We start from the raw sequence: 72,089 nt of genomic DNA, 5'->3' as shown, positions 1-72,089 counted from the left end.
TCGTCTCAATTGGTGCTAGACCAGAGGACGCCAAAAGGCGTAATTGAGACGAGGCTCAAAAGAAAGCCGTCTCTGGTGTGGACCAATCAGTTTCAAGGACAATGCATATATTATCAGAATGTGTTTTTTATTTGCATTGTGACCACAAGTATTGTGGTTAATGCAGACATGATTCCTTGTAAAAAGCTTTCAGTTTTGTTGCCAGAAAAAAGGGGAAAGACCCTATTATTATATTTTGGTACTGGCAAAGGAGGTCTAATGATTTAGAAACGTATGCTGTGTTGGGACGATGGTGGTAGTGATGGTTATGATGGTGATGTGCTGATAGTGATGTGACAATGGTGGTAATGTGTTGACGATGATGATTATGTAACGATGACAGTGATAGCTTCGTTGACTATTCTGGCGATGTTGCTCCATAGGAAGAGGTTTCTCAGAAAGTGTTTGCCATGGCAACAGCAGCTTTGCATTATCAGGCTTGACCTGGCTCAATATGAGCCTGACGTGGTCTCCTGGAAACACAGAACACCTTTCTTCTTATTAGGGGCCGTCCATAAATGACGTCACGCACCTAGGGGGGGGGGGTCAGACATTTGGGACGATGTGTGACGAGGGGGGGGGGTTGAGAAATGTGACGTCACATCAAAATGCGCAACTTTAAATAAATATAGACAACACGTTCTACTTAATTAAATAGACTTGTTAATAAATGTTTTCTCCTACAACATCAGAGTGCAGCGCCACATTAAATACGCACTACAATGACAATAGTTTAAAGCGATTTGAAGCATGTTTTTTTGGGGGGGTGGGGCAGAGCTTTGTGACGTCATATTTGGGGGGTCTGACTTTTTGTGACGCCGTGTGACGAGGGGGGGGGTCAAACATCGTCCAAAATCGCGTGACGTCATTTATGACGGCCCCTTATCCAAAACCTGGCGTGGATAAGACGAGAGATACAAAGCATGAAAATCAGTTGTATTATTTGGGTTTAACTGTTCTGAATAAAATTAGTTAATTTCATGGATAAATGTGGAATATTAAGATATGTGCCTAAGACCTCCCATATCAAATTCACAAGAACATTTCCACTGTATTGGCATTATGAAATACATTTTTAAAAAGGGAGAAATGTACTACTTTGTGTTTCATGTCAATCAAAGCATTTGTATTTTTAAAGCTCGAATTAGCTAAAATAAGTAAAATCCAAACTCTAATGTTGACAGGACTGATACCATGAACTCTATATGCTGGATTCAAACCCATAAACTCAGTTCCAGGGGCTGTCACTCCTGAGACTGTTACCAGAATATGATAGGAGGATTTAAGTGTTTGCCTTATGGATCCAGTATGCAGCTTTATGCTGGTGGTGCGAGTTTTTGCTAGAGCCATCCTAGCCAGACAGGTCAGAGGAGAAGGGCCAGACAAATAAAAAAAATAAATACCTCCACTAGGCACAATATCCATGGTACAGATGGAGAGGGCTGATGCAGGATGGGCAACTCACACTAGGGGGTTACAGTGGGAAAGCATCAGATGAAATGATCCACAGCGATGCTTATAGCCTCTGTGTAAATCACCGCTGGGTTGTATGGCAGATGGTAGGCTGACCGGTATCTCTTAACAACCAAGCCTAGTTATGTTTTGATCGAGATTCTCTTTCCACCTTGTACATTCGTGACACTATATACAGCAATCCCCACTATACCTTTCTGTAATGTGTTGTTTCGCATATACGTTGCTGATGAATTAGGGAACATATTCCCTTCTACAGTACATTTCATGGTTTGCATATGCGTTCTTTCGAAAACAATTTTTTTGCGTATTTTTTTAAAACTAGAAATTGACTTTTTGCGATTGTAATTGTGTACACGCATATCGTGTACCACATGGAGGGAATTTTCCCTTCAACATGGTAGAGCGAAGCTGGACTCGACAATGTGGAGGAATCGGATATGTTGGAGTGCCTTGGGCTCCATGTTGAGGACCTGTCAAATGAGGATCTGATGTAGCTGGAACAACAGTTAGCTGAGAAAGAGGCCGATGAAGTGATAGTGGTATTGCTTATGAACTGGCATCCACTGCTACACGGAGTTGTACCAGCAGAAGAAGAAACAAGCTCTCCGCTGTCTTTGAGCAGATTTTGTTAAACGTTCTGCAATCATGCAAAATTCAGGAGAAGACTCGAGAAGATAGACAGCTTCCTCTGTATGTATGTATGTTTAACTTCTTTCGCACCGTACATAGCCAATCATGTCATTGGAGGTGTGGGAGAAGGACAACAAACTAAACACAAAAAGTGCAGTTTTATAGAAATTAGTTTTCAATCTCGATGATTTAAAAGTCCATAGTTCCAGTGGCTTCCTAACATCGGAAGGAAGAGTGTCCAGACGGCCGCATAATGGAATCTGAAAGCGCACAATGCAGTGACCGTTTTTGACCGATGGCAAGCCATCGGACATTCCTGTAGCTCCAACTCCATCGTCAACTTCATCATCTTCAGATGAAGTGGCACGTAATCATGCCCCTTCATCTCAGTGCCGGATTAAGCTAGTGCGGGGCCTGTAGCATATGTTATAAAGGGGCCCTAAATAAATAAATAAATCGCCTAAATATTAAAACACATACATTTTTTAAATCCTTTATATTAAGTTCGCTTGCTTGCTTGCTGTGCTTGTGTGCTTGCTTACGACCGTGCAAATCTTTCGGTCGTTTTTTAACCCACTTCCCGTGATCCAATCGAGCTGACATTTTCCACAGACTCGTTGTGCGAGACAATTAATGTTCATGAAAAATTTTTTCCAAAATTTTACACTGTTTAGGGAAAACAAATTAAATATTTAATTACCAATTGCTTAATACTGGCAGACAATCATCTGACCCATAGGTGGCAGCCATCTCAAGCCAGAGGATGAGAGGACTCTAGCCGCCACGCATATAAAGGATTTATAGTGAAAAACTTTGTTTTTACGGGTTTACTTGTTACTTGCATAGTAAAGTAATTGTATTTTCTCATTTGCTATGCAGCCAGATAATACGACAAATCGCTAACGTTAAACACCCAGTCGTTCATAAAAGTTGAAGGCAGTATAGTACTATAGTAATAGAGCAAGTGCAGAATCACTGAACCGGAATTGATAGCTTGAAATCATTTAGCGCGGGTCCCTTGAAAGTGCGGGGCCCGTAGCATTTGTAGCTACTTTTGCTACTAGGATAATCCGGCACTGCTTCATATGCATACCTTCACTACTGCTCACCACAAGAAGCCTCGATCAGCACGCTCTTAAACCATCTCTGGTAAGTTTTATGTAATTATTTGTATTTATTATGAGCTGAAATGTATGTTAACCTTTAATCATATGCATTTTTGTACACTTAAATACATTTAGGTCATTGCTTTTTCAAGAAATGGTGGTGTAGAAACACATCCCCTGATTTTCATATTATGTCTGTGGGAAATTAGAGTCCACTTCAAGTAATTTTGAGTTCAGTAGCATTTCCTAGGAAAATATCCCTTATGTACAGTGGGGGATTTCGATAGTTTAATGGTGTTCATTTATGGAGATTAAGCTTTTAAAGGGTAAACATTCTTGAAAACGTATATTTTTCTACTTTCATTGTAGCCACCCCACAAAGAAGCCTAGTCCCTAAAGGAATGTTTATGAACCGCATGTAGGTGTATATAGGTATGTGTGAATTGTTACATTGCATTATATAACTGTGTATGCAGAAGGAATGACAGTCTTGAGTCGACAAAGAATGGCCCAAATGACCTGGAATCCATATCAACATCTGGCCGGCTGCCAAACCAAAAGTACTCATTGGAAAGTCGGCCCTCCATGGAGCTATCCGACAGGTATGCATATGCAGAATATATATTGTGTGATTGTATATACAATACGTTCTCTACTACTTTAATAGATGTCAGAATATAAATACTTAGAGTCACCAGATTAAACAAACTCTGTATATGTCACCAATCGGTGTGGTTATTATGAGTGAAGTATGGTCAGACAACCCCCATGACCTACATGGTGCGGGAAGCCTCTGTGGAAGGACAACAGCTAAAGTGCATTATGTATTCATTTATTTACGACTGGATACGGTGGTGGATAAGACAGTCCAGCACGACCATATGCATTGAGGTACACACACTGTACCTACACGTATAGTCTCTATTCGACCATGCATGCATCTCCTTGTGTGGTATGTGCATGATGCTTGCAATCCGTAACTTTGGATGCGTGGCTTAGTGGATCACATTCATACTCACAATACTCCTAAACCCGCTGGACTATTAGATAACCAGGAGATGGCAGTATAGCAAATTATTATTTCATCTTTCTATGTTGACATTTGAGAGTTATCCCTTTCGTTGAGTGGGTTTCTCTGGGTACTCCAGTTCTTACAACTTGCCATGACACTAAAAAACGTGTCTAGGGACCCAGTGCAGTGAGGCTTTTCCAAGAGCACTACACCCCGGGATCCTCTTTTTCATTGTCATCAACAGCAGCACAGTAAATAGTCGCAACAGGACATCAGCAACACTGAAACTAAAAAGCAACATCATCATAATCATTACAATCTTTACAATCACCATCATCAAACTCTTTGTTGTCATCATCACTGACACATTCACGTGTGTGTGATGCTACATTAAGGTGCTTGCCAGAAAGTTTGGAGCGGTAAACCTCCATTATAATTTGTAAGTCAATGCAACTGGCTCAAGGTGCTGTACTAAGTAGTGTTGCATATCCACCAAATCCTTTCCCGACACTTCCGAATAGTACGATTGGCTACCACGGTTCGAACGAAGTTCAACATACATGTATGGAGAAAGGTTCATATATATTAGGAATGGAACATATTCAGATTCAGATCAATTAGGTATGGGCACTTTTCAAGGTTTGCACAAATCCCGATGTGTGTGCCGAATCTGGCGCCGCACGAGCCTGAGCATGAATGACAGCACCACCCGGCACGCCGCAGCGCGCTGGCTGGCAAGATCCCTGGGTGAGCACTGTGTTTATTTTGTATTACAACCACATTACATATCTTGTAATGCAGTATACATAATTTACAAAAGTCGTACGTAGGTTGCAGTGTATTTTAAAGACAAACACAGACATAATTTCAATCGTGATGACGGTTACAAACTGAGTATTCATTGGAAAGATGTGATTAACCATGCAAAAAAGATTTGACTACACTTATTTGCCAATCTTATTTGACAGACAACCATTACAGTTTTACCATGTTTAGTGGTGGTCTCCCTGTCACAGGTTGAGTCACAAACCGCACCTCTCCATAACAAAGGCTCAGCCTTTGTTATGCAGTCTATTCTTAGTCTTAAGCCTCACCTTACCATATTAATAATAAGTATGCGGCCCTTGCCCCACCACCTTCTCCAACCATTATATAAACGAGTGGTAGCTCCTGCAATCTCTCATTTACTTGATACAGCTGTCGTGGCTGTGACGGTACCACCTGAAGACGGAAGCTTGTGTTGCCTCCGAAACGTCGTGATTTTTATTTTATTTTACTTTTTAATGTTTTACCTACGTGACTTTACCGAAAAAACCTAAGAATACGAATCATTGCAGTCACGAAAGCTTCAAATCTAGAATTATTTTAAAGACTGTACATTAGCATTGTGTAGGTTATATATATATATGTAAGTCTGCTCAACAGCAGCTACATATGGATCAGATAACATATGTAAATAAAATACCTCTTATTGAGTGTTAAAAAAAGTGGGCTTTGACAGGATAAAAAAAATGCCCAAGAGGACATCTACAATGGAGCTGAGAGAGATAAGATCAACTCATGAGCAGGAGATAGATGGATTGTTGTATTGTGAGACATTGAGTGATGGTGATGGTTGAGGAGGCCTTCAATCAGCATGGAGAGAACATAATTGATCATGATGAGTTACCATGGTGTGAGAGATAAAAAATAAGTTAACATAGTTTGTGAACTTAAAACAGCTACCATGGTATGAGAGTGGTTGGTGGAACTTTAGGGTCCTGGCATCTTGGGATCCATTCCCACCCTTGAACATAAGTGGCACATTGTATTTGAGCCGAAGTAGCGCCACCCCTAGTTTTTTACACATGCAATTGATTGTACAGTTGTTGTTACTGTTGGCAGAATTATTCAGACTCAAATAAATGATAACAGATTCTAATTAGTTTTATTATTTAGAATTTAAACGCAAGCAATACAAATTCGGATTTTGGTCAGATTCAGTTTTGGGTTCAGAAGCTCAGCTGAAATTGGATTCGATGTGGCTTTGATGAATTCATCCCTTTCATAGTAAACAAAATATGACAGAGAGGTTGAAGATATTTTGAGCCTGGACTTGACCAGGGATGGGAAGTGAACAACACATGATGGCCGGAGAGAATCGGTTCCTGGGCTGGGGCAGCAACGGAGAAAGCGAAACATCTCAAGGAGCAAATATTGACTGGGACTTTGATCGAAGGTATTTATTTCTGAAGAGGAGAGCGCATGAAGGAGAGTACTACGATATGAGAGGGAGAGGCAGGCAGGCAGGCAGGGGTGAGACCATTGAGGATCTTGATGGGAATTTGTAAATTGATGAAGGACTGGAAAGGAAACCAGTGGGGAGGGATCTGAGTATTGAAGTGATCACGTTAAATTAATGAATTTGGAGAACAAGTCTGGTAGCAGAATTTTGGATCATCTAGAGGTGGTAGTTGATGAAATTTAGAAGGGCATAATAGGGAAGAGGCGCAATCGTCGGGTCAAGATGTGATAGAGGCGAGAGGCCGACCGAAAATCGGTTTCTGGTTTCAGCGCCGAAAGTTGGCAATGGCCTCTTTCGGCATAGTTTCGGTTTCAGCCTAAAGTCAATTTTTACTTTCGGTTGGTTTCTTTTTTGGCCGAAACCAGAAATTCAGTTTCGGTCGGCCTCTATTCCCTCTCTCTCCCTCTCTCTCTCTCTCCGCCTTCCCTCTCCTCTTGTCCTCTCCTTTCACCTGAATAATTTGAGAAAGTACTTTGAAACCTGTAACTCATAATAAAGGTTTTTGGGTTAGATCGCGTAAATATAAATGTGTCGTAACCCTCCACCACCCGACACAGCCAGTAAGGTTTGTCACGTAAACAACGCGCCAATTAGTTACTACTTCAGCCCACTGGTGTGTTGGAGAGTAAATCCACAACATTTACAATTTGAGGAGTACAACGTTTCACTGGTAATTACATCCAGCATCATCGGGCGATTTGCCAGAATAGTGAAGCAATCCACCTGCTTCCGGTCTTAAATAGAGCAAGATGACGTCATCACTGAACCCTTCAGGTGCAGAGATCAGAGGCGGAGGGAGGGGAGTTATTGTAATTATATAATAGATTAGTAATCAGTTAATTAGCATGTGTTTCCTATATAGGGAATGCAGGCGCAATAAGCCACTAGCTGTCAGGGTGGTTAAAATTATTTGTATTTCTCTGAATTTCAATGGTGTCTCGAATTAGTCTCGTCCAGTAATAATTAGTTGTACACAACACTTCAACGTTATCAAAATCAATTGAGTGTCCTTGTTGGCAAGCATCTTCTGCAACTGCCGACAGTTGTGTTTGAGAGTATTTAATATTTATTTGTTATTTTTGTCTTATGCTAATGTTACGTCCCGTCTGTCCAATATAGCATCTGCTACAAATAATCCGATACACACCTTCTGTTGATAACTTAGGCAATTCATCTTGAGCACAAGATACTAGTTTTATTTTATTTTGTTTAGCGTCCCAAATCTTGCTTAGATTTTTTTTGTTTTCCAAAACGAATTAGTTAGTTACCCCCACAATATATGGTATTTTAATAGTTTTAATAACCTGATCACTTTCAGCAGTATTGCTGTTCGATCTTGGTTTGGCATTCAATGCTCTGATAATTTGAGCGATATTATAGCCATTTAATCGTAGCGCTTCTTTAAGATGTTTAGTCTCTCTCCACAGACTATTACCATCTGACACTGTTTTAATCCGATGTATGAGCGTCTTGATGAGAGAGGATTTCTGTGCGGGGCGATGATGCAAATCTGAATTCAGATCGGCATCCGTGTGCGTTTCCTTTCGGTAAACGTCGTGTTTTTTTACCATTTAGGCCACGTCCGAGAATCCATTGAAAATGAGATGAATACAAATCATTGTAACCGCTCTGACAGCTACAGGCTTAGTACGGAATGGAAGCGTATTATTAAGTAATACATCTTACAACTGCATTCCTTATAAAGGAAACACATGCTAATTAACTGATTACTAATCTATGATATAATTGCAATAACCTCCCTCCTCCGCCTCTGACCTCTGCACATGATGGGTTCAGTGATGACGTCATCTTGCTCTATTTAAGACCGGAAGCAGGTGGATTACTTCACTCTTCTGGCAAATCGCCCGATGATGCTGGATGTAATTACCAGTGAAACGTTGTACTCCTCAAATTGTAAATGTTGTGGATTTACTCTCCAATACACCAGTGGGCTGCAGTAGTAACTAATTGGCGCGTTGTTTACGTGACAAACCTTAATGGCTGTGTCGTGTGGTGGAGGGTTACGACACATTTATATTTACGCGATCTAACCCAAAAACCTTTATTAGGAATAATATTGGTCGCGAAAGCCTACGTGTTGAAAACCAGTAACTGTAGTCATCTCATCATTGTATGTATTCAATTACAACATTTTTTACATACTGTAATTATCAATCACACAAAACATTCGGTATTACCAGAAGGAATTTACTTTATAATTCACTATCGTTTCCAGTATTGTCGTGTGTTATATTGTCATTCTAGAAAGGTACATATTTTGGAAACCATAATTTTTTATAATGTGCTAATGCACTTTCCAAAATTGATTAATTATCTCAAAAGTTGAGAAAAACAAAATGCCATGGTGTTATGAAGTCGAAATGATTTGAATATTCATATTCTCACTTACAGTGGCCTGATGCAATGAAGGCCTGGAAATTGAGTGACCATATTAGACCATGGTGCTCATGACCATTTAGATCTCACCACTAAAGTTAGCCACAATCTAATTTACATGTACTCTGATGGCTACAATACAATTTTTACTTGGGGTAGTGGTCAGATACATGAATAATGTTCTAACTTATTAACATGCGTTAACACCAATACAGCACAACATTTGAATTGGCTTTAGGGAGAAGTACAGGTGTGCACCAATTTCACGCTGTCACAGCGCATCAGACACCCATTTAGCACCAGTGTGCTAACCATTATAAGTTGGACCTGCGTCTGCACCCCTGGCTGAAACTATATCACTTTCCCATAAGGCAATTTGTATGTGTGCATGTGTGTATCTATGCTGTGGGAAGCAGTAGTACAACAGCGTGCTGTGCTCTGAACCCGGCGACACGAGTTCGATTCCCACTCTCAGCCAACACCAGTAATGATGATCTGAACCAGTCGTAGGCCTTCTCTCGGTCGACTCGGCCTTAAATGAGGACCTGGCGTAGTATACAAAGATAATCACTGGGGAGACAAAGGCGACTGGGCATAGTGCTGACCACCCACCCCCTCGTGTGCCGTGCCAGCCGTCATAGGTGCTTGATAAGAACAGTCTTTTAAGGATATAGGGTGTATCTTTGTCTCTGTAGGTGCGGTGGTGTAGTAGTCAGTGCACCGCGCTTTGAACCAGAGACCCGAGTTTGATTCCTGCGTGTGGCCGATATCGTAACAAATGCCTGAACCGGTCCTGGGCATCTCCGAGCGCGACTGTTTCTGGTATAGCCATCGCACGTGGGGAGGCAGGGTGGCCAAGCGTGGTGCAGGCTACCCACCCCGTCGTGTGCCATACCAGCCTTCATAGGTGCTTGCTAAAAGCACTTACCCCACCAATCTGTAGAAAGATATACGGGGAATCGTTGTCTTGTTTTGTATATGAGAAACACAATGGTTTTTTTGTGCACTACGCCATGAGTCTGGTATCGGGCATTCAATTCCTGGTCACTTATAGGAGTGGTAATGGTATCGGAACCTGTCCTAAGCCTCTCTTAGGTAATCTGGGCCTTAAATAGGCACTTTGAAGGCATGGGTTTGTCGAACAGATAAGCATATATGAAAATCCCAAACTTAATGGATTGTAAAATATCTAAAAAAGGATAAGAAGTGGATTGTTAAATCTATCTGTGTAAAAATTTGTCCATGGGTTTTCTCCAGATGCTCAAGAATCCTTTTTTTTCCTGCACGAGTCTTAGGACTTGGTGAGGCTTTCCTGGCAACACTACATCTTCTGTATCATCATCATCAGTAGCAGAGGCAACAGTCCAGCAGCAACGTCATTTCATAATCTCCTCCATCTGCATCCATGTGTGGGTGTCCATTAGGTGTGTGTGTTCATTCCACCACTGTTGATCCAGAGTGGTCTGTGTACCGCTCCAGTGCTCCCGACATTTGCTACAATAAAAACATTGACCTTATTGCGCCAACAGTGGAAGGTTCTTGCCATTGGCAGCTTCTTGCCAATAGTGCTGGGCTCAGCTTTAGCTCTGATCAAACCTCGACAATATTCAGCCACTCCACCAGAGCAGAATAAGGAGCAATGGAATAGGCATTCTATGGGTGCTATGGGTCCTACTTGAATTTTAAATTTCAGAAAGCGGCCAATTGTTTCAAGTATTTTGCTAAAATGAGGTTGAATTATAGTCTTTAATGCTACATGAACTATTCTGTAATACCGCACACTCCTGCTTCCATGCCATGTTACGGCTATAACAAGCGTTTTTATACAACATCATTCCTGCAAACGACATCTCATAATGCTGCACACTCCACAAATATGGAGGCGTATACATATTAAAATATGTTTTATTCAGTTAACCAACGTTTATACATGTGGGAGGAACCAGAGCACCCAGAGCAAATCCACACTTGTGTGAGGGCAACACTCTATACCATACAGAAGGGAAGCATTATTCCGCACTTTACTGTACCCTGTACCACCTTCTCCTTAATGTGCACAGGAAGGGAGTTTCACAACATTTGTGTGCTCCACGAACGCTCGCCTCCATGGTGCTGGATTACAGATGTGCATCGCCACCACCCAGCTAGCAGTCTTGCCGCTTTCAGCCTTTTCTAGGAGTATTTATTTCTCCAGATTTTCAGTATTGACCATCTTTTACAAATGACCCCCTTGTTGCCTGATGTCTCAATAATTTAATTGGGTCTTTTGTTTTTCTCTGGTTTACAAACTGGATATGTAAGCTCTGATGTCCCTTCAGGACTTCCTGATATGAACATTCTGTACTGATGCTATCCTGTACTGGTTCTGTATCTATATTTTATGGATTTCTCATGTGAAAGAGAATCGTAAAGATGGGTGGATGGCTCAGGAGAATTTAGATGGCAATTTGCATTTGGCAGCCATCAATTACTGCACAAAAAAAAACATCTCATTGACTTAGATTTTTCACTTATATTAGCTTCTTTCAAATTGATTGACATGTGATGACCACTCTTTGCAGGGTCTGTGCCCCGCGTGTGGATAACGATCCCCATTAAAGTGATGGAACGGTTAAACACAGCATTTATCGTTTATGCACCAGTCACCCAAATCTACGATTGTTACCATAATCCGTCGTTTCCCATCTTATTGCGGTCGTTCATATTTCAATAAATTGTATTTAATTTTGCAGCTGTGGTGCATACGAGATTAATTCTAACAGTTTATACAAAATACAGTTTTGTAAACTGAGATAAACTCTACATCTCAAACAACTGAGGAAATGATTATGATTTTCGACTTTTTAAAATTTCATATTCACACATTGCTATTGATTAGACATTTTTTTCAGATCTTATGTTCATTAAAAACCATACCGTATGCATATTCATAAAAGTATAAAGCACAATCATCAGGATACTATAATCATAAAAATAATGTAAAAAAAATAAAACAGTATGAAACACTTAGACAAAGACGCAAGTGGAAATGTTTAGACAAAGACATCACATCGCAATTCTAGCATGCATCATTGGTGCTGATGGGTTTGTTGTGTCTTAACAAAAGGTAACATGACTAAATGTGGAATATGAAGTTGAGAGACAACTCGACGGACACAATTGGCCTCCACACATCAGGGACAATGAGGGAGACACAAGCAGGCTTGATTAAGCACAATGACTTGACAAAACTGTAGACAAGACGACTGACTACATTCAACATAGCTTAGGGGACAATCTGGCTATGAGAAATCGGAGTATGCATAATCTTTGCATAATAAATTGTTGTGCAATAGTACATAACTCCTACATATCCTTCAAAGTCCTATAATTTTTTCCTCCTGCTAGCCTCCTCACCTTCCCATTGATGTGCAGAGCTTGTGTAGCTTTGCTTGCAGCATGCAGACACTCCTGTCGAAGCATGCTGCTATTCACAAGCATACGGTGTATGTACTGAAGGGTACTGGAAAGCCAAATTATGTGTTTATGGCAGAAATTTGTTTATATTATAATTAAGACTTACCAATGCTATGTTTATTTTAGGTTGTTGCTTAAACATATGGGCTTCTTCCATGATTGTAACAAGTGGTGATTTATAAGTGGCAATTTATTTGGGAAAATTGCACATTTCCTAAATATTTATACGAAAACACTCAGAGAACAGCTTATGAGAAATAATCACTCCACTCATACTTTCCTGCATTTTAATAAATCGCAAAACCTTTTGCGTAGTTGCAAACATGTGTTCTATTCTATTCGTTTACATGCTCGATGACAAAGCAAGATTATAGACTAAAATTATTATTTCTAAAAGGAATTTTTGTTTTACATGCCCAATAAGCCAAAACATGCTTTCGAAATTACTAATATTGGCTCCCTCTCATATGTTAATGTATTTACAATATTTGTAGTTACACTTGCAAATATCAATCTTTGTAATGTAAATCATTGTAACCCAGTCATTAGATGCATGTCTACCTTCTCTTAAAGCTGTCTTGATGCATATCCTTAGGTAAACTATGGAAAGTCATGGTAAAAAATGAATGGTTGTAGAATATTCATGTACATTATTACTCATTTGTTTACCTAGGAAAGCCTCACTTGGTCTTTAGACCCATTTACGCAAGGGTTGTGTTTGAAATATTCAGGTAGTTCATTTTCTGGAGTCGTTGCATGTGGGAGGAAACTAGTGAGCAGCAAAACCTACACATACGAAGATATAACATTCAAACTCTACACACATAAGATAAAAAAACAATTGACTGCTGTACTACCTCCCACAAGCATGTAATTCCCTGTATGCGGTAGCGTCTATCACTGTGATGACCTACCAACCCAATCTCCATGTCCCACCTCACGGATCAACATACAGTATATTTCTGCTTTTATGCAGATACATACATATATAAATATTATTGTACATATCTCAGTATTAGGGTTTTTTTTATTATGGAAGAAGCCCTACAATTATCAAAATGTAATGAGTCAATGGGTCATAAACTGCTATAAACTATGTATAATTAAATCACCAAAAAGTCTGAATAGACAGCATTTGAAAAAAATGCATTAATTCCTGATCAAGGTTCGCTATGATCCACTTTTTCTGCTACAGCAGACCATTTGCAGCTTTTAAAATAATGTTTGTGCCTTTTGTAACCAAAATGTTTCAATAATATTTCTGCCATATGCCATTGAGTCTGAAGTGCCAAAGTAAGATGTCTCATGACAGTACCCTGACCCACAGGCCAATATTTAAACAGCTGCTGTAGTCTCAGGATGCCCATTTGTTTTCCCAATTCATTGACCGTGCTCGATGACAAAATGTATCGTTTAGCATTCCCAGTGGGACAAAGTCCATTTGAGCATGCCTTTACTGATACACAGGTTGGCCAGGCATGCCTATCTATAATATTCATATTGTTTTTATAGCACTAGACATGCCCAGTAGCAGAATGTATGGTCAGTATGAGGTGTCCTTATACTGACCATGCTAAGGGTAACCAAAAGATGATTTGAAAGACTCAAAGCATGGGGACTTTAGAACATCTCGTATAACGATTTGAGGTTTAAAGATAATTATTAAATACACTTTCAATGAAGTGGCATATGACGTGACTACAGCACGTGTACATTATTTAAATTTCAAGTACTATTAAACAAAACACCATGTTGGTGTGATCGAGTGTTGTTTACACACCAAATAGTAAATATTTGCACCTATATAAGATAACATTTTACTTTAGTTATAAAAAATGCGTAATGTTTCGCCAATTGGTAACAACAACTGTAGGGTTATTTTAATTGAGATGTCCTGGAATGCCACATGTCTTGGAGGTCTGGAAGGTTGCTGGAAAGTGGACAGCTGTGGTAGAACTGAGCATGCTGAACGGCAGAGCTTAGGCAAACTGCTGCTGCGTGTTAGTTACGTTGTTACATACTCGGTTGCTCGCCCCATCCAAAATAACTCCAGTTGCCTGTGCAATACAAGGGTCACGGAACAGGGAAGGAAAGACACTTTAGAAAATCGACAGGGCCTCACAGATTTAATGTGAAGCATAGATTGAGAAATAATTTATTTCACATTATATACAATTGTTCTCCCCCCGAAACGTATATGTTCCACTTAAAAAATTATGAAATAACAATTTTGATTCTTAGTCGGTAAAAATATTCCAGCTTAAAGTGATTGACAACAACAAACTTTTAATGGATTAGTATGTACCAAATATTTTTTTGCAACAATTTTTTCAGAACAAAACGGAGAAGCCTATTAACCAATGCCATTTTATTTATAATAGGAAAATCAGAAACATAGCATGATCTAAGATGCTACTTTTAAGTTTAACTTTGGGTGGAAACTATTATGCTGTATACTAAAGCTACACTATCCTCCAAGTATTACAACAATTTTTTTAATGCTTTCCAACTAAGGTTGAAAGTTGCAATGTATTGCACTGTCTGTCTGTCTACAACAGGGGACAGATAATCCAACATGAACAAAGTCTCTCGTAAATAATTCAATTCAATTATTAGCATCATTGTGGAGAATATAACGCACTATATAAGCAGACAATGCACCTTCATATATCTGTCTCTCCACGTAAAAATAAAAGTATTTCTTGCACATCAGTCACACATCCTTCTGTGGGTGAGTAATTTCAGCAGCATTGTTTCAGTACAAGCAAACTCTGTACTGGTTTTGAGACAGCGTCTCGTCCGCTGATTCATGGCCTCTTTGGATCAATGCCGGTGAACTGGCATTTATTACAGGCAAGGGCCTTCTTCAGAAGATTTCGGTTCTAGTTTGACGCAAAATTATACAATAATACAAAATTCAAAATAACAATTTGCGTCATTGAGAAGAGCAATACCAAAACAGATAAGCAGACAATATTTGTCCTTCATAACTCTATCTCTCCACAGCTAGAACATAGCTGTGTTGGTATTCAGGATGTGTGGGACTTGGCCTATATAAAACTGACAATTTGACCCAAAGTTTGTCCAAAACGTCGACACAAAATAATCTTTAAAAGGATTTCGCAAAAGCGTTGACTCCATAACTGTTGAGGACTGCACACCACCACTCTACCCTCCCTGCGGATGACGCCATCACACGTGACATGATCTCGCACCATGAAGTGTCATGGGCTGTGCGATGCCATCTCATCGTTTTAGAACTCTCTGATTAGCACAGTTGTCTACGTATGGTGAGAAATAAGTTCAACATACAGTACGTTGCGCGGCTTGCAACGTAACCTTATTATCGTTCGTTAAATACTCCCGAAGACAAAACGCACGTTGAAAAGTGTTGCAGAACACATGCCTTATTTTTCTTCCTTGTTTTACATGTTTCATTCCCAATAAATAACGTAACTGTTGTGTACTCATTATACTGTTGGGTGGACACAGGTCATCGATGGGTGGTGGACTGAAGAAACCTGTCCCACTGTTTCAGCTACTGCACCAGGAGATCGACAAGGAAAGGAGTATGCCCTGTCAGACTTGAGGATTGCTTGACCACCGTTCACCATGTTCATCAGTGCGGGTTGATGATGGGGGGTACCAGGACAGATTAAGCTATAACTTGCCACTGATGTTAACCATGGCCAGGAATTAAACTCAGGTTTTCTGGGATGATAACCGAGGGCACTAACCACTGCACCAACGCAGCGGTTAAGTATCTTAATATTCTTCTTGGTTCTTTCGGTAAAGTCACGTAGAAGGGAAGTAATAAAATAATAAAAATAAAACATAATAAAACAATGTTTTATGTTTTATTTTAATTTTATTTTTATTATTTTATTACTTCCCTTCTACGTGACTTAACCGAAAGAACAAGAAGATGAATCCCTGCAGTCACGAAAGCTTTAAATCGAAATTTAATCTTAATATTATTAATTATTAGTTTATTTTGGGTTAAACATGCGTTTAGAGTATTTGGCTGCTATAAATGTCCACGTGATAATCCACTTCATTGAGCTATCAATTATGGCCAGGTCACTTCTGAAAAATAGCCACAGTGAACCCTCGGTTTAACAAACTAATAGGGGGAAGGGTGTCCGTAGAATACGATTGTCCATTGATGGCCAAATTGAAATATTTTGGGAAACTATATCAAACCCAACCACACGCAAACTATTTAATGACAGTTCAGCATGATAATTATAAAATTATGTAATGCTTTTGATGTATACGAAACTGTATTGTAAAATATTTTTAAAAACCCAAAGTACTGTAAATGTAGTGTACAACTCATTTTCCACTTTTATTTATCCTATTTTAAACAAAAAACACGTGTAGTGGAATAAATACTGTAACCATTACAGTATTAAGCCAATATTGTGACCAGACTGATTTCCCCATTACTGGACTTACGTCCATTGTTTGGGGCAAAGTCCGTTGTTGTCTGATCTTCAGACAAAACTCTGATTCAGCAGATTTTGTCCGTGATATCCGAGATCCGTTGAAAGGGAATCCGTTAAACCGAGGGTTTGCTGTATATAGCTCAGTGGGCCTTACCTGGTAAAATAAAAAATAGTTGAAACTTTATTTGAAGCTTTTGTGACTGCAGGAATTACTCTTTGGTTCTTTCGGTAAAGTCACGTAGAAAGAAAATAAATAATAGAATACGACGTTTCCATTGCAACACAAGCAACCGTCATCAAGTCTAAATGCAAGCTCGGAGAGAGACATATACACCGAGCGAGAGACACACAGAGAGAGAGAAAAACACAGAGAGACACACATAGAGGAGAGACACATAGAGAGACACATATGCAGAGAGAGACACACACAGAGACAGAGAAACAACGCTTCTGTGATGGGGTATTATATATATATAGAGGGGGGCAGAGAAATTAGCATGTCAATCAGAACGGGAGGGAGAGATAAATTGGAAGTTTGAGAAAACAAACCTAGTAAATGTATAAATGTAATGCAATGCAACATAGAGAGTCGGCTAACACAACAGTTAAAACTTTACCTGGTTGAACACGTTCTTCCAAAGATTGCTAAATTTGAAGTTAAGTATGTGTGTGTCTCTCTCTCTGTGTCTCTCTTCGTGTCTGTGTTTGTCTTTCTCCGAGCTTACATTCATATCTGATGACGGTTGCGTGTGTTGCAATCGAACATCGTATTCTAGTATTTATTTGATTTGATTTCTACGTGACTTTACCAAAAGAACCAAAGAGTAAATAGTTGAGTTTAGCTTGGGTGTAATGTGCATTTTCAGATACACTCTCTGAATTTTACAGAGCCAATCAAATCAAATTGTCACATGGGCAAATATGCCAATTGATTAGTGTTTTTCTTCAGCAAACTGGAATGTAGGAAAGCATGCAATTTTCTAAAAAAAATTGCCACTAATGTTGTCCATGAAGGACATCTGGTGATCTGGATGTAATTTACAGCAAAATGCCATGCAATTTTCTAAAAAAACATTAGTGGCAAGTGACATTTGAATATGTTCTGGTCTCCTGTTTTCACCAACCCACACGGCTCAGTATGGTGAACATTGATCAAACGATCCTTAAGACCAAAGTGGCATGTGGAAACCTTCATTGAGCAGTTGATTTGTTAACAAAGGGCTATCAATACAGGCAGACCTCGCTGAGCGTGACCCTGTAGAATGCTAATTTATTATCGTGCTCTTTGGCCCGGAGAAAACATTTACTTAAAAAATGTAATAAAAAAAAATCTATAAAGCGCCCACAAGCGAGGGAATGCAGGAGTGCTGGTTCAGACTACGTCGCTCTAAGCCAATGATAGCGACTTACAGACCCCACCCCCCGCGATTCGATTAGCACAATTCATGGTCACAATTAAAAAACAATGTATCGAAAATGTGTTAAGTGTTAGCCAGTTGAGTGCTCACGAGACCAATATAGAGTCTCAGGCTCCACCTAAAAGAAACCTCGCCACAGAGATTTAGCCTGAGGGCGTCACTCAGATCACGGAGGTCCTAGGGCTCTTCTCTGAGAATGACCCGGACTGGTAGCGCAGCAGCTCCTACAACTCGTCTCCCTCTGCTACAGTGGAATGTGTTTTTGTTTGCATGTTCAGCACAAGTATACGTGGTTAATGCAGACATGATTCATTGCAAAAGGTTTCAGTTTGGTGTTTTAACATCTTAACACCTATTTTTTTGCCAGAAAGGGTAAAACATATTCTTATATTTTTATCCTGGCAAGGGAGGTCCTATGACATATGAAAGGAATAAGGCTGACAGGAACGCATCCCTATTTATACAATGGTATACTGACCATTTTTAGCGCCAATTCGATTTGTGCTCACTTCTCCAGGAATGCAAATTGAGTGCGAAGCGGGAGCTGCCTGTATAATGTAATTGTTAATTATATATGGAAACAGAATTTGTTATCCAAATGTTCACATTTATATAATATGAGGTGAAGGAGATGAGGAAGAAGTAGAAGTAGCAGATGGGTGGATTTTCTTTTACATATCCTTTAAGTAGTATAAATTGATTATGTCATTTAAAATACCACATTACAGGTATGTCGGACAATTATTTTGGGAAATTTTACAAGGGAGTTCCATGGTACGTGAGCATCTCAGCAACAAAAACAACGTAAATATTTCAAAGAACGAGTAAGTGATCTTTCAGGAATATTGCACAACTAACAAACAGTCGTAAACAACAACACACAGACATTGAAAGAAACAGTGCAAACACAATGTCAGAGCAAGATGCACCAGAAACAATAAGGGACATGTGCAAGTAAGCTCCATATGTTTGTATTATAGTGGCATAAACACAAGCAAATCGAAAGAATGACAGAACAAGCATAATGCAAGAGCAAAAGGTGTCACAAAAGTTGGTTACATATGTAAGTAATGTCTTCTTTTGGTCTAATCGGGTCATAAAGAGGGGGAGTGAAGTGAGGGAACTAAGCTGCAGATGAGTGGCCAGGGTATTCCAGGAACATGGAGCAGCAATGCGTGAATACGTTTTAGCAAACAGTGTTAACATTTTTTTTGTAGGAATAAGGAGGCACTTCTGAGGCTGTGAGGCAATGCCAGATGGTCCCTCCTTTATGCACCATCGGAAATAAGTTAGCAGGATGGATGGTCGGGAGACCGGGACTGAGGACAAGGGGTAGAACCACTGCAGATTAGACGGGAACTGGACTCAGAGGGATGCCCGTTCCCCATCTTTCATTTCCTGCTTTTCATAACCGGTTTAGCTTATGTTGACAGTGTATAGGTGCGTCAAAACTTGATGTAATGGGCCTGCACATTGCATCAATAAAGTCCATTTTAAAAAGGGCCTTTCAGATGAAGACAAGCCAGTGGTGGTCTCTTTGAATATCCAGGGGGACAGATTTGAGCCAATGTACAGGTTGCAATGATGAGTTATGTAGGGGGCGTCAAGGGCAACATGCAGAGCACAGTTGTATAATGTAATTAAATGTTTTTAATTAGATTCATAAGCTAGGCAGTAGATGGTGTCACAATAATCAGATATGGGTAGGAGGGTGCCATTAAATATTCATACCGAGTCGAGGTGGAATACACAGCGCTTGTTTCTGTATAGGCAGACCATTTTGAATTTTATCTTGATGGCCAGGTGGTTAATGTGGGTCTTGAAATACAAATTTGAGTCCAGGATAATAATTTAAAATTTAAAATTGTCAACCCGCTCAATAAGGTGCAAGTTCAGAGCCAAAATATGCATCGGTGGCTCGACATGTTTGGGGCAGCTTGAGTCTAACATAACTTCAGTCTTTTTAGCATTGAGGACAAGTTTTAGGGTATTAAGTTGAAGATTATTATAGTTTTGTTGTAGATGCTGTTGGAACTCGTCCATGTCATTTGCAGAAGTCATCAGGACTGTCTCAATAGCAAAAAGGTTCATGTCAGTGCAGGTTAGAGATGCCGAGTTTGTTGAGAAAACAGGGCCAATCACCGAGCCCTGAGGAACAAAAATCAACAAACTATGGAAATGAGCTGGCGTGAATGATTTAAGATTGAGCTCAAGATAAATATAAATAGAGAAAAGTCACGTGTAACACGTTTTTTGAATAGCAGACTGTGCTCATGGTGATACAATAAAGATGTGTAGAAAAGAGAAAGTTGGAGTGCTTTTGTAAAACTGAACTTAATTTGTATACAACATACCTATGTGCCGAATGGAGAACATTTCAATCAGTGTATTTACCTGCAATGGCATATGGATCAGAAACATAGGCGTTGCCAAAGGAAATGGAAAAAAAAACGGGAAAGTGTGCAAAGCATGGAGAGGGTCATGCTTGGAATTACACTGACAGACAGAAAGAAGAACGCGGAACACAGAAATACCATTATTAGACTGACGCATAAAGTACATGATGGGCGGTGTTGAAGGTCAATGAAGGAGTGGAAGCCAAAGGACGAAATATGCGTGAGAGGACTTTCACTAAGGAGATGGAGCATGAGATGAACTAGTGTGCTGAAAATAGCTGGATTGCTGCATGATTACATTTTCCGTTATCCGAGTGTATGTGTGTACAGAAAACCTTCTGACTGTCCCTGTGTCGTCTAGTATCTGAATGACTTGATTGGCTGAGCAGTGGCACATATTCGAAGTCGGCAAATTAGATGCATTTTTGCTTTTTATAGCAGCTGACCATAGGGGCTATGTGCTGCTACATTTAATAACCAACAGGGAAGACACAAGGAAACACACTCATCATCTCATACACAACAGATAAAAACACGAACCCTTACAGACCAAAGGGGTAAGTGAGTAACAACACACAAAGCAGTGGACAGGCCAGGCCCATGCCTGGCCATCTTTGTCTCCCCTGTGCTGATACCACACCAGGTGCTCATTCATTCCGAGTTCACCTCTGAGAGAGCTAAAAGAGGCTCAAATACCACGTGACATGGACGTTATCGATGGCCAAGAATTTAACTGACTGGGCTTTGTAATGCAGGGTGCCGAACTGATCTGCCACCATTACAAGCACACACTAAGTTCCGTGGTTTTAATTGTGTGACAGTATAGGAAGGCTGTCTCCTCAGTCCACACAGCGGATTGAACTAAAAGTGGGTAAGGCTAAATCTGGAGTAGGTATGGTGGCACATTTAGCACAATTCACGTAGCAGTTAGCAACATCTACTCTGCTGGCAGTTTTTTCACATTGGCAAAATCCTCGGGTGTGTGAATTGTACTCTAGTCTAAACTAATGCTTGGGTGTAAATGCAGATATCCCAATAACAGGTGTCAGTTGCGTTCATAGCAGTGTACTTTAAATTACGTTCTTCCCTAACAGAATGTTCAATAGTCAAAACTAAAGTTTATTCTAAAAAACCTAACAATATTTATTCGAAACACCTTATTGGACTTTGTCACGTCGTTATGAGAGAATATAAATGTCATTTTAGTATTCCTTAAATAGGCAGAGTGGTACATCAAGAAACAATCACAAGTTAGACCACATGACCTTTTTAGGTGTCAATCGAATGGGCCTCTATTCTGATACTAAAGAACACTTCATCATGATGCAGAACATCGTTTATTGTATGCAAATAATTAGATATACATTATGAATAGATGGTAGTCCTACGAACATGGGTAAGCTGAAATAAGTTTAAACAATTAAAACAACCTATGCGTGTTTTATTTCAGTGCCATAATGGGTGAGAATGGGCTGTATACACTGCCAGTTCTTCTTAAAATTCCAATTTTATGAGAAGTAGAGGCCTGGATTACAAACATGGATCTCAATGATGCTAACTCAGTGCTATAACATAGACAATTGGTACATAATCTTTACAGCAAGTATCTCTCACACACAATAATGTTTTTCAATCAACTATATTCCAAAATGTGTCCAGTTGGTACTGTGTTTAGCGTACTCAACCCAAAAGGTTGCAATTTCAAATCTTGGTCAACTCAACAAGTATCACAGTGTGGGAAGTTAATAGTGATCACGTTAAGGAGAGAATGGTCCTCACCCTGCAAATGTGGAATTTCCACGTCTGGCTCAAGGCCTGCAATGGATATAAGCACCACCTCATTGCCCATTTGAGTTTTATTCATTTGAAAATAATACATTTCTCATTGGTATATTCACAGCAAGGAGTCATAATCTTGTTTGAGGACAGATCCCAGATAATGTACATAGAATTATGACAGAAGCCACTTTTATAGGACTCGCTTCCAACACTGGATGGTGTACCATTGAATGGGCAGAAGCACGTTTATCTCATAGCAATGAAACTAAAATATATTTAATCCCCAGAGCTGGACTATGGTGTGCATAAAGAACCTGGGGCCCGAGTACCAAATATGCTCATAAAATAGGTCTTAAATTCTAAGGCTGTAGTTGTCATGAGATCTGAAATAATGTTAGAAAATTCAAATTAATCCTTAATGTCCGAGTGAGATTGTAACGCTCAGTCACATATGAGCGCAGTTGCTCGAATGATTTTATCATTCCCACTGCACCCAGCCAATCAGCTGTAAGAGTATGTGCAGTCAGTATAAAGCAGCCAGGTTCACTGATGATAAAATACTCACTGATTCACTCCACTCACTCACCATTCACCTCCTTATCACTCTTCTATCACTACTACCATGGTTACTCTTCCCGTTAACTTCACTCGTTGATTCCTCCACCGATGTTGAGGACTCGGACTACCAAACTGACTGCTTTGCCTCATCAACACTGTGTTCACCCACCACTCGACAAAGACACACTCACTCACCAACTCACCCACTCAGTCAACCACTCACCACACTGCAGCTCACAAAACATCTCTATTTCTGCTTCTTCCCTTGTACAACTCGACTTTAGAATTCCCTCCCATTGTATATTTACTTTAAATAGCCTTGTTCAATTCAAGAAATGTGTTAACGCTTATTTATTACATATCCACACACAACAGAAACCGCTTAAAACACACCCACTGTACACACCTCAAACACAGCCACATACAAATACACAGCAACAATTGCTCAAACACAAGGTAAATACGGAGCACTCACCTTCCACGCAGCCATTAAAGAAAGTAATGGTGGATTTACGAGTGGTTCTTACCACCCGTAAATTCTCACCTATCTTAAGACCGATTGCAAGTATCCGATTGATGAAGGAATCAGAGTTATGCCATTTTTGAGCTTAGGCAATTTAAAGAATTGCATAAGCATGTTGGGTACTCGAGCCCCAGGTTTTAATCAAGAATTCACACTCAGGATTTCACCGTTATCAGCTCATTGCTATCTGATCAGATTACACCACGTCAGCTTCACACCATGTCATGTTGTAAGCTCAAATACGCGTCTTGCATCTCCTTGGCAAAAATAATCCCTCACCAGTATTTGTCCCACACGGACAGATTTCCCACCACTACATGGGCGTGGAAATCCAACCATTGGCTCAGGGTCACCTACGGAGACGAGTACTGCCCCAACTTAATTAAAGCAAGGAGACACTTTGATGTTTGGACCATATCTGAAGGTCGTAGTTATCAAGATATATTTCCTAACACTATTTACTAAAGCTAAAGGCTCATTGGTTGGCATATCGAGACAGAAAGAACTGTATTTTCCTGCCAGATGTTCTTAGCACGCCAATGAGTTTGTAATTTAAATATATTTTAAGGTAAATGTATAAGTTATGATTTTCTTTTTAAAGTTATTAAGTTCTGATTTGTCTCCTGCTCTATTTTCTTCTTCTTAAACATGTAGTGCTATACTTTGACCATTTCAATTATTACTGTAAAGGGGAAAAAATAAACACATATTAGTGGGGTCAGACTCAGGACACATGAGTAATCAGACTGAACATTATGGATTTGTGAGTGCAACATGTATAGGACTGCAGACCGCAGTGCATGTTCTCAGCAGCCAATGGAGACACATGACGTGCAGCAGCAGTAAGAGCAGAAGCAGCCAGAAACACATTGTCAGTACAGTGGTAAGAGGAAAACAGTATGTGTTTTTTATGTATATCACACAATAGGTTCTGGGGTCTGAGTGTGTGGGCAGGCTGAAGCAAGTAAGAGTAGCATTGTGTGCAGGTAATGTATATTTGTTCTTACAAAGCATACAGCGATGTGTATACTTACATGTTATGGATTTACCAAATAATAAACACTAAGTTTAAACAAATTTATGCCACACATCATCCTGTGAAACGAACTGCAGTACTCTGCACACCCACCAGAGCACATGCACTGTGTATCTACAGAGGTTGTTATATTCTGACGATCTTAAACATTTGAAAGCATGTAAAAGTTAGCACCAATAACGTGATATGGACGTTACATTAGATTCGATATTTCGCTGTAAACCATCAGTGCATTCATGCCGTTCTGTTCCACTGGTACAATTAATATCAGAGCTGTTAAATAGACTGGATCCCTATGCTACCTTTGAGAACATCGCAGCAAGAAGAAATGGCAGAACATTAAGACTTGTTTAAAAAAATGAACGTATATTAAACAAATAAAAAATAGTTTTTTTCCTACCACAGGATGTTACATGGCTTAAATGTTTCGCCTTCATGTTTATTATTTTCATTTTATCTTAGCCAGCCCACATTTATTTTATTTGAATAAAAGTGTTATCGACATATTTGGCAAACGAGCATATTACTGCGCTGAATAATAAATGCAAGCGATTCGAAAACATGTGGAACAAGATCAGATAATACTGATTTGTATTTCATTGAGTCTCTTCACTGTGTGCTAGAGGCTGTTGCAGAAAAGCAACTGGGAAGCCTGGGCTTATGGGAAAAGGCCACATAATGAGATATTGAAAATCACAAGCCCTCTGAGCATTTTTATTTCCAATGCTTAAACCAACATTTTAAAACAATATATTACACGAGTATTCTTTTATAAAACAGCAAACCCAAATGTAATCATTTGCTTAAAACAGCTGCAGCTCAGGAATGTGTAATATTTCGATAAAATCTAAAATATATTAAGGTCTCCATAATGACTGTAAATGATTTCTTACCAAGATACCCAATGGCATTCTAAGAAAATTTGACGAGATGACAGTATGTCAAAACCATCTACACTTGCCATTTTGAAATGACTGTCATTAGGGAGTTTGGAAAACATTTAAGACGATGAAAGAAATGCCACTTTTTCAGCAACTTAACCTTCCCATTTTCATGTTTCATTCATGCAAATTAATAATTTAAAGCAGCAAACATAACATTTAATGATTGTGTGTCTGTTGTAAATGTGTACCGTGACAATCGCCTTTGTTATGTGAGGATATGTGAGATGCAAGATAATTAATACTCACAGCACTGTGGAGAGGCAGACTGCAGAGGCTTTTTTTCAACATCTTCCCACAGAACACACTGATAAATCAGAATTAATCAACACACCACCAGAAACACACAGAAAAACGACATAAAGAAAAGAAAGAAACCACCCAGCACATATGGGTTAGGTCAATATTTTTTAGTGATTATAAAAATTCACTCAACTTTATAACATAATCATTCCATTAAAACAAACGGCATGTTCGCATGAATGTGTTTTTGCACAGGTTGATATTTGGCAAAATAGACATTTCAGAGTTGCAGTATAGAGGCAATAACCCATAGCATTATTCAATCTGCATCATATACTTTTGAACATATGTTTCATTTTAATTTACATCACAAACTCTTCTCACCAATGTCCCTGTTCCTTACGGTTTCTTAATACCCATGTGGTCTGTTTTATCTGTGATTATTCCTAATATCTACAGATAAAATACAAATGGTTTTGCATTGCCCTCCCTATTATTTGTGATTTTGAGGACAAGAAGCATGACATACGCTGCAGATGGTCATTCCATCCACCCTAATATCCACTGCATCTGCGGATAACAGGCAAACCATTGATAGCGAGACACTCTACACCCGACCTTATGGAAGAGGTACGTAGATGACACTTTTGTCATCTGGCCACATGGCCGGCCTGCTCTAGACCAATTCCTCGACCACATCAATTCCATACACCCAGCCATCAGATTCACCATGGAAGTCGAAAAAGATGGCAAGCTACCCTTTTTGGATGTCCTAATTAAAAGGAGACCTGATGGTTCAATGAGCCACTCTGTCTACAGGAAAGCCACCCATACGGATGCTTACCTAAAACCGGATTCCCACCACCATCCATCCCAGAAGAATTCCCTCATCAAGACTCTATACCATAGAGCCCAATGCATCTCCGACCAGGAACACATTGCCAGTGAACTCAAGCACGTACGCCAAGCTCTTAAGGCTAATGGTTACTCCGACTACACAATCCGCAAAGCCATCACTCCAACCATCAACACAGAAGGATCCTGTTGAGGAGCCTTTCAAAACCATCACCTTACCCTACATTGCTGGGGTCACAAAAAAGATCTCCAAAATCCTGATTAAACACAAGATCCAGGTCCGATTCAACACAGTACATAAAATCCGTGATCTGGTCCCGTCTGTAAAAGATGTGGTTCCAGACATACAGTACCCTGGCGTCTACAAACTAAGTTGCCTCTGTGGTAGCAGTTACATTGGAGAAACCAAACGACATGTCTCGGACCGCATCCGTGAACATAAAGCAGACCTGAAACACGGTAGGACAAACACCTCAGCCGTGGCAGATCACTGTTACAATTCAGTGGGCTCACATGACATTGACTTCTCCAAGACAGAGGTTCTCTGCAAGCCATCTGGCTACCATGAGAGATTCGTTCATGAGGCGATCCACATATACAAACACAGAGACAATTTCAACCGAGAAGATGGATTCTGGCTCAGCAATCATTGGAAGGACGTAATAAACCATTTCGGATCTTAACTGATTGTGTTCACGTTTACGGTGACTTTCAGACCGCAGTCCACTCACTGGCATTGACTATATATCTTTTATTCTCCGCAGGGAATGGATTCTTTGCTCCGCTGCAAGTCTCCTATCACCACTCTCCCATTGACATATTTCGTTGCTTCCTCTTAGTACCTTTCACGCGACGGTCAATGGTATAGTGTATAGCAGATTGTATAATAATAAATAGTATAAAAGTGTAATGTTTAATACAATGTATAAGGTAATATATAGTATCGTAATTGTATAGTGAATATACAGCAGTGTGGTATACAGTAGGGTGGGTAGAATAATACATAGTGTAATATTACAATGTATAGTCTATAAGCATATTAGTTGCTGCAGCTCCATACTATTAACATTCCTTCCCTTTATTAATGCTAACACTACTCCCTCCCTTTGATGCTGCTAATCCTGCATAATGCACGGGCATATTATGACTTTGAAACCCCCGCCCACCTCCTACGCATTCCACAAGTAATGACTAATCCCATATCTGCATTTCCCATAAATATGCTAAATTCCTATGATATGAAATTCTTTTGTCAAGGCGCTCTTCCCCCTCCAACCCAGCTTAAATATACGCTCCAAGCTGGTGGTGTTTCATTCAGACGCTGTCTTTCCGACAGACATGTTCTTCACCTGAGGACGGCTGCTTGCGTTGTGGCCGAAACGTCGTGACAATTATTTTATTATGTTTTATTAGTATTATTTTATTATTTCCCTTCTACGTGACTTTACCGAAAGAACCAAGAAGAAGTAGCTTATCATCACGTAGAAATGTATAGCAGTCAAATACTCTAAATGCGTGAAGCTTATTCTAAATGTAGAGGGAAAAAAACCTGGATAAACATCCACGTTGCCACGGTGAGAGAGACACGCAAACTCCAAATATCCAACATGCATCAGGATCAGAATCGAACTCACAACCTCCTGTATACCAGGTAAGGTAGTTTACATCTCGCTACCGTAGCGCCCCAAGCGGCTAACGCGCCCTCGACCGCACCTGACGGTTCGGGCTCCGCGCCACTCACTCCGTCGCCTCCTCCTCCCGCGTGCCCCAGGCCACGCGGCGCCCGGGCAGCAGCCGGAGCCGTTCAACATCACGGCCATGCCGCGCATCTACCGCTCGCCCTGGGAGCAGGCCATCGGCGACGACCCCGAGCTGCTCGCCTCCGTCCATCCCAGCATGGCACAGCCGGGGCCGGCAGCCGACAAGGCGAGCTTCAAGAGCTTCAACAGGTAACGGGATGGCCATTGAGTGCGCGGGCGGTGCAATCGCACCGGAGGGAACCCCTCCGTCGTCTTTGCCCCCCTCGTGTACCCCGACCGACCGTCTCTCTCTTCTCCCGTCGTCCGGTGGACGCGCGGTCTCCGTGCCGACGCAGGCTGGCCACGCCGTACGGCGGCTTTGAGAACGCGTCACAAGTCACCGTGTTCCACATGCCCAAGCTGGAGCTGCCGCCCCTGGAGCCGTCCTCCGACGGGGGCTTCCTCGGGTCCGACGGGCTCACGGCGCGGCCCACCTTCAACCGCACGCCGCAGGGCTGGAGCGGGCCCAGCGGGGAGCTCAGCCTGGGCATCAACCTGGAGCTCGCCCCCTTCGGAGACGGCTCCGAGTCCGAGGACCTGTAGGGTCGGCGAGCGAGAGCGACGACGACGTCGTCATCGTCATGGTCTCACAGTCGTCAACCGGCCAGTCGATCCAACCGTGAAGGCCTCCTCCCCCCCGCCGGCCGCCGCCACCTCTCACGGGTCTGGGCTCGTGCCCGACCCTGCGGGGCTCTCTGCTGATCGAGAGAGTCCCGTCATTGAGAGGCGAAGTCAGAAAACGGGCGATAACGCCTCCTTCCCCACACATCTGTCCCTCCACATAAACAAAAAAACACCTTTTTTTCATATCCAATCAGCCGCACGGCCCTCTGGGAGTGCATCATTGTCAGCAGCATTGGTTTAGCGTAAGCAAAACTCTGGACCGGTTTTGACACGCAGTCTCATCGGCAGAGCAAAGCTTCCTTGAACCTGATGAGATTTGTAAAAAAATACTTTATATATGTTGTTTTACATCAAGGGATGTATATGGGAAGGAGGCGAATTGTCTGCTCATTTTATTTTATTCATTGTATTTTTGCACGATGAGGCTCGTGATGATTGTCATGATGGCCGCGTGATTCGACATCGATCGCAATCGGTGATTAGATTTAAAAACCCAAAACGAAATAGCAGCGCTAATTAAATTAATTACTCATGACGCTCACAAAAACCATGAGAAGCCAGAGCAAGCGACACCTTCACCGGCCTCGCAACTCCGCAGTCCCAGTAAGCAGGCCTTAATTAGATCTCTCCTTCTGCTTTAACGAGATCCGATGAATACAGATTCCAACGAGTAATTGAGAGTGTCAGACAATTAATCGTAACTTATTTAAGCAGCTTGTAGAAATGTAATCGGGTTAACTAACGAGAGCCGCCGTATCAGCCGAGCGTGCCGCGGGTTGTATCTGCGAGCGTCTGTACCGCGGGTGATCGTGCGTTATTAAAACCGTGTTGAACAAAAGCGGGTCACGCACGCACGCGTTCACAAACACGCACGCACACACAGGTACGTGAACGCGCATTTATGCGCCGCACGGATCCCTGTGAGGCTGTTGCACCGCTGGAAGCTGAACGAGCGACGCTTTCCCCTCTCTCTCCCGCTCTCTCTCCTTGCTCTTCCTTTCTCTATCCCTCGCTCTTTCCCCCTTCCTCTCTCCCTGTCTCTTGTATGGGCCGCCGTTTTGAATGTTCCTCCAGATGTCGCGATCCATCGCCCCGAGAATATGTAAGATGATATATTCACAATAACCACCGTAGCCACCACCGCCGCCGCCACCGCCCCAGGACCACCGGCCTCCTGCTGGATAGGCCGTTCCACGTCGTCGAGCGCGATCATCTGTGAAGCGAATGGAGTGGCCACTCTAAAGCGACGTTCATGTTGTGAATCGAGCTGCTGGCCTCCGACGATGATGAGAAGGGGTGTTCGAGTGCCGCCGCTTGTGCCACCGCTCGTGCCCACGGGGACCGCTCGCCGTGGCCACGAGTAGCCGGCCGCTGCCCGGTGGACGTTGCCGATGGGCGGGCGTGAGTCACCCCGGTTTCTACTCCGCGGAGGAAGCTCCCAAAACCTCCGATTAGCACAGTTGGCTACGTATGGTGAAAAAGAAGTTCAACATATAAACATGCATACAGGGCCTCGCATTGACGTTTCTGGAAGTTCTTCGTGACGACAGTAGCCACGCTTCAAATTCACCCCCTAGGGCCACATGTTGACATAAATACAGAGTATGTATATAAATAAACACTCACATCTGAAAACAAAAAAAGAATGTGATTTGCAAACATCAAATCGTGGTAGAATGCGCCGAGGCCAAGGGATGGCAGTAGGGAATGGGATTGGTGAATCCATCTGAGCAGAGCATTGAGTGTTGACTACCTCATATGCAGAGGCTTTCCCTGGCTACTCCGGCTAACTCCCACATGCCACTCAATTACAGATCTCGCCGGACATCAACATGCAGGACACTCCTGCGTCTTAAGACTCAGCCAAGCTGTCTCAATAATGCAATTAAATTCCATTATCTTACTTACAAAACACACATTTACATTTACAGAAGGCATGAATGTATGAATTGAAACAGAAGTAGTTATTTCCCCACAGCAAGTGGTAAATACAAAAACACGTTCCCCACCGCCATGGATGGCTTCGAGCTGATGGCCTCTGAAGTCACACACGGAGCACGTGACATCACAAAAGGCTGCTGAGCCAATCACGGTGGGTTTCCTGTTTTAAGTTGGAAGGTGGAAATGTTGCTAGTGTGCACCGACACATCTCATCTTTCCTCTGTTCACAGATTTCCTCAGAGGGTTTTTATTCAAAATCGAGGCCCTCCACACAAGTTCTGTCCCACTTGACCTTCTAGGCCTTTTGGGCCTTTGTTAGCTTCACCGGTTCGGCCTGGCAGCGGTCTCTCTGTCTGTCGCGCTGTGTCTTTCAGCCGAGATGGCTTCAGTCCCGTCTAGTGTTTTGTGCAGAAAATATAACAAAATCTCAAAATAACAATGTAAAAGCTACGTTTGTAGAATTACAGTGCCTCGCTTTTTCCTCAGGATTGCTCACGCGGCTCTCAATTTGTTCAGGCAACAAAACATCGCCTGCCCAAGGCAGCAACAACCACGGACGGACATTTCCAACAACGTTTGCGACGGAGCAATTCCTCTCCCGGCAAAAAAGTAACGAACCCCCCCCCCTTCCCCCAACCAGCGGCAAAAACAAAACGGCCACTCGTAATGCAGGTGGCGTAACGGGGAAATAAAAATATAGACGCCGCGGGCCACAATCGCCCGTGCGACGGTACCGTTCGAAACGCTCAGATTAGGCCACCTCTCAGCGTGACCACACAACCGGCCGGTCACAATAAAAAAACACGCCGCTATCACGAGGCGCCTTTCATTTACGAGTGGAGTCGGACGCGGCCCGTCCGGTATCGTGTCAGGGCCCACGGAGGAGTGCTTTAAACGGCCGCGCAGCGGCACTTTCTATAATTAAACGCGCGCGCTTCAAATTCCTTGCGTGGAATCGCGATGCTGTTTAAAAAAAAACTTAGACAAAGCCCCCCCCCTCCCCCCCGGCCGGACGGCTCCGGTGGGCCCCAATTTAACGGCGTACGTGCCGCTGTCCATCCGTGCACAAAGGCCAAAACGCAAACGGCGAACACCTGTCCGCCATCCGTCCGTGCAACGACCCGAGGGACGCGCAGAGCGCATTCCCTTGCCACCGTCGGTCGCAACCGAGCGTAGACGAGCAGCAGGAGCAGTTCGTTGCAATTAATTGCAACTAATTGGGCGCCATGGTGGCTAGGAGATGTTAACTACCTCGCCTGGTACACAAGAGGTCGTGGGATCGATCCCGACCCTGACACCTTCTGTATATTTGGAGTTTGCACGTCCCTGTGGTCGTGTGGATTTTTCCCAGGGTCCTCCGGTTTTCCCCTCCACATTTAGAAACAACATGCGTTTGGAGTAATTTGGCTGCTATACATTTCCACACGATAAGCCACTTTGTTGAGTTTTAGGCAGGTCGCTTCTGTAAAAGAGCTGCATAGTTCAGTCGGCCTCACCTGGTAAAATAAAAAATATAAAAGTTTCGTTTTAGTTTAATTGGAGAAGCAACAAGCTCAGGATGGTCGTGCGCACGCACACGCACGGATTACGGAACGCTTTCCGACGTGTGTTCGTCCGTGAGTGGAGGCATTTCATTAAGAGGCACGGAAACTGGCAGGACGCCGTCATGGCAAAAGAAAAGTAATTACAGTGGTGCCTCTTTGCTTTCGCCTCGACATATTTTGGGGAACCTTTTGACACAACGTGGCCAGCTTTCCCATCATGAGGAGTCCCTTATAGCAAACACAACGTTAGACTCAAGTTCAACTCACATTGAATCATCTTTACAAGATTTATCATCTGCAACCCCCACCCCCTACATTACAGACGGACAGAACAAACGCAGCAAAGCAAAGCCTATGACCTCACTTGGAAAGCACGGGCAAGAGTAGCCACAGCGGTTTTGCACAACGACAGCAGCCGTGGTTGCGCGAATGATTGAACGAGGCGAGGCGGACAGCGGCAGAGGTGGCGACAGTGGGAGATGTGAAAAGACGGAAAGTATTCCCGCGCCACGGAGCTAAAAATTCACGCGGCGATTACGACACGGGGACCCGTCCTTGCAGCGCGACGAGCACAGATGGCCCTGGGTGAGGCAAGAGGTCAGGCAAGAAGTCACCCGCTCGGCACCGACCTCGTTGTCGTCGAGGCGACAGTTCAATTCCGGCCACAGCCGCCGGCCACTTTCTGCGGGGACATTAACCGCAGCGTGCCGCCCCGCTGCAAGGCGCAGGTTAAAAAAGGTGAAAGAATCCCGTGACATCATTCGCAGGAGGTCACCGCGTGTCTCGGTGTCACCCGGTTAATTCAAACCGAGTTGGCTATAACGCCGGCAAAACTCGGGAGCAGATCAAACCGGAACAGCGGTGACGCCGGGCGCAATCAGCAGCGCGCAGATCTGCACCGTAATTAGCAGCGACAGCAGCTGGTGCCGGAGCGAGTTAAAGGCATAGGGGCCATTGGGCAGTAGGAAGGGGCTCTCGGACACCCAGGGCTCATACTTTATTTATGTTTACCAAGAACCCGACCGTAACCATCTTTCGGGAGGTATCCACGAGGGCCAAACGCGCAGTGAACCAAGGCATCACTTTCTCGTTTGAGACCTACAGGGGAAGGTTGGATCCGCCACCCCGACACCGCGGGGGTGACGATCATGTGCGGCGTATTTATAAGGCTGGGGGAAGAAGAGGGAAGAAAAATAAATGCAATGTCCGGTCTAAGCAACTTGCTTTGACAGGTAGAAGATATATCACCGGCTTCCACACCTCCGATTAGCACGGTCCATTACCTACGGTGCGAAATAAGTTCAACATACACACTCGTTTTCCCTTGAGAACAACGATCAGCCTGAGTTTGCGGGAGCGTGGTGGCGTCCGAAGTCCATTGCCCACCCCACGGGCCCCCGTTTGTCCGGCTATTCGTGCCGGGTTACCCATCACTCACGCCTCACCCATGCACAGGTGCTGGCCAGGTCATCACGTGCGGCTCAGGCTGCAGTGTCCGGTTTACCGTGTGGCGCAGTTACGTGCTTTCAGACGTGTGGGTCATAAGAATAATCAAGTGTCTTTTTTTTTCCTTCGTCAGTTTATCACACCAAGTTAGACAGAAATCATTAAAACACCGCGCTGGTGTCAGGAGGTTACTCGGATGGAGCCGACTTTTTCATCCGCGCTGGGGCAGGTGACGACTGCATTCAGCCCCGTGTGCACGTCAAACTGTCGCCGGATTTCACAAGCGGCTCACACCCCCTTCTGAATTCTAGAGATAATCGCCTTCAAATTGGCATCCCGAACGTCAGAATCAGAATCACGACTTGGGACTGGAAGGATCCGATGACCTTCAAAGGTAATTTTCAGTGATGTCCTGAAGGGTTCGGGTCAGAAAGTTACAACGACGAGCGATACAAAAACCAACAGGAGTGCAAAGTATAGGGAAGCTAAGCAAGTCGCTAAATAATACATAAATAAAATATATAAGTGGAAATTGCATAGTGCATAAATTCCTGACGATTTATCAACACAAAATGCAATCTTGGCCAAGGCAGCAAAGCAATAAAACAGTCCCAGACCACACCAAGACAACGCAGTCCCTCACTAAAATTGCACGTAAATAAATTGAACTATTGATACATGTGTGATGATCAAAGTTAACGAGGGAGAGTTTGATTTTTATTGCGAATTTGCCTGTTTTGTGGAACTGCCCAATCGTAAACGCACCCTCACTCAACACCCAACGCATCGTCCGCAAACTGTCGGGCTGGCGGAGTGGCTACGCTGCAAGATCCAGCGCTGTGGGAGGCAGCAGCGAGGGTTGTGGAGCGCACACAGATATGGTGAATATCCCTTGCCGTGGGTGTAGAGGAGCCATAACCCTCGCTCTTCCAGGCAGAACAATAAAATTAACCCGTAAAAACAAAGTTTTTCACTATAAATCCTTTATATGCGTGGCGGCCAGAGTCCTCTCGTCCTCTGGCTTGAGATGGCTGCCACCTATGGGTCAGATGATTGCCTGGCAGCATTAAGCAATTGGTAATTAAATATAATTTTTTTTTCCTAAAAAGTGTAAAATTTTGCAACATTATTTTCACGAAAATTGTCACGCACAACGAGTCTGTGTGGAAAATGTCAGCTCGATTGGATCACGGGAAGTGGGTTAAAAACAACCGAAAAATTTGCATGGTCATAAGCGCGCAAGCGAACTTAATATAAAGGATTTAAAAAAAAAAACGTCCGAAATATTTGCACGGTCGTAAGCGCCCCCCACACACACACGCGGGTGTTTCCCCCGGGATGACTGCTTTCCTTTGAATCTGCTCTGGGCACTTTTTCAATCATCACCTTCGGACTATTGACATTCCTCTTCCTCGAAGACGCTCATGGAACCATGAGCCGCATGTAAAGCATCACCGTGGTAAAGAAATCGTTCTCACAGTCCATTCATTCCCACCAGAGGACCTTCCAACAGATGCAGCACTCTCACCTCTCGTAGGCCTAACAACTATGTTAGCAAAAGTGTTAGCAACGTCGAGCTGTATGGCCGAAACGTCCCCCCCCCCCCCCCAATGTTCCGGAAAAAGACATCATTAGGTAAACTGTGTGGAGCCGAGACACCGCGTTTGGCGAGGTTTTCCTGTACCAAGGACATACCGTACTAACGCCATCTATTGGTAGAAATGAGTTTATAATGTATGCATTATCGGGGATTTCACATTGCCATCAGTCTTAACGCAAATTGTGTCTGCTTAAGTTAGCGTTTGTTTTGACCTGTCCTGAGATCCACAGCAAAATATTTTGCCGTCCACCCGTCGAAAGCGATCCACGTATTGGCCACCGCTGGGTTAGAATTGCTCAGTGGGACGCGAGCTACCATCACTGCCCATCACTTCTCTCGGATCAATGTTCTTCTTTCGTATGGCTGATGTAGATGCAGCGCAACAACTACAATTTCACATTCGGGTGGTCAAGCCAGATAACCCCATCAGGAGCAGCGGAGTATCATCGCTGTGATGTCTCCTTCGTATTTGCGGATCGGGCATTGCGTCGTTACATGTTGTATGATGACCACAGTCGCACACTAGAGATTTTTATTTTCCATTTGTGCATCAGGTATCGACATCTGCCATGGTTTGAGGATGCGGTTTAGGGTGGACCCAGTGATCTTTTGGGTTGGGTCTTACACAAAATGTTTGTTTGTTAATTATTTTAAACTCCATTCATCTCTCTCAATTAGGTGCTAAGTCAGCAGCGGTTGTCTTAAGATTGCCCACAACGTGGCAACGTGGAATATATCCAACGGGTGCAACTATAAAACGCGCGCACTCTCTGCTTCACGGCGGACGTTAAAGATCCCACGGTGTCATTCTAAGAAGTGCAAGCCAGTGTGGACCGGCGGAACGGTCATAATTTGAAGAAAAAAGCTACCCACAAATTTCTTAATTGGGTAATGTAGCAATCGTAGGGCCACGCTGCAAAAACTTGGCAGGACCGCTCCCGAAATAAAGTTAATACGGTGAGGCTTTTCTGGGTAACAGAGCTGAATTAAAGGAATAAAAAAATGGTGATTAACCCCGACTTGAAGAATTAGCCCCATTAGCCTTCTTTCTATGACACGTCCAGTGTATACGCTGTTCTACACAGAATAACGAAGACTTGGAGGCTAACCCACACCAGGGGAAGAAGCAGTGTTTAGGAAATGTTTCTCTACCACTGACCACACACACACACATACCATTACATCAGTAACAAATAACATGTGCAGTGTTATCATATTAAGAAACGTTTCTGAATGAAAACTGGTTGTAAAAAATTACAACCTGTATGTTTACAGCATTGCCAACGGGGTCGTTTAAATCTATTAGCAGCTGAACAGCATTGACAGCAGGGGGGGGCGGGGTGAAGCATCTATTTTTACTGATCAGGCCACAATCACAAAAGGATAAGATCCGCGTATTCGGCGAATGATAATGAAAATAAATCATCCAAACGTTCCGTACATCTACCTTTGAGGATTTCAGAATGCACTTTACCTTTCTCAAGGAGTTGAGCAACTTGAAAAAAAAAATCACGCAAATGTGCTTTTGCATTTGAGAGTTGGGAGATAGGAGGAAGCAGTAAGTTTGACTGCAAGAGAAGCACGTTGGGGTTCTGCTGGAAGGAAATTAGGTTTTGACCCGAAAATGTTTCTTGCCTGGCTGCGAGCAACATTACCACCGGTGCTCGGCGTGCCACGCCGAGAAATGTCACCGCGTTGTGTTACGCTGCCAAAACGTAGTAAACAAAGTGGCGCACACGATCCGTCAGGACACGTTTATTTTGAAAGGTGTCGTTTATTACTAAGACGCCAAGAGAACCTGAAAAATAATCTGGAAAATGATGGGACATCGCACGCAGTTACAAAAAACTACTTCGCGCGGTAAGGTTCTAAAATCAGAGCGAGCGGGACAATGTAAAAACAAAAAAAAGTGTTTTGAATCAAACGTGACACATAACAAGCTTGGCTCACGCTAGGCCGCCCTGAATCGCACCGTGGGCAAAAACCACGCGTTTGTGCCAATTGATTTTGGAGGATAAAAAAAAGACCAAATGGACAGAAAAATCAACGGGATTTGGCCATTTCCGTCAAATATTGGCACAAACTGCCTTTCCACCAACGCGTATACAATTCAGTCAACTGTTCTTACATCGTACAAAAAAACTACGGGAATGCGACGTCTGTTAGTAGTTTTAATCTGGTTATGGGGGAACACAAAATCAGATTGAGAAGAAGCGACGTATTTGGTTTCACCCAAGTTTATTGTTATTGTTATGGTAAGGATTAGGCTACGGTGTCGTGGTGGAACGGTGGTTAGCACGCTGCACAATGAACTGGGGCGACCAGAGTAAGATTCCCAGCCATGTCCAACGTTCGGAATATCACAAACTCGTGGGCTTTCACCGAACACGCCCTGCGACTAGGATTAAACCCAGGATATATCAGTGGTGCCGACTCTGCGTCTCTCCATGGGAAATGGGCATCACCCTGAACCACGTGGCCAACCAACGTTCCCTGCAGATCGGCGAGTGCCGTGCAAGCTCACCCGTACGTACAATCTTGGCACGCGCGGCTCGGCACGAATCCAGAGCCAAGCGAGCAACGTCGTGGAGTGCGGATAAAACGCTCGCACTTGTTGTCAGGCGTGTGGCCCGGTTTGATAACGGAACAAAATCATTAAACGCAAATACAAAGTTAAGGCGCTTTATCCCAATATTGGAAGATCCCGACACAAGCTTACAAAGCCAGCATAAAGTAAAGGTCTCTATTGAACATATGCTTCGAATAATAAAAAAAAACACCCAGACATTTTCGTAAATACGTGTTTAAACGAACACGTTACAAACTCTTTTTTGACTTGCTTTACAATATAGCGTGCGTTTTCACGAGCCGCCGCCATCGCACGCCACCCAGCAACGACGACCTGCCTGCTGTCACATGGGGCCCCTTGCTGCTGATGCTGCTGCTGCTGCTGCAACATGCGTGACGTTTACCTGGGCCGCAGAGCAGCACTGGCCAGAGACCACGCAAGCAGCGAAGCAGACAGCTGCAGCTGTAGCCAACTCCGATCAAAACGGTGAACGCAAGCGGAGGAGAGAAAAGGGCTGCGGCATGAGCAATGGGACGGTGGTGCGGGAGTGGTAGCGCAGTGCAACGCTGCTTCACCACAGCCAACACAGGTTGTGCATACACTCGCACGCTCGCTGCGGTGAGAGAGCTCCACTCACAAGATTAAGCCTGCAGGTTCAAAGCCCAGTCGGGGGTCAACACGGCGCATCATTTCTGCGGGGTGAATAAAATAAGAACAGTCTGGTCTCCTATAAGGCATTGTGTTTACATCACGTGAATTGGATTTAATGCGATGAATGTATTAAGGGACCACTTTTTTATAACGCGGGATGCGAATTGGATATAACGCGATCGAGTGAACAGAACTACGCCGCGCGAGTAGGAATAAGTGGTTGTACGGCTGCCTCGGCGTAGCATCACACACGCGAGGAATCCTGGATGCTTCTCGACGCTACACATCTGCAAACGCATATCACGTGTTATCGCGGACTGTGCTTTACCCCTATATCATTTATTATAATGCGATTTCTGCATAACACGGTGTTCTCCTCGTTAGAGGAGAACAGAATGTATCACTTTGTGGTAAGTCAACAGTGGTAAAGTATGACCAAATAGTTAAGCAACCCGCGGTCCTAATAAAAAAACAGGCCCTGTCATAGGAATGTGGAATATCCACGACTGGCTTAAGGCCACCAATGCAGACGATTGCTGTGTCAGCGCCCACTTCAAAAGAGAGATGCAGACCTTTCACAAATTATTCCAAAATTGAACGAGTGCCAGTTGTGTGCATCGAGTCCAGCTTCAGTTTTATGCATAATCCATTTCCGGAGTTTTCTTAGTTATTGACACACCGGTGCCGTTAGGAATAAGCTGAATGGTCAGTAAACTTGCAGCCCTTGAAGTTATTTTATCAATAACCACACTTGCAGTGGTAGTTTGGAAAACAGCTGACAGACTGCATTAAAAATGCAAACAGGACTAAATTGCGCACAACTGATGGGGAGACTTTGACTGGACGTTCCATTGCAGCGTCGCTGCCGAGACATCTTACGAAGCAGATCGTGAAGAAGTTGTTGGCATTGGGGACAAATTTCCGAGACACAGATACGAGGTATGTCCACCAAGAGAATATGGGCAGGCGAGCGTGTGCAAGATGGCGGGGAGGGCCGATTGCCGGGACAGGCATTGGAGTGGTCTCCACGAGTTTGCCGACCAGAGCAAACACCGAAAGCCGAATGGCGGGATATTGTGAGGGCAGATTTTGGAGGCGGCGACGACGGCTGATCTTGTGGAGACAGTCACTGCTGGGATTTCCCCCTCCGCCCGTGTGGGCCCCATGCGGTGAGGGTCCTGCGAGGGATAGTGAATGGGCACGGGGCCCCTCATGAACAGCGGCGGAGGAATCGGAGGCAGGAATCCGCCAGGGCCGAACCCTGGGAACACACGGGACACACACGGAGATTCTTCACTTACCCGCTGTACAAAGCTGTCATGCGAGCGCTGGTTAAAGGCCGGCACGGCACAAGGGGCCGGTATAAACAAATTCGAGCGCTGTGGTGGCGAGACGTTAACTCCCTCGCCTGATATGCAGGAGGTCGTGGGTTCGAGTTTGCATCTCCCAATGGTTATGTGGATTTTTCCCTGGGTCCTCCGGTTTTTCTCTTCACATTTAGAATCAACATGCATTCAGAGTATTTGGCGGCTGTACATTTCCACACAATGAGCCACTTCGTCGTTGAGCTCTCATTTGTGGCCAGGTCGCTTCTAAACAAAGAGGCATATAGCTCAGTGGGGCTTACCTGGTAAAACAGAGTAAAACACACACTTTAGTTTTAGTTTCGAATACTTAGACACATATCAACGTGTCTCAAGAGTACTGCCTTCATTAAGCCGAGGGGATCCCTAATGGCACAGGCCTGCAAGTCGGCAGGAGTCTACGTTACGTTAACCACCGCGCTTCACCGCTCGCAGAAGCAGGTCATTGTGGCGTGTCAAAATAAGAAACCTTTTAAAGGATTGTTTAAAAATGGATGTTGCTTAACAACTTTGGTTCTTTTGAAGCCTCCCGACCCTTGCCAAAGAGAAGGCAGATGTCAAGAGTCTCTCAAGGGGTAGAAGAGAGGACACTAACAGTGCTGCGGGTCTCTCGTCTCAACCGCACGAGTGAATCTCAGCGGTCTCCCGTCTTAAACCCAAGTAAACACAAGCAGGCCATTTCGCCTCCTTCCATGTTTGTCTCCCCACATCAAAAGTAATAAAAGTTTTTTTCGACATCCCATTGGCTGCACAGCCTTCTGGGAGTCCACATACATATAGATATTTTTTAAGCAGGAGTAGTTGAATACAGCTCTGGACCGGTTTTCGACAGTGCCACATCGGTGGAGTTGGGTTTACTTAAACGAATGCTGGTTAACTGCCAGGTGCTTATAGGAGAAGACCCCACTCTGTAAGGGACGAGTCTAGTTCGACGCAAAACAATAAAATAACATGACAAGAACAACTAACGACGCATCTTTGCATTGAAAGTAATGAATGGACCACAGCGGTCTGTCAGCTGGCGGCTCAACGTAGGGCAACGACCGTATGAGCGGTCTCCCTCACTCAAGAACCAAACGCGTCTCGGTGTTTACACTGAGGTCTACGAACTGGGACGAATCGATGGGGGAGGGTGGGGGTCTGCGGGCAGGAATCAGAATCCGGTAAGAGAGATGGAGTGGGGGGGGTGCACTTAGGTGACCAAGTGGGCTGCTCCCCCCTGTCCTCATGCCCGCCACCGTCACCACCACCACCGACCCCCGGGCATGCGACGCGCCACTAATGGGCACTATTCATAGCTCGCCCAGCGCCAATTAAATAACCCATGGCGTGAGTGCACCATGTGGGCATCTGGCATGCCTGGAACACACGAGGGGATCCTCGCAGCCAATGCATTTTCATAGTTTATATCAGAGGCAACGATCCCGTTTAGTGCCATGGACGGCAGGAAAACTGCTGTTAGCGAGCACCTGTTAGAGGACAAGACGGTAACGCCGAGGGAATGTTGTGCGCGAAGCACCAGGGCCCGCGCCAAGAACGCTATGGCCCTGAGTGATCGGGCTGGGTGTTCTCGCGGTAATACTGCGATTCCGGTGCTGGGCGGTCGAGTGCTCATGCTGGCTGTTGTTTAGTAAGCGCTATGTAGTCTAGCACGATCACATGGCCTAATAGCAGCAGACACAACACATTCACAGCACAACCCAACGCCTCCTTCGTCAGCTGTCCTCGTACACCACCGACCCGGTCACCAACGCCCAGGCCGCGATCGCCTCCCCCCCACCCCCAAGCGTGCTGAGCGAGCGATAGACACGTGGGGGGCTCCTTACCGGGGGCATGGAGCCCATTGCGGGTGGTGGTGGCAGCCTCATGCCCATGAGGGGGGCGGTGGGGGCAGGGACACGGCCGGGGGCAGGTTGAAGTAATTCGCCTCCGTCTGCTCCTCGCCAGACTCTCCTCCGCTCATCGGGGGCAGCGGCGGCAGCGCTGTAAAGGCACAGACGCAAAGCGCTCACGCGACAAACAAAGACAAAGATCCCCCTCCATGTAGCCTTCACCAAGCTGTCAGGGGCAAGTGCTGTTAGCGAGCACCTATTAAGGCCGGGCTGGCACGGCACGTGACGGGGGAGTGGGCAGCCGGCACTACGGCATCTTTGTAAATGGACTTTTATTGATTTAGCTCAAAGTTAATGTTGCAATGCACAGGTGATGCACGTCTCAAACCAAACCAGAAAACCAACTTTGTTTAAGCGAGGCAGCAACTCGACCCCTTCGTTGCACAATTACCGTGGTCAAAAAATACACAGCGTCTCTTTGCCCACATTGCCCGATGGCCACGCGTGCAACTGCTCATCTCCAGCAAAAGGCTGGGGCAAGCGGTGAAATTCTCCATCATCGCCATGGCAGGGTCCAGCATATATAATGCGAGCCAATTCGCATTATGCAAATTTAACTTATCTGTGACCCCTCCCGCCCCTTCCCGCATCCCCCGTTCAGTCATTGCGAGCAAGAGGCACCGCGCCGTGCGTTATTTATTAAGTTCGGCGCGGTTGTATTTTCGGCCTGCGCCTTTCTGCACCGCTGCCAAGCCCACAAAGCCTAGCCCTCCAACGTTTCATTGGCCGCTAATTCAGTCGAGCGCGGAGCCGGAGAGGCTGACGCAAACGCGTGACATTTCCGTGGCAAGCCGATCCGCTGTCTCGTCCGCGCAGGTGAAGAGAACCGTGGGCCGCCCTCTAAGCACGTGGGGCTAAGCCCCGGTTAATCGATCCCCCGCAACGCTGGCCGGTCGGGCCGGTTTGGGGGAATATCCAGAGCGAAACAGAAACGGGGGGTGGGGGCCTTTTTTCACTCGCTCCGTGCGTTCAGCAAGCCAAAGGCACAATCGGGCATAATTGGTGGAAAATGTTAAATATATCTAAAATTAAAAGTAGGTTTTCTTTCCAAGCTGCCGGGAACACAGCAGCTGCGGCCGTTCCGCTGCGGCGCACGCAGATCCTTGAGATGAGCGCGCGCGTGCCAAGCCGCGTGGGCAGCTGTGGGGCCCCCCCAGCCGGGGCTCCGTGCGCCCTGCAGAGATGGCACGGCCGCCGGTGGGGGTCGGGGTGACTTGGGGGGCTCGTGTCAGGTGTGTGCGCACCCCTACATCAAGCCCACGCTCGTACATTTGACGCAAGGGTAGGGGGACCTAACGACTCTTCCCCCATTCGGTCGACCAGAATGACAGTTTCGTCTGATCCATGCAGTGTTCAACCAACGCGCTCACTCAATGTCCCACCCACGCAAGACAAAGGTTCCACGTACAGCCTTTAACAGACTCTTGGGACGAGTGTTGTTAGCAAGTAACTGCTATGAAGGCCGACAGGGCATACGAGGGGGTGGTTGGCGAACACCCCTCCTGGACACTTTTGTCTCCCCAGTGCTGATGTTTACACACTGCACCATGGACTCATTTAAGACCGAGTCGACCTAGGGGAGATCTAGGACCGGTTCAAATATTCGCGACTGTTATTGGTCGTGAGTGTGATTCGAACTCGCGTCGTTTACTGGTTTCGTAGTAGAGTGCACTAACCACACACTCACGAACCCACATATCCATTCACCCGCAGACTCCCCACACTCGCAAGGTCACCTCACTTCCCTTTCTGTGTCTTCCCTCGCACTGCTCCACTTTGGAATTCCCTGCCATCATTGTCTCTTTCTCCTCAAGTTCTTATCACAATAATAACCTAACTCAAGAAGAGTGTTTCACTCTTATCTATCAGCACTTTGCTTGAGCCGTTTGTTGCTGGCTGTTTGACGGGATGTATTGTTGGGCCTTGTGCTCAGCAACTGCTCTGAAGAAAAACCCTGCATGAATTAAGAACGAGCAGTGATGCAACGTATGGGTGCCACGGTGGCGAGATGTTATCTCCTCGCCCGGTTTGCAGGAGGTAATGGGTTCGATCCGGACCCCGACATCTGTATATTTGGAATTTTCATGTTTTCCCTGAAAATGCGTTTAGATTATTTGGCTGCTATGAATTTCCATGTGATAAGTCACCATCTTTTGTGGCCAGTTCACTTCCAAAAAGAGAGCTAATAGCTCAGTGGGCTTTATCTGGTAAAAAAAAAAGTTAAATTTAGCATAAATCGGAACAAAAGCTGAAAAGTGTACAAAGCAGTGTGGGGAGGCACGTGCAGCAAATTACGCCGAGTCATTGGAAGAGTGACATGTGGATTACAAACGCACACGCACATTAGAGACAACACACTGGCCGTTTACAGAAGAGATTGGGCTTGGGCAGGACAAGTCACGGCTGGAGGTGGATGTGAAGGCTAAGTGTCACACGGGCCGTTTGGCAACAGGTTGAAGTCTTATCAAGTTTAAAGTTTGGTGATAAGAGGCCCATGAGCCAACCACCTGGATAGTGCCAAATCTCGTCAGGTCTTAGAAGCTAAGCAGGCTTTTGCGCTTGAACATTGCTTGGAAGGACGACCACTTTACACAACTAGTATGATAGGCTGCTGTATGGCTACGTCGTGGGCAGGAGAGGGCAGTGCAACAATATCCACTGACCAGAGTGAAGTACGGTCAAAGAAACCCCACGACCAACACAGCATGCGGCGACCCTCATCCAGCAGTGTATAGACAAAGAGCTGCACATGGTCGAGACTAACGACAAAGTGGCAGCCAAAGGAGGGCACAGCTAAATGGAGCGAGCGGCCTCCCCATTGGGTGGAGTTTCACTGAGGGAGTCGACCAGCGGTCGAGGTTGCAGGTGTGGAGGACGCGGGAATGGAACGAGAGCGCAGAGAGAGAAAGATCCGTTGTCGGGCTTCACTCCATTGCACAGCTCCAGCACCGTGCAGCCTTCCTGTCGCATCACGTACCCACTGTGTCACGCTATGCGATGTGCGCTGCTGCTCTGTGCGCCTTCTAATGTGCTTCTGCTTTGTGTAGCTCTGGCGTGTGCCACTGTGCCATGGTGCTGCTATACTTCGTACTGTTAAGTCTGTGTGCACTGTTCGACGCTGCGCCGTTTACTGCTGTATGAACAGCGTACCTCCCGGCAGGCCCGGTACAGGCTCTAGCCTGGCACCCGTATCCGTCATGGTCTTGCCAGCCCTGATCTCCTCCCGTGGTCTCGGTGCTCCCTGCGACTGCGAGGAGAGATTGAGAAACACACACATCATAGAGACGATGACAATGATGATGTAATTTAATCCATGACATTGTCACTGAACCACAAGATGTTTCTCAGAACAGTCCGCATTGCGAAGTTTGGCCAAATAATTTGAATGAGCGTTTTTGCTTGCGCGAGAAAGCACACTTGCTGTGCTGCCATCTTCCTGGTCACCGTGCGGCCCGGGGAATTGAGTTCCACAAACTACAATTAAACACAGCAAGAAGAACACTCCTCACTCGACGGACATCTGAAAACTCGACAGAAATCGACATTTAACGGCTCGTGAAACTTGACAGGCGTGAAGGTCAAGAGGTCATCACAGCCAATACCAACGATGCCATCAGACCACTGCTTCATTCCCACTGCCCATTCCCACATTAACTGTGGTCAACATCTGCTCTCAGAGGTCTGCTCTTAAAATATTCCACCACATGGTCAGCTTCAGACCTCCAGCATCTGGCTGCTATTGACATGATGCGAGCAGATGTTACGATGAATCATTAAAACGGTACATATCACATCGACTCCCAAGACTCCCTTTTCAGGAGGGTCGAGCATCGGGATGTTTGACCGATTGGTCTTGCAATGAGCGCTTTGCGAGCGCGAGGGAAATCTGTGCGCACATTCAACACAAATGACGGAAATAGAAGAACCCACTTGTTTGCACTGCCAACTGCTGGCCAACACGTCACTCGCCGCTGACACGCTCAATGGCGTCGCCACCGGTCACTTTCTGTCTTATTTTTGGCTATCGTGGCCGTAAAGTTTTCCGAGGGCCTTCCCGGCGGGACAGGGTAATGAGGGGGGGAGGGGGTGGCGCTCCTTCAACGGGAAGCGGCGTTTGAGAGAACGAGCTCCGTGGTGGGCGTGCGCGAAAAGTCGTGGAGGGGGCAGTTCACTCAGCCGTTTAGCGTATTTAAAAGGAATGCACGTTTGCAGGTGGACACGAAGGCTACGTGTCCCACCGGCAATCTGGAAAAAGGTTAAAATCTGTTCAAGTTTTAAGTTTGGTGATAAAAGTGGCCCATGAGCCAATCACTTGGAATGTGCCCCATCTCATCCAATCTTATAAGCTCAGCAGAATGGAGCCTGGACAGAGCTTGGAAGGATGACCACCAAACAACTGGTATTATAGGCTGCTGTGTGGCTACGGAGTGAGCAGCAGAGGGCATTGCAGCAAAATCCACTGACCAGTGAGCAGTAAGCTGACAAAAACCCCCACGACACACACGGCATGGGGCGATCCCATGCAGCAGTCCATTGACAAAGATCTGCACATGTGCATGAAGATGTAGGAAGGTCACCCTTTACAACAACTCAACCTCGGACGGCTCCAATGAGAGCAAAGACAAATATTGTCAGGTGACTGACGCACGGAGAACCACCGCTTCTTGGAGAACACGATGAGGCTATGCGGAGGGCACAGTAAGAGACGGCTCTACTAAAACGCCGCTTGTGTGCCCCGTATTTTTTGGTCGCAGTCTTAATTAGCGCGGGCGACATAGGACGTTACGGTACAGCCCGCGTGGGCATTTCACGAAGCCGCAGCAGAGGGATCAGCAAGCTGTGGGGGATGGAACGCAAAGGTGTCATCGCAGCTTCTGCCGAGCAAAAAACGGTAACCAGCCAGTCGTGTCAAGGATCCCGTGCGCGACCGGGCCATCGGCCGCCGCCGTCACCGGTGGGGAATTCGCAAGCGGCCCGCCGGTGTCGCGCTACACGGGTGGCTTTCGGCCTTTTTAGGAGTGTGCACCCAGCTGATAAGGACGATCTCCCCCGCAGAGCCCGTGACGGATAGCCGTGTCGCGGAGCGCTCAAAGTGATTGGGGGAAGCCAAGTCAGCGGCGCGCAAGACGGGCAGAGTGCTGCAGATTCCATGGACCCCTCCCACGCACCGCGCGCTAATAGACCCATCGCCACCTGTTGGTCCCTTAGCGCTTGGGTTAGGGTCTCATGTAAATCCATTTGCACATGGTGTACATCTAATGCGGTCTCAAAATCCTGCCCATGAAATTTCCTTTATTGTGATGATAATAATAACTATAATGTACAGCCCTTTATAAATACACTGCTGGATGAGGACTTCCTATGCCGTATCGGTTATGGGGGTTGTTTGGCCATCATTCGCCATGCTGGTCGGTATGGGATGAAAGACGGGAAGGAAAGCCGCTTGTGATTATGCGATGACAAAGGGCAATGAAACTAACCCGGCCCGTGTGCAGGTGTCAGATGGCTTGCTTGATTCATCGCAAGACTGAGAAGTGGTCACAACTTGGGGAGGAACTTCATCCAACAGGCAGATAGATCATGGCTAATGAAGACAATTCGAAGCACGAATCCCAGGTCCAGAAATTAATTTCAATCGGTGAATCGTGTGAGGTTTTAATCCATCGGGTCCTGCCGACTACTCGCAGAGCAACATCTTTATTGTAAGGACCCGCGCCCGACCATTGGACCACACCGAACGAGACTGATACTTTCACTCGTGACCTTTAAACTGCATGTGCGCTCCAACAGCGCCGCCCAGTCAGGCCAACATCACCACGGCATGGCGACAACTTAACGGCCCGATGATTTCCCACTCTCCGGCCGGGGGCGAGCGACGGCAGAGCCGCAGCGTTAGCTCCCCCTTGGCACCTCCGTGGAATAAGAAGCGCAAGAAATATGCCCCGCTCAGCGATATCAAAAAATAGGGGCAAGATTCGAACGAATCGGCCTTCCCGAGTCAGCAGGAATCCGAAAATAAGCGGCATTCGGAAACGCAAGACGGCCGGGGCACATGTTCGCCATACATCACCCGCCGGGTGGAGCTGCGTCTCTTGCAGGGTCTGTGTGCCGCCCGCCCGCCCGCACACGGGGCGCGCTATTCTGCTGACCAAGGTCGGCAGGTCAGCGCAATCGCATCGTGCGAGCAGCCCGCGTCGCAGCAGTCTCACCAAACCCGGTTTTGGCCGGCGCCGGTGACAACAGAGCTTTAGCCAAATTTGTGCCAACACTGCAGAAGGATTTTCCATCAGGATTCTGGTCACGCACTTCGATGTCTGGTTTTAAGCCAAGACTCGGTCGTGTACGTCCACGTAAGTACATGCACGTGGAGAGAATCATCGGCCACCACGGGTAGCCAGTAAGCCACTTGCACGTGGTGGGGTAGAGTGTGGGTAGATCCACCTCTTCCAACATGTTCTGGTCAATGTAGAAGAGTAGGCCAAGTTTGCTTTACTGGAAGCTCTTACGCCAGCAGTTGCATAAACCAGCATTTTCAGCACTACACCTTTCTCGACATGTACAGCTCATTGTAAATCCACTGTTGGATGATGGCCCTCACCACACCGTGTGGGTCAGTGGTTATTTGACCATACTTCACCACACCGGTCAGTGCGAGTTGGTAAAGGCGGGGAGCACAGACATTGTAGCACAATACAACAGATGATTATACTGCACTGCCCTCCATGCTACCTATAACGTAGCCCTGCATATATCAAAGTCAGTTGAGTGTACGTCATTATAAATGCAGATATGCGAATAGATTAACATCAACACAAAATCACTCAACAATCACACCCACCCCACCCTATACGATTGCTCGAGGCAAGTGCAGTTAAAGAGGCATTAAGAACGGGTGAAGTGGCCAGCACTGCAAGCAACCGATCTAAAATAAGTAGTAGCTATGTGCTGACTTTTTGCTAAGTCAACCTTGGAGGCACCCATATCAAGCGCACACACACACCAATTGCCAATGGTGTTGGGTAGGGCTCAGGATGGAAACCAGGTCAGTGGGCTCACAACGCCGGCGGCACTAGACAATGGTCAAGCATTTGACAGCCTAACCACACACACAACCAGCGTACACACTTCACCTATGAAGGCCGCCACGGCACACGAGGGAGCGTGTGGCCAACACTACGCCCAGCCGCCTCGTGGCGATGTTTACACATCACACGAGGTACTCCGAGTCGACCTGGGGAGGCCCAGGACCGCTTCAAATAATCGGGTCGCTGGGTTTGTAGCGCAGCACACTAACCGCTACACTATCGCACACCAGATCACAATACACACACACACGTGTTTGTTTCCACTGCTCAGTGTGGGTTGGCCACAACATCACCCCCACTGATGTTAGCCTTGGCTGGAATTTAAACCCAGGTCACAGAGTTCACAGTGGAGTGTGCCAACCGCTGCGCCACCGCTCCCGCTCACTTGGCAAAGAAAAGGATGTAAATGAGCGCCCGCACCGCGGGATGTTGCCTGCTCGTGACGCAGCGGAGCGAACATTTCGCCGAGCGGCATCGTCGCATATCAACTGCTGACGATTAAACCCTGCAGGAGTATGCCGTCTGTTGCCGGCCACTCGGCGTTTTGGGCCTTGGGGCCTGGACTCAGCAACTATGGTAAAAAACAAATCTAAGAATAATGAACGTGCTATTGACGCTCTCCAGCTGACAGGACGGCTCTGCAGCATCAGCGCTTCATCGATTGCGGCCGCGTATTAAACTACGGTGCCGCCACAAAGCGGCAGCAAGATGTTAACTACCTCGCCTGGAAAACAGTAGGTCGTGGTTTCGATCTCGACCTTGATGCCTGCTGTATATTTGGAGTCTGCACGTTCTCCCCCGTGGTCACGTGAATTTTTTCCCCGGATCCTCTGTTTTTTCCCACCACATTTAGAAACGTGCGCTTAGGGCTTACGAGTATTTGGCTGCTAGAAATGTCCACGTGATAAGCCACTTAATTGGGCTATCAATTGTGGCCAGGTCACTTCTGAAAATGAGCTAATAGCTCAGCGGGCTTTACCTGGTAAAATAAAAAGTTTAGTTTTATAGTTTTAGCACTTCAGGAAGTTGAACGAATGCACGACAATTGCAGCTCGCGGTTTCGCAAGAAAGTCGTCAACATGTAGCGCGTGTTAATTAACGGATGCTAATGGCATGTGGATGCGCAATCTTTCTCGGCCGTTGACGACGTCTGTCGCATCAGTGTTCGCGCGTCTGTAAGCACGTTCACGTGAAAAGCCCGGGCGGTCTTGTGGAACAGTAGATTAAGATTTGTATCCATCCACCTGAAGGTGGAACAGGAGGAGAAAATGGGCCCAATGTGACTCATTTTCTCTTCCGAATGTGAGACCAGGACCAGGGGCCCATCACCACAGTCACCTGAGCACGACACTAACCAGCCCCCGCAGTCTTCTCCACACAATATTGTGTAAATTCAATCACGCCGACATCCTTTATCTAAGCAGGTAACATCTTTAACTGTCATACACACCAGTTACGGATGACCCGCGCCAACAATTGTAAATGTGTCGGTTTTAATGCACTGCATGTCAATTAAACATTTTACTATTAACAAAGAGTGCTTTAAAACACAAGAACAAGTAACAGAACCTGTTACGTGTTCTATCCTGGCATGTGTTTGTTATAGATCCAGAAAAGACTCGATGAATATCACAATTTTTTTCGGACAGTCCTGCTCGGCACGGTTGTCCAATTCTCTCTGAATTCAGTTCCTGAAGAGGCTCCTACAACACGTGGGGAGAACCGTCGGCCATCGCGCCGCAAAGCACAAACACGCGGCGGCAGGAACCCAAAAAATACGCAAGTCAGGAGAGCGACGCAGCCCGACCGCAAAGGGCCTGCGCGGTGGCGAACTCGAGCGGAGTTCCGCAGAGTTCCGGGGACAAGGCCGGGGGGAGGTCATGCGACCATGAAGTGGCACATGCCGGAGTAGGCGGCGCGACCCACCTGCCCCACTTGATGTTGAGGCGCCGCCCGTTGATGATGAGCTTGTTGAAGGACTTGTCGGCCGCCTGCTCGGCGGAGTGCCGTGTCGTGAACTGTACGAAGGCGCACTGCTGGCGCGGCACCACCGTCACGCTGCGCAGCTCCCCAAACTGGTAGAAGTGGTTCCTGTGCACGACAAAAGCCACCGTGATAACTCAGCACCGACGCCCTCCGTCTCTCAGTGGAGGGGCAGGTGAGCGGGGAACCCACAGCCCCTGCAAATCATCGAATCCTCACCCGGATTTCACTCTGCAATCTTCTTTCGTACGGCCAATGACGAGAGACTCGCTTGGAGTCTATGGAGATATGGCCACTCCATTGCAGAGTCTGAGAGTTGGTGAACTGTGAATAAATCCATCTGAGAGCCGCCTTCATGCCTAATAACCCGGGCAGTGCGAAGGAAAACGGTCCATGGTTTGGAGGTCGGCTCTTTAATGCAAGTCAGGTACTCCAACCACATGAGTGCCTGTTCAGATTGAAAGGTAAAGCCCAATACCTATTGACAAATTATTTTACCCAAAGAGCAAAAGCTGAATGGAAAATGCAGGCCAAATAATAAACATATTGTATCATGATGAAGACTGTTTTTAACTCTTATTATATTATTTTACATCTATAGAGCACCTTTCTTTAAGTCACCCTAAAAAGAGCTTAATGAACGCGAAAGTTCAACACATCAAGGGCAATGGATATGGCTCGAAGGCAGTGATGTCACACTCTCCTCTCAATTAATTGAGAGGAGAATTAATTGAGAGGAGAGTGTGGCAGGCGTAGAGTGGGAGATAGGAGACAGATAATCAGGTGGAGGGGGAGATAGGAAAGGGAGGTGGAGCAGGAGAGAGCAGAGGGAGGCAGATAGATTGTGTGGGACTGGTTGACGGGAGTGCTCGGAGGTGAGAGTGCCAGGCGGAGTAGTGGGCGAGAAGAGAGGAAGGGAGGATGGTGGACCACATGGGGACACGTTGGTGGAGTGGGAGCGAGCGACTGACCGCAGCTGCGTCTCTCCGATGGAGTCGTCGAGGCCGCCCACGTAGAGCGTGGTGATGGTGCGGTCGCTGGGCAGGTCGAGGCGCGGCATGCTGGACGCACGCCGCAGCAGCTTGTCGGCCACGGGGTCGTTGATGCCATAGTAGCGGTCCTTGATGTTCTGGTCAGCCAGGGGGTCGTCCGGATCCGTCGGCTTCTCATGCCTGTGGGGGGAGCACATGGCGGGCACACGCGCGGCACGAAGAACCACCGTATTCAGCCTGTTAGTGAGCACCTATTAAGGCCGGCACGACATACGAGGGGATGGGTGGTCAACACCACGCACGGCCGCCTGTAGCTACCCAGTGCTGGTGTTTACACATTGCACCAAGTACTCGTTTACGGCCGAGTCAACCTAGGGGAGGGCACGGGACCTGCTTAAATGTTCTTGGTCGCGAGTGAGAATCAAACTCGGGTCGCAGGGTTCGTAGTGCGGTGCGATAACCACTGCGCCACCGCTCAATGCACAGGCATGCACTCGATTGCCAACTCAAGAGAAAACTCGTCACTTGTTTTGTTTAAGCCCAACCGCTCTTGCCCGTCGTAGCCACGCGGGCGGCACTCACCGGTAGGGGCACTCCTCCCCGCGCTTGCACTCGCCCTTCACCCAAAAAGAGCAGATGTGCGGGCGGTTGCGCTTGTAGTAGGGCGTGGTGCGCGCCAGCTTGAGCAGCATGTCACTGGGCGCCTGCGCCTTGCCCAGCGAGCCCACGGGCGTCGTGCCGTCAGAGTTCTGGATCTGCCACGCGGGGTCGCAGGGTCACAGAGAAGGGCGGAGGCACTGTCACCGTGTTCCCGTAACGGCCATGTGGCGGCGCGTCAGTTCATCGGGTGACGACGAGATCGTTACGCGCAAGATGGACACACCAAGTCGTGTATGTTCCGTCACTTGTGATTTATGTATATAACGAGAAAGGGTGGCACACACAAGGCAAACAGGGCAAACCGAGCAAATAAAGAAAAACATTCGTTAATAGAGTAGCGAACCTCATTGGTTACCAACCACCTGATTGGAGTAAAACGTTATATTAATGTACAATGCGTTACATTTTACCGTACTTCACCACATGAGTTGTTAAAGGTGGGGAGCTTAGAAGCGCAGTACAACAATGTATTTTGATGCAGACCCGCATTAATAATAAACGAACAGCAGAGTCGGAGGTCGCGTGGGCCACGGGGCTTGTGGGTCTCGCCCTGAGGGCTACCTCCGATTAGTGCAGTTGGCAACGCACATAATTCAGGTTTTTTGGGTTACATCATGATGTAACTCAAAAAACCTGTATAATGGATGATATTGGTCGCGAAGGCCTATGTGTTAAACTGGCTACGCACAGTGAGAAAGAAGTACAAGATACATACCTCGCGCTCCATGTTCTGCGTGTAGTACTCCTTGTTGACGTCCGACTTGGGCATCTCGTCCTTGAGGGCCAGGGCCGAGTCTCGAACCTGCACAGGCAGACCTGGAAAGGGGCAGCACACGCGCACGGCGGCACCCATCAGCGTTCGAGATCAACCAAGTATCTGGTGAATTTGTTAAACCAGCTGAGAATTCAAAGAGAGCCAGATGAGTCATTTGCAAGAGTAATCTGGCAAAGTGAACGGTAACTCATGTGCACCGTCTCTGTACAATACAAAGACTTAGGAAGGAACACACATACATAAAGGGAAACCACATCGGAGCTGAAGGGAACCGCTGAGCAGAAACGATAGAAGAGTGGGTGGCCCGGAGGTGAAGTGCGTCTTTTCGGCTTGACTATTTTTATTCCTTGACTGTATCTTAGACACCACACGAGTTCAAAATGACCACTATGAGGCAATATCAATAAAATCAGTTAATCCATTTGGTCATGTCATAACTAGGAGGTGCGGTCCTCCAACCCGCTGACATTCTACAGACAACATTAGGGGCATGAAGAGGAGTTATAGTACGCAAACTGCCCGGGGTGTACTACTGCTTAGACCAATAGCTAACAAGAGCGGGTACTCCTGAGGCCATTCGACTATGAACTTAATGTGATGCCTGCACTCCGCCCGGGAGGACAGCGGTAGGATTTTCTCCACTAGTGCTTGGTTGTGAATCTCGCGTGCTAATGCCTCGAGGAGCTGAACGGCCCTGATGAAGACCATCTGGTTCTAGGATACGTCGCAACTAACAACTAGCTGGACGATAAGTAGGTTCGTTATCGTCGTTTCGAATTGAAGCGGCCACGTATATTGTATTAGTAGCTAATTAGTGGCTTATTCTGATCTTTGCGCCCGATTCAGCTCGAGGCTCTATCATGCGGTACTAGGACCGGCTCGTCCCTAAATTGTGTCCGGTCAGATGCACCCCATTGCTTTTTGAGGCGCCGAGAGCTGAACCTGTGGCAATATACGGTGCTTATACTGCATTGTGCGAGGGTAATGATCGAGGAGCCTATGTCCGAAACTAAGAACCTAGGAAGGTGTAGAGTAAATCTCTGTTGATAGACCGACTTAAATGCCCAGTCGGAGCAGGTGTCCTAACCGCGTACCTAGAGCAGGGAGTGCTGAGGGTTTAATAGTGAAGCTAAGATAATTAATACGGGTAAAACGATCCAGAGTTATCAATTTCTCGCGATGCTATTTAATTTGAGCCTCGCGACCTCATCGCACTGACCCGGGGGTAGCGGATGTATCGAGAGGACTGTCTCCACCCCGGCCGGCGGGTCACTTTCATGGAGGAGTCCTCATGAAGGTAACGCATTACTCAGAGGCGTGTATTACGCAAACTCAATGTCACTCGAGAGCGGGGGCATAGCAATCGTAAGGCTGCTTCACCTGGGCAGGGAGACCATATTGCAGCTTAACTAACTCCGATCTATTGGCGTTGGTGTAATCCACAGGATAGTTGTATTGCCGGAAAAGATGCTAGGGATGTACAAGCTGGGAAGTCTCCAAGGTTGGGACTGCTTCGGTTTGGCTGAGACCGTATCGTTGACTTAGAGGTGCGTCGGACCAGGTACTCACAGTCCAGCTAGCTAGTTATGGCTCCTTCGTTCGTATCTCGTTACATACGACGTTAATCCTTAATACGGTCAGTAGGTATATGAAATGCTGTCATACCGTCTGTATTACCTTGCCCGATAGATATATTACTCTCGCTGAAAGCATTTGTAGTTGCTCCTTGACTTAATTAATCGGTTCAAGCAGAGACTGGTGAATGACAAGGCAATTGTTTGTATTGGGGAATAGAGTGTACATAACTACAGTATGGCTCAATGGTCCGCAACACGGCTACTTAATTAGCGTCAGGACTGTACAAACACCTTCCGGCTGTTTACAGCGTCGGCTTATTTCGCTTTGCGCCACTCGAATCAGAGTGCGTAGGTTCTGGTAACTATCCAATTGTATTTCAGGCTAGTTGGTCTCAGTGAGCCTGTCGAAACAGCGGAACGTCGAGTTGATAAAGCAGTCAGGCAACACGGCCGCCCGTACTTCTGCCTGCGTATCGCAATCGTTTTATCTTCGACAATAAGTTAGTACACCGTCCCGTCCGGTCACGAAGCATGAGAAAGAAAGGCCAACCCTCATAGTCACGGTCCGTGCGTCTATATACAATCAGTCCTTCAGAGAGTTGCTACTCTAACAACGGTACCCGATCGAGATCATCTGACTAACTGCGTCCAAACGAAGGCGCCAATCCTAAAATCCAACTTCACATGCCTGAGAGATGCTCTCCAAGAGAAGTACATTGCTCTCAGTGCTCCAACTTTGGCGCTCCGTAACGACGTAAAATCGCGGCACGGCCGAAACGTTTACCGCTTGAGTCTATAAATTATTTAAAATGCCCCGAAGGAAAGCCAGTATATCCAGTCCCTGCAGTCAGAAAAACGGATTAACAAGGGCTATACCCGGAACTCGATCTCTAACTATCGAGACAACATATCCCTCTCATCATGCTTGGCATTCGCGGCCAATTGATCGATGCGTGTAAAGTATATAAAAGACGACAAACCCGCCCGAACAGGAAAGTATCTACGATTGGAACAAACAGTCTCAACGTAGCCCGTAATATCCGAAAGTGGATGTCTGCCTATCTGAAAAGCTGCCGTGCAGTCCGACACTATGCCTGCCACACGGTACGCCCTATGTTGGATCTTTCATTGTTCCTTACACACGTCAGACCAGCAGCCCCGCACAAGTCTGGAGATAGGACCGAGTTAAATTTCGTCACAGGGTCGCGACAATACGCTATTAGTAAGCTAATTTAATTCACATACGGGGGCGTGACCTTATCCGTGGTTTTTAGGGATGGCATCTTCGGCCCGGCGGCTGAATCGTAATCGAACTGACGTATACGCACTCCACGTGTAGCGGGGCGTAGAAAATAGAGCTGTAGGGAATGGTTTTTCTTAGCATGCTTCTACGCAATTGCATTTCCTGCCCAGAGGTGTAACGCTTGATCCCAGAAACCAAAAGGTTATTAGTGTATTGACGAGTTTTAACCTCGAGGTGACGCCCATCCGCGGGCAGCAGTATTCCGGGTGGTGTAGTGGATGCCGATGTTTAACGCTGATCGCTACAAGCCCTTCATAACAGGTCTGCTCCCGTTACTCTTGAAATCCATTTGCCCGCACTCTCTTTAGAAACTTGAGTCAAGTAAAGGACGACAGACATTGACTTTCTAACGGCCCTCCAGGATGGGTGGCCGTTGTCCCAATGCTGCTGGCAACCCTTTGATCGACTCTCATCAAGCATAAGGTCTCCTTATTCGGTCGCTGGTAACCTGGGACGGGCGTATGAGCGTGAGTCCATTTATCGATTGCGGTGCAGTGGCGCGACCTTGGCAAGTGAGCGCCATTCATTGTTTTAGTTCGTAGTGGAGACTCTAATGTCGCCGCCAGTGGTGTGTCTACTGGTCCATCAATATGCCCCCCAGTAGGTTCTCACTAGCTTTCATGAGTTATTGACACCACACCTCCCCTTTCGATCGTGTCAATAACAGTTGCCCGCATTATTGTTGTAGCAGAATTTAGCTGCGTTCGTTTACTGTGGCATTTTAACCTTTAAGGCAGGAATCACGTGCAAAGAACGTAAGTCTGGCCAACTGCCGCTGTCCGGCCTTCGTCACGCCATGAATGCTTAGACTAAGCACCATAAGGTACCGTTCCACTCCGGCGACTACTGTGACCTCCACCAGGTTACGTCGATGAAGACTGCTGAAAATAAAGTAGCAAAACTGATTTTTAGTTTCTACGTCGACTAGCCCCGCAAAGGGTTGGCTGGTAAAACGCCAGGACATCCACGTCGAGGTGTAATGAGATATCAGATAATCACAGAAATACGTAAGGGGCTCTCGATCCTTAGCGTCTCCAATCTGCACTGGTAGAGAGGGTTATACTATCAATCCGGTACAGGGACTAAATGGGTTCAAATCTCGGTTAATTGCAATATCGAGTGGAAATCATACCCTCTATATAGCCAAGTTTTCAGGACTCACTACTAGCTGAGATAATTTAGACCCGGGGGTTGTCATCATGGGGGACCAATAAGACATGCACTGCGTAGGAGGGTAGCTAGTCCACGATCCGGCAACCCGTTTAGCCATCTCCAGGCTTACGTGGCTTAACACTCATGTAGTCTACGAAATCGATAAGCCCCAAGTTACCATGAATCTGCACAAGATGCTAGGTAATATTCTGCAGGAAAGGCTTTTTTGACGTATTTGCATCCTCAGCTGCGTCCACGTAAGTTAAAAAAAGAATCGCCTGGGTGGGCGACGGGTCGGGCGTTGGGAATAGTGTTAACTGGGGTGCTCAGTTGCCACGGTACTAGGTTCGGCGTTCTTTGGGATCGAACGTCAGGCTTACAACAAGCTTATAATTATTAAGCTAATGATTCACTTCAAGTGCGTTTGACATTGCTAGCCTATTGGACGTCTTTGCACAGCTGCGTGATTATCCACCGGCCCGCTTTACAGTCTGCGCTGTCTCAGCGGCTAAGTAGGGGTTCATTTAACGTGCTCCTTGTAGTAAATGCTTGTAAAAACTGGGATGCCGTATACAGAACAAGTCATTCATAGACGGCAAATCCTGCCTGGAAAAGGGTGTCATCCGTCTCTAGCGAAATTTATCACAATAAACGAAACTTATGTCCAGTCCTGAGGTGGGGCGGTCTACAGGTCGAGAAACATGAATTGGACCCCTTTACTAGTGATGTTGCTAAACCCTCAAGTAAGCACCAGGCACATAACTGGTTCGATGAGAGTCGACAAACATACGTGCAATTTTGTGGCGTGAACCGGCCACCACCACATCTCGCCCAACACCCTAGCAGTCATAAGATTAAGCTCTGCGGTGTTATTGTTCGTGTTAGGGTTCGTATAATCCCGTACTCTTGGTGTCTTCCTCGCGCCCGGCAAGTAACTCCCAACCCACTGCCACTCCGACACAGTATCCCCCTACACTAAACCGTTAGGCCTGGGAAGTGTAAGTAGCGTATTAAAGCATCACGACTTTAGGGTGCCGACCCAAGGAGGCGCGTCCCCCAGACGGGAGATCACAGATTTACCGTAAGGTACCTTTGCCGTCTAGTTCGACCGCGTAGTGACTAGCGAAGACTTTTGGCCGAGTAGGTATCTCCTCTCGTTCAGGGAAGAAATCGAGATGTGAAACACTGGGGATACGGGCGGACGACGTGAGACAAGGTTGGGCAGGACCTTACTAGGCGAACTGTTTACTTCCTATTTGTCTTTCCAGTCTTGCAGTCGTGGTAATCCATGACTCGTTCCCGCTCTGTTGAACATCCTCTGGATGATTAAACACTACTCACGGCTAGGCCCTGCCTCATAGGCTTAGAGTCTTCCCTTAGAAGAAAGAATTAGGTCTTGGGCTGATACATAGCACCCAATACCGGCTCTATCCCGAACCAATACTCTCGCGCTTAAATGTCCGTGGGTTTTACACCTAGATCTAATTTTACACAGTATATAACTTTCCGAGTGTAGTACGCCAGCTTCGAGCCAAAAATCGTGTGCGGAAGGATAACTTGCGCTGCCTCTGAAGGCAGGTGCCGCAACGGAGCAGGCGGCAGACCCGCAAGTCATGAGATTCAACCGGTTCAGATCCGTGATCATCCTGTTCTAGATCAGTCCCACCGTCATAAACGTACGGTTTAACCCATTCTAGCTGGCGAGTTGTAAACCCTTTCGTCCGGTACAGCATCAGTGTCTTGGGGCGGTCAGATCAGTCAAAGCCTCACACGTCCTCAATGTTGTTGTATTTCTAGCAGTAAATCTTTCCTCGCAGCCCCAACCTATACGAAGTCCTGCGTCCAACGTGCAGTCCAGTTCAACAGACGCTTAGAAATCCTAGATGCCCAGTCGAGACGAATTTTCCAAGTTTACTGGTACCCTGTAGGTGAGCGTTATAGGTCGCTTAGTCGGATACGGATAAACACCGTGGGACACCCCTCCAGGTGTACAATAGCCTCCAACATGAGTTCGTTGAGCTAAAGACCAATCACGTCGGCAAACGGTAAAGAAATCCCAGCCCGTCTGTGATTGTTTCTGGCTGACCGACTGCGTTAACTCTAGGTCTAATCTGTCGCCTCTCGGATGCAAAGATAGAGTCATGATTCACAACAGTTAGGAAGCCTTAGGACACCAAGCACTTACCGACTGGTCCTGTAACAGTTGTATAGTGAATCACCCTAATTTCGCTAATTTGCTGGTGCGCATGGGGTTCGCAACGCTTGCGGCAGAATATAAATCTTGTCAGAGCGCCTTGGTTCGGTAATATCTAGGGCACATTGATCTTCTTTTTTGAGATTTCCGAACACCCTTCTTAGTAACTTCCATCGAACGGGGAGGTGTCCACTCTAGCCATTTCTCGCCGGACTAGGCCCTAATGTGTCACATTCTTCTCTGACTCTGAAAGTATGACAGGTGCGGCTAGGGTGTTGATGCATTTAATAATGCGCTGTACACTGTGCTAGAAGACCATTCGTGGGGTCATGAACTCGTTTGTTCAGCTAACGGCCATACTATACAATATAAAACATCTAGGGACGGGTTGTAGGTGTGTACGTATGACCGAAGCAAGATCTCCTTTGAAGCCAAAAACTCCATCCGATAAAACTCGGACTCGAGCGTTCAGCGATTTTGCTTTCATAGCTACTGTTTTTCGTGTCACTTGACTATAGCTAACCCATATGTTTTCTTGCGAGAATTAGGATGTACACCTTATGTCTCTTTTCAAGACACCTGGTAGAACTGGGCGCCAGCACTGCCAGAGTTTTTGGGGAGACACCAGACTACGATGTTTCCGCCATGTGGTTGATTTTGACGCGTGCAGCGTAAGTACCTTAAGAAATGGCGGCTCTGGAATTATCTAGAATATTGTTGATCTCCTGGTCAGCCTGCAGGAGCTCTTCCGCCAATAACGAGGAGTGACGTTAATTAGTGATAGTGTAAAGGATTGCCGAAGGAGCAGTTCAATACCGGTGCGCCTTGTATAGCCTCGGGAACCCCTAGAACTTAAATTACAGTGGCGTTACAGTGGTGTCGTTAAATGAGTTAGAGTCACGAAGTTAGTGCCAGAACTTATTGGGAGCCTCCACCAAACTACTATATAACAAGTCTCCTAGGGTTCTTACTCATTACGTGGAGGTCAAAAAAGAGTCGGCCATTCTTTCCACTACACACAGGACAAGCCGGCTTGAACATTACAGCTGTGTCCGACGACCTGCAGGTTCCAGAGGTCCACCAAAAAGGCAGTGCCACCGGCATAGTGCTCTGCATCTACTTCCCGACTAGAGGTAGCTAATGGAGCGTGTTTCTTTTAGTCTTGGACGAGAACAGTAACACCAGCTCCCCGGCTTGATCTTGGTTATCAGGGCGTTCAGAATGTCCGACGGTCAAGATGTAGCTATTCGATCTTATAGTATTCTCGAGTAAGCACTGTGCTGGGTTCCGTATACATTGCGCGTAGGTCATGCCCCCTTGTAGAACGATATCCGGGCGTTATGATTCTAACCTCGACCAGAAAGGTTGCGGGTTAGATGCTAAACATAAGCGCCATACGGCGAGACCCATGTATATTTGGAGAGCAAAGTCCAGTAGGATGCTCGAAACATAAACGATTCATCGATAAACCCCTATTACCACATACTGGCAACTAGACGTCCTACACGGAGCATGTCTCCTTCCCTAAACACCTGAGTGCACTGGTGAGCTGATTGGTATCTCAGGAGAACGTTGCTGGGTTCTTGAGCCTCTACTGCAATTATATGTTTCACAGCTGAGCGTTGAATTATTAAAGTGATAACTGTTGTCTGTTGATATGAGCTCGTGTATAAACGAACGCAGGCCACGCACGCACCTAAGGACCACAATATCTTCAACGCACCAGCACGGTGGCTATCATTATCCACCCCTCGGTACAGGACTAGACTCTAGGCCACCGAGTGGCTTTCGTTTGTGCTTCCGACATCGATAATAACCAACTTAGTCAGAGTTTCGTTTAAGGAGACCCCCTATGTTCTACGTCCTAGCCAGTCAGTTGAACGTGGCGTCGTCTTGTAAGCTAATGCGCCTCCCTGAGTCTCGAGTCGGTGGCAGCACTGCCCGTCCTGGAGCACCGGACTCGTGGTGAAGGAGAGGCTCGGGTGCTCTCTCTGACTTGTGGTTTCTCACTATGTGTGTCCATCAGGCAACTCCTAACATGCTGGTTGATTGTGTTCCGCCTTGCTCAACACCGTTAAGGAAGGCTGACGGCGACGCTACTGTACTGAGTGGGCGATCTTTCCCTTACAAATTCCCGCTGATGCTAAGTACTCCGTGGTTGTCCCGTGGTGGAGATTGACTCGTGGCAGGCATGAGTCTGGAATACTCTTACTGTTCTTGGTTTACAACATACATAGCATTAACAAACGCAAAGGTTTACGCATTCCAGCACATCAGAGGCAGCCGTCATATTGCCTATTCCCAGGTTACCGGCTCCGGTCACAGGCTGCGGAAAGATGTCTGCATTTAAACGTGTTGGCGTCCTCATGAATAACGCAGTGTCGGCAGCAAGACCCCAAGGACTTTAGAACGTGATAAAGTAATTCTTTTAATATTCATGATAGATTTGAAAGTGACAGGGGGTTACCGCCTATAGCGCGGATTTTATTGCAACAACTCCTACCAGTTCATGAATGGCTCTTACAAATATAGGAGTATTCGCGCCGCGCGTTACGCCCCATTAGCTACTAGTGAAATAGTCAATCGTGACCCGCGCCGCAACATCAGAAGATTTCGTACTTAGTCCCTCAACTAGGGCTTTACACCGTGGACGCTCTCTGTCTAAGCGGAAGTCCAGTGCCTCTGTATGGGTCTAGCCTGCAGTATTATTGTCGGCAATCTCCATTTAGTAGGGCGCCTGTGCATGTTGGAACAAAGTGACGACAAGGTTCCCCTTTCTTTGGCATGCAAGCATTTCACTCGCTAATAATTGCCGCTTGTAATATGTAGTACTGGTACACCAACCGATTCATCACTCCTATCACGTAATGTTGACGGAATGCATTCCGAGAGCAAATATATACAATTATATCGACGCCAAAAGCTCTTTTACAGACCTGAGTGTGCTGCTCTTTTTTTCGACATTTTATCTTGTCTCTAGCTGTCCCCAAAGCTTGATTCACACCCAGAGCGTACGTTCTGTACCTTGTGGCGAAAATCGTGATCTTCGTATGTTCCGAAGCCTTTTCGATAGCACGCTTGTGGGATAATACGGGGTGGCGGACTGCTTATCAATAACACCTACATTACTGACATCAACGCATGAAAGACACTGTCGCCCCGCAACGAGACTTTTATCGTCATAAACGATTAGAGGAGGTGATTCAGTTGGCAAAAAGACCAAATCCAGGATACATGAATGTTGGAATCAACAGTCAAGGTGAAACAACTGCTAACTCCTTACAGAGTTACAACAAGTCCTCCGCACAACAGTATTGCAGACGCACTTTCCCGGGTGTCATTGGCGATTAAGCCAGGCATCCTTCGAGATCGGAAGTTTATACATGTATGATGGCATCAGTGACGTTCTTTTTGATATGAACAAGGTCGTGTCCGCCCCGCCCAATTGTACGACGATAAACGCGCGATAACCTGATAGGGCAGGGGCACCTTCGGTTGAACATAAAAACGCGTGATGGTCTATTAATGAGAGGCACGCTTTATTTCAATGTGGATTGTATTTCGGACTTACAACGGACTATCTCTCACTTTCAATCAGTCGTCAGAAACACGTGGTAGGGCCATCATTAGCTTAGAACTTTACGTCGAGTGACACTAAGCGCCAAGCTGCTACAGCCTGGCGGCTGGCATATCGTGGACCTTAAGGTTCGAACCCAAACAGTGTTGTACTCTGGCCACCGTGGACGACAGCAATCTGGGCGGTTTACCCACAGCTGGCGGTTCCCGTATTACACTGATCTTGCTTCCGCGGGGCGTGTCGGAGCAGTCCCTTCCTCTGCAAGGAGCTGATGCAATTTACAACGTCCAATGTATCAGTACCTGCAGCGGAGCTTCTTTCGCCAGCGCCGTCGGTCGACACGGGTTTTCGTCGGGCGTGGAGATTGTGGTAGTCACCTACCGCGTTAGGCCTCCACGCTTGGTGGGGTCTTAGGAGCTGCCACATCAATGTGGTTTTGCAATCAAAAAGAATGCGCGTAGCTAGCAAATAACTGAATGGTTTTGCAACACATTCGTTCTCCTGACGGGGACGGACGTTTCAACACTCGCACGTACGTCGTCTTCATGCGAGCTTCGCTCCATCCAACGCTTTCTTGCGTGAATTTGGCGACATCATGTTTGCGGAGTGCACCGTGCCTATAGGTCTAGGAGTGCTAAGATGTAACACACCTACACGCGGTGACGAAGAGCGCGTTGACATGGGCACCCGTCGCCGACGCCTGTAGCCTTCATGGCCACTAACTGGTCCAGAAGGAACGCCTAGCCCTGGCGTGCGGATTAATACCTGCGCCAGTACGAACCCACGCTTACATAGCTGGGGTTTCAGCTTCGCTCTTGTGAGACCATCCGCCGGAAAAATTTTTGATGTACCCTTGGACCCCCTGCCCCCGTACGTGCAATCTAACCTTGCTTAGAATGGCACTACCTGGTTAGCGTCGTGATCGCTAAAATCGAAAAGCGAGTAGCGTTAGATTTTAACGATGGGGCACGTCTTCCCGTCACGTGTGATCCCTAGGCACTAGTGGTTCCCAGATCTTGTTGGTCAAGCAGTTGCTTCTCTTCTGATCCCGGTAACGATAGTCAGGACTGCCGCATAGCTTGTTTGGTCTCGGCGAATGACGCCGTCGCTCTTCCCGGACAGTAGAATATCGACCTAGGATGCTCCGCCAACAGAGACCGTCTGGGATGCGTCTTAATTGAAAATTCCGTTCCCCGTTGGAACGATTCTTATGACGTCACTTTTTACATCCCTTTTGGGGCGAGCATCATGGAAAATGATATCCTAGAGTGTACCGATGGTCCGGGAGAGGCGGTTTAAGAATCTCTTACGTCAGGGGTCGCCCTTGCTCCTTTGCCGCAGTTGTACAACAATTACGGATGTACCGGTGCTCGCATGTTCAGGACATTCGTTCCCTATGTTTTTGTCCGGCATAAAACTCAGATTCGATACCTCGACATCCGGGGCTAATGTATAGCCGACGGGGACTTCTCGTGAGTGGGAATGGTCCCACTAATGCGACGCCAGTTCTCGGGCAATTGTTCCCTTATTCCCTTTTTATTATACATAACCCTTATTCTGAGATCAGGTCACATTACAGGGCGATTAACCTCACACAGGACTCACATGAATATCAAGTAACCTTGGCCGCAGGTCGGGCCGCGGTGCCGCTTTTATCTTTTGATTAACTGGCCATTCTATGTAATCAAACTACAGCACAGAAACGCTAGACCACGCACTGTCCTCGACACGTGTCATACAACCGATACAGGCGCGTTCTAGGAGTAAAAGCATGATTTGAAACGGTCTATAGAAGGCTTCTACTAGGTGGGTAACCGAGAAAAGCCCACCGCCCCTCGGTCGTTGTCGTAGACTTCCTATTTACGTCGATTCCATGTATCGAACGCTTGTAATCCATGGTCGTGATCTGGTAACTAGCCACTGCATTTGGCCGCTGACCCCTTCCAAGTTATTCTGGGGTATGGCCAGACAGTAATCGTTGCATGTTTTCACTCACAGGTGTGTCGCGTTGTGTACTCAATCTTTGGGCCTGCGCGGATAGTGTCGCGCGAAGGCTCCACTGCCAACGCCACGCGCTCGGTCCCGCACGGAAGTATTCTCTTCCACTTAGCTCGTGTTATAAAGGTAGACTCCCTAACACACAACCGTGCGGTGCCCAACCCTCAGTTGCGAGGGAGACCTGAACGTCGTCCTACATGGTTTTTAACTGGGTGCTACTTTTGGTAAGGCGACGCAACCCCAATCGTACTATCATATGTACACGTGCCAGTACCAGCCATTAATCCGCTGAAGATTCAGTCAGGCCACGTAGGCTGCCTTCTTATAGGTTCTGGGGCCCAATCCCGGTAGTTGCAGTTTGATTTAATGAACAATAGTTGCGTTGTAACAGCACAAAATCCAGCGGATACGATCTCCCACTAGAACCTATGACCGCTCTGCATGTCCAATCACCAGGTTGTTACAGGCATGTGTCGGATCTAGCAACTCGGAATGGGGTTCACAATGCTCCGATGGCACACGCATCATTAACCTGAGGCACTCTACTCATGCGACATCCAGCCCTGGCAGGCGTTGTTTGGTAAATCTGTCTAATTGGGGTAGTCCAAGTTAAGCCATATATAAATGTTCCGGCTCTTCTGCATTTGACTCACTTCCTTTTTGGGGCTTAAAAGCACCCATGACCTGGAGGCGTTACGGGTTGTGGTAATCTTTGAACAGCCCTCTTGTTAGTATAAGGTTTGAGGCGTTTTACTTACATTCGCCTGGCGAGTACGGTACATGCGCGTGGACGTGCAACCGTAGAGAAGCTACCATGTGGCAACCCCGTCGGTAGACAGGATGTTTTTTGCTAAGCTTGGCAGGCCGACGTAAGTACTGCGATCCCCCGATTGCGGGGCCAAACAAGGAGCCCGATTCCGGCTGAAAGCCTGCGTACCCCAATCTAAGCTTGCTGTTCATCTCTAGCTGTGCTTATATAGGAATTTCATGATGAGTGGCCTTTGCCCATGATCCACATTTTTCTATATATAACCGCCCCTGCAGCAGAAGTGCCAGGTCACATGGTGCCCCTAATCCACTACACGCTTCTTTGGGTAGTCTATACTCCCCTTAGTTTTATGTGAAGTGATGTGAGGTCAAGTCGGTTCCTTGACCAGGCTGCATTAGTAAATGGTGGACTAGCCTGGTTCACGGTTTCCCCACTCTCCACAGGATTCAGTCAAAGACGTCTCTTCTTTAGCGAGTGACGTCTGAAGCTATTGAGGGACCCGGTGACGTGACAGCCATCTTCACTAACCGGATCGAGCGTTACTTAGCGAACCGACTGGAGTTGAACTTTCCTTGTGTGTACGACCGATTAAGCGAAGACTTAATCTGTGGTGTGGATCCTTGCTTTCAGTGAACGAGGCTTCCTTTGCGTCGTTTACCACCATTCGAATGACGAAGGACCAAGTTAGCATGTCAGTACAGACTGCATTATTGGGACGTTCACTAGCAGCAGGATGGCATTTAACAACGAATAACGTCCGATGGTGGTCTCAGTGTTCACCCTAATATTTCATTACGCCCTAAGATCCTTTTTGATCGCGCTTGTACGACCAATTCGTAAGCAAATTAGGAAGAACCTGCGGTCAAGCTATCCAACGTCGTTTTTAGCCGCGACTCGCCCTTTTCTGGGACAGCCGAACATTTTGCCAACCCCCTGGGACCACTCGGCCACCGCTTATGCCGCTGCAGCTTTAGTAATGTGGAAACCCGCAGTGACGCTGGGTGGGACGGCCCTGCCCTTTAACTCGTGGCTTTGGATTAGTTCCCTCTTAAGGTTAATGAGCTCCCTCTAGAGTAGGTACCCCGGGAATCTGCCGCTGGTAGGCACTAGTTATTTTCTTATTTCTGAAGCGGGATATCGGCCCGATATATAGACGCAAAACAGATCCCGGAGAGTCTCATGTTTCGAAATTGGCTTTCACATAGTACGCCGAACGGGGTTTTAACGAGGCTGTTTCCTAGGCACAACACATGAAAAGTTGCTTCCTCATGATCGCGGATCTTCAAGGGAACTACAGAAAATATTCCACGAAAACCCCCAGGTTACTTTGCCACCATCTGGCCCGTGTGCGGAAAGATTTAGCGAGTCGGTAGCATGTCTATTTTTTAGCAGGCTCCATAGGCACGCCACATTCTAGTCGCTACACGGTTTATCCTTATCAACACACAGGGATCAATTGGTACATGTGCACGGACGCCCATGTATGCGGACTACCTTGCTCATGGCGCTTCGCACTTGGCTCGACCGCCCACCGCGATCTTGTTGACAGGTACCATGTCCCGGTACGCGGTCCGACTGCTCGGTAAACGGGTTCCCATATCTCGTCATTTTTGAACCGGCTGCGCACAACTAATTCTTTCTATCGGTTGTGGTTATTCCGTTGCTCCTTTCTTACCGTATTATTATCCGCTCTTTGGGCATTCCAGGCAAATGTTCGTGTAGGGTCGCACCCCTATGCTGATCTAGATCCTCGGAACACAAACAGACTGATGTAATACCATCACGGTACCTCGCCCGGGTACTATATAATGCTCCCTATTCAAGCTATGCATAGAGATCTAGACAGAATGTGTACCGTAGCCTGGCTTGCAAATCTGATAGAGTCCTCACGGTTGGTCCCTACACGTACCCGTAGTTTTGCGGGAACGTGTACCTGTGTTCACTGAACCACATTCTCCTCTGTGAATCGGTTCCTCGGTTTTAAATCTGACCTGGGTCGGCAACGCTTTACCGCTCGCGTCCCTTACACCGTCTCGGACCTTCGGATGACGCAATGACACCTCACTAAGTGTCACGATCACACCACGAACTCCCACCCTAGGTGGGGTGGTGGCTTTCGGTGCCCTAGGCCCATTGTCTCACCCAGCCTGAGTTCAACAGTAATATCGTGCCTGCCGTGTATGTTCTACCGTGGGCCGCAAAGGGAAGCGATCTCATACATTCGCCGGCCTCGTGTAATCGCCGCTTCACTTCCATGGACCGTATCCTCAGCTCATAAACGTGCTTGACCGTCAGTGTCCCCCTCATTGATGACTCATTGAGACACGTGTTCCACCCTAACGACACATGCGGTGCACACATGTATGTAGGAAAATCTAGATATCCACCAGTAGTATAACGTACAGGTTGGCATCTTTGCTTCCACGTCATCTTACCGAGTTGAAGCCTCGGACGCAGGCCATAACGTTCACAAATCATGGTCGCAGCTAACAACTCCTTCTAGGCGCGAAGCTAGATTTTCTTATAGAAACTATGATACACTCCGACTTCAAAGTCCTGGCAAGCCTAACAGGAAAGGGATGAGACGAGGGTGGTTGTAACCTCGTCTATCACGGCTGGGTACCACCGCACCTTTTGGAGGTGAGCGGAACCACGACATTGATTTCGATATCTCGGCGCACAAGGTAGATGGATCTTGGGAAAGCACACTAGTCTCATCTCCCAAAAAACTCTAGTGCGAAAACGTAGGGCCTTTCGAGAGTTCTCAGGTTAGCCGCCTCACAAGCCTTGACTGTGTCATGAAACGAAACAGTCGGAGAATGTACCTGGGACCTAAGATTTCCTGCAAAGTCGAGGTCACATTCGATCTCACGTTGATAAGGATAGCGTGGAAGCGGCGAAACAATATGTCTGCTGCTCAACACCCAAATTGATCTGACTAATATTTTAGGGTGATTACGGACTTGGATCTTAAGGCTCGGCACCTCTTCTTTCGTAATAACTTCTCAGTTGTCGCAGCTCACATGAAAAGGTTCATCAGTCCCCTACGTCACTTTACCAGTTCTATTCTCGTGAGATAAGGTCCTTGTACAGAAACATGCCCGTTACTATCTATGATTGAATGGCAAACTGCCACGGGTTCTGACTGATCCTTTCGGCATAACTCCTGTGTTAATGCCGCTGCTGTACTAGCCAATATAATTAGACAACCCTCCCCCAGCACAAGTATACCAAAGTCGGCTTCGCTATCCAAAGGGAGATACGACAGCTGTTGTGCCCGAATTACCGAATGTTGAATGCTAAATTCTCCTATGTAAGTGGCGACTCGAGACTTACGCTATAGCCCCGTAAAAAGCCTTGTACCAAATCCTCCTACGACACTATATCTATGATTTTTTCGCCTGTACTACGGGCGTGCGAAATAATCCCAGTAGAGGCCATTGGACGCCCCACCCACGGTAGTTCTTGAATCCGCGGAGATGAATGGCTTTTTGATCCCACAAGTGTAACCGCGGCATGATCTTCACGTCGCTCCTGGGTACCACATGACGGCATTACAATATGAGGCTCGGTTAACCGTAGGCTTATGAAACCAAGCGAAGTCATTGATGCGTTCTGGCTAGTGGGTAAAGATGTGGGAAACACAGGACACGGGTCGCTCGCGCATCTCTACTGGCACCATCTGCTATTATATACTTCGTGACATGCACTCGATTAATGTAGTTCCCCTGAAATTATAATGAGAGGGACAACAGATCTACTCCACGACCATTTGCTCCCAGTGACAGGTAAAGCAATCCTGTTCCGTCTGACAATCCACAACGTGGGCTAAAGCGGGGCACTCCTGGCCCTCTCTTTAATGCCTAGGTGTCCGGCCTAGCCGGATCAGGTCAATCGGGTGGTCGACGCCTCTGACCGGTTGCGACGCATGATGTACCTCGAATTATCCAGGCCGAGTTATTTCACCCCATCAGAGCGAGGTGCGTCCCTAGAGACCAGTTCTCGCTTGCCTATTTTCTGGTGCGCATTTATGGTCATTTCTCATAGAGGCCGTCGGGCAGGTCTTGAAGCACCACATCGATTCTTTGTAATAGAAGGGCATGCGGATTTCCCATGCTAACAGACCGTGTACAGGCACACGGTCACAGTCTTCCACGCGTACTGCAGTGGAGTTACCGTCGAACGCAGACCATCCACTCATGTCCTTCAAAGGCGAGATGTAGATAGCCCGCTCCGATCTCTCCTTCGACTCACCGTGGCTACGGCGTCCTCGCCTCAGGAAAAAATCGTTTGCAATCGGAGCATCACCCCATGAATAGTCCTCTTAAAGCCGCTCCTTTGAGCTACGGGGGATCGCCTGTTCCGGCAATACGAAGTATCACTAGAAGTTGCTGCCGGGCCCAGCATGCCAGCTTCGTTATGCGGCCAAACACGCACCCTCCCATGCACTCGATTATAGTGTTCAAAAGCGAGTTTCCTACTCGGCGCCGCTACACGCCACGCCCGTCATCGACAGCGCCACAGTATGCACAGTCCTTGGCTAAACCTTCGCACGACCTCCCCTTGGCACCCTATCTAAAACAGATTCCACACACACCCGCCGGGCAGAGATCGTTGTGACATTCGAAGTCTCAACTGGATGAATTTTCGTCCCTCTTGTCAGGTCTAAAAAGGAGTGGTACATTTTTTAATGATATAGCGCTTTTATCAAATCACGAAGCCGGAACTGGCCGACAACAGCGGAATCCTTTAAAGTAATCATGGATGATCATGCCAACGCTATAGAAGGAATTCCCCGCAAGGCGTTATTTTTCATGATTGAGCTTAGACCCGGAGTTAGCTCACTTTACAATACCGTCATACACAGGCATGTATCCCAGACACCTTTTGTCCGCCTGGGAGCGGGAGTATGTGTGTCTAACTGTGATCCCGTAGTTGCTGTCATTAAGGTCGCTGTCTAGTCCGATTATATCGTGCCGCATCATTGGTCTGATAAGATACCCCAACTCGCAGTTTCGATGGATCAAGTTGCCCTGTAGCATGTCTCGTTTGTCCTCGACATTCTAATTTGGCGCCGTGCCGAGATCTTAGGTCACTAATGTAGGCGCGTCATTTTACCAGTACTTATCCGGCAACACCCCCTCGCAAAGCACGGCAGCCGAATTGACACGGGGACTACCATTCCCCAGCGGATACTCGGTTATGGGGTATGAAGTTCCGCTAGTTGACCGGTGGCCCGAGCGCACATTGTCTTGATCATCTGGACACCTCGCTCCATCTTACCGTGCGGTTGTAGTGTCCCGCGGGTTTCGGAACCGACAGAATAAAAAAAGCAGAACACCCAGCAAAACGAATTCGGAGAGCCAGAGAGGCGCGGCGGCATGGTCGATTTATTGTTAGCACTGGTTGCTAAGCGTGGGGCGGTCACCAGCAACGGCGTACGTGCGAAATCGTTCAATATGACGGAAATATAGTTTAGTGGGGAAGTTTAGCAGACACAATAGCCCCCTATACAAGGGCTCGCGATAAATTTTCTTCGCTATTAATGTCCTCCGCGCTGAGCTAGCCGCTTATTTACCCCACACCACCCAACCATTCACTAACAGAAGTAACCTCTGTCGCAGTGTCGTGTGGATTATAGGTCGACGTGCAGTGGACTTGCGGAAATTCAATTAAATGTCACAATTGCGCGAGACAATCGCACATGAGGGGAGCCTGGCCCTTCGTCCGTTCCTGTACCCGTTCCAGCTGCTTTGACATTTATGACCTATTTTCAAACGCAGAAATTTTGCCCCTAGAAGGTTAATGGTAGGCCCAGCGAGTTTCGGGACTTAAATTGCCTGTTCTTTTAATTTCTACCTTAAGTCCGTTTGAACTTTAGAACTGGGTGCAGTCTGAGCACGTTCTCTCGAAACAAATGTTGGGGGTTGTGCGGATAGCTGACCGAAACTACTGGCGAGGATATTCGAGATGGCTAAAACGTTTGCCCCGTCCAAC

The 72,089-nt window shown here is 46.4% G+C and overlaps 1 protein-coding gene across 1 annotated transcript; it reads right to left on the bottom strand.

Annotated features, from left to right (window-relative positions):
• Positions 1-39,646: 39,646 nt before the first annotated feature.
• On the bottom strand, positions 39,647-54,230 carry LOC121851805 (pre-mRNA-splicing factor RBM22-like). The gene is given in 9 exon segments (XM_042345893.1): positions 39,647-40,037; positions 41,963-42,018; positions 42,021-42,118; positions 45,178-45,268; positions 51,035-51,203; positions 52,067-52,267; positions 52,670-52,842; positions 53,463-53,563; positions 54,056-54,230. Coding segments are annotated over 9 exon segments (1,455 nt in total).
• Between the last annotated feature and the right edge of the window lie 17,859 nt (positions 54,231-72,089).

The sequence above is a fragment of the Callorhinchus milii genome, unplaced genomic scaffold (genome assembly GCF_018977255.1).
Source record: "Callorhinchus milii isolate IMCB2004 unplaced genomic scaffold, IMCB_Cmil_1.0 Scaffold145, whole genome shotgun sequence".
Taxonomy (NCBI): domain Eukaryota; kingdom Metazoa; phylum Chordata; class Chondrichthyes; order Chimaeriformes; family Callorhinchidae; genus Callorhinchus; species Callorhinchus milii.
Note: the sequence above shows the minus strand (reverse complement) of the source record. Positions and strands in the feature narration are given on the sequence as shown.